Source organism: Callospermophilus lateralis, chromosome 3 (genome assembly GCF_048772815.1).
Source record: "Callospermophilus lateralis isolate mCalLat2 chromosome 3, mCalLat2.hap1, whole genome shotgun sequence".
Taxonomy (NCBI): Eukaryota; Metazoa; Chordata; class Mammalia; order Rodentia; family Sciuridae; genus Callospermophilus; species Callospermophilus lateralis.
In genome coordinates this window covers 95,403,138-95,475,226 of record NC_135307.1, presented here as the reverse complement: position 1 = coordinate 95,475,226, position 72,089 = coordinate 95,403,138, and the positions used below count along the sequence as shown (strand labels likewise).

At 35.5% G+C, this 72,089-nt stretch overlaps 1 pseudogene; it reads right to left on the bottom strand.

Moving 5' to 3' along the window:
- Window positions 1–32,246: 32,246 nt before the first annotated feature.
- Window positions 32,247–60,459, bottom strand: LOC143394756 (serine/threonine-protein phosphatase 2A catalytic subunit beta isoform pseudogene; annotated as a pseudogene).
- Between the last annotated feature and the right edge of the window lie 11,630 nt (window positions 60,460–72,089).

The window sequence follows — 72,089 nt, the reverse complement described above, 5'->3', positions numbered from 1 at the left end:
TAGTTTTTGTTTGGAAGATCTATCCGGTGGTGAGAGAGGTGTGTAAAGTCACTCAGTATTATTGTTGTGGTCTATTTGATTCTTGAAATTGAGAAGGGTTTGTTTGATGTATATATCCTTTCTGACTAACTTTAGCTTGAAGTCTACTTTCTCTGATAAGAGGATAGAAACCCCTCTTATTTATGCAATCCATGTGAGCAATATGTTTTTTCCCAAACTTTCACCTTCAGTCTGTGGATGTCATTTCCTAGGAAGTGAATCTCTTGAAGACAGCTTATTGTTGGGTCTTTTTAAAAAATCCAATCTGCCAGTATATGTCTTTTGAAAGATGAGTTTAAGCCATTAACATTCATAATTATTATTGAGATATGATTTATATTCCCAGTCATTTTAGTTTATTTTTGTTTTTTTACTTGACTTAGTTTCTCCTTTGATTGACCTTTCCTTTAGTGTAGTGCCTTCCTTTGCTGGTTTTCATTGTTTTTTTTTTGTTGTTGTTGTTGTTTGTTTTAACTCCTTTCCTCCTCATGGAATATTTTTCTGAGGATGTTCTGTGTTGCAGAGTTTCTAGTTGTGAATTCTTTGAAACTTTGTTTATTATGGAATGTTTTTAATTTTGCTGGGTATAAAATTCTCAATTGGCATCCATTTTCTTTCAGATATTGATATATGTATGGTATTCTAGGACCTCCTGGCATTGAGGATCTGGGTTGAGAAATCACCTGAAACCCAAACTGGTTTCCCCCTATATATTATTTGATTTTTTGCTCTTGCAGCCTTTAAAATTCTATCCTAATTTGGTATGTTAGTCATTCTCATTATAATGTGCTTTAGCAGGAGTCTGCTGTAATTTTGTACATTTGGAATATTGTAAGCCTCTTGTAGCTAATTTTAGATTTGGGAATTTTTCTGATATTATGTCACTGAAAATATTGTGCGTTCCTTTGGCTTATATCTCCACACCTTCATCTATTCTGATAACTCTTAAATTTGGTATTTCCATGTTATCCCACTTTTCTTGGAAGTTCTGTTCATGGTTTCTTACCATCCTCTCTGTGCAGTTGACTTTATTTTCGAGAGTATATATTTTGTCTTCACTGCCTGAGATTCTATTCTGTCTTTTCTAAGTTGTCTGGTCTGTTGGTGATACTTTCCATTGAATTTTTAATTTAGTTTATTGTTTCCTTCATTTCAAGAATTTCTGATTGATTCTTTTTATTTGGAAGATCAGTCTATGTACCTTATAAACTCCTTCTCTGACATTTCTTCTCTGAGTTGTCTACAGATTCTATGTCATAACATCTTGGTTTTTTTAAGGTGCTCTGTTCCCTTGTTTTTTCATTTTGTTTGTGTGTCTTCCCATCCAGTTGTATGGATCTGTGGCTGTACAGTTTCTACCCTGTTGTCTTACAGTGTCCCTAAAGGTTTACAGTATCTGTTGACTTTCAAAAATTTTCTCAGCTTTCCTTCTCTGCTGATAGGTGGGGTTGTCTGAAGTTTGATGGTAGCTCCAGTCTCGCAGGTGCTGGACTGGTTGGAAGGGTGAGCGGATAGCATGTTGCTCTCATACCCTCTTCCAGTCTTCCCATCCATTTTAGCCGGCCCCTTACATAATCCATGCACTTAAGGGCTTACTGAACTGGAGAGAGCCCAAGTTTTCTCCAACCTGTGCTCCCCCAGAGGAACTGCCCCTAGTCTCTGGCTTTCCAAAGACTTGCCAGATCCAGATTGGCCTATGCAAACCCAGCTGCAATATGTAAGACCTGGGATTTAGCTTCCTCAGGCTCTGCCTTGCTGCAGTCCCAAGATCTCAATGCCATTTCATCTTGCAGAGAGGCTACCAGGCATGTGCTCAGACAAAGGAGTGACCCTGCAAAGATGCAGCCAGATGGTGGCCACTAGCACACCCAGCAGAAAGACCTTAGGTGCAACCAGACCTGAAGCTACCCCCACAATATGTCTCCAGGCCCTGGCCCATGTCCCCAGACTGAAGTAGTCATGCCCCATAATGGCAGCGGTAGCAGCAGCAAACCTGCAGGCCCTGGCCCGTGTCTCAAGATGGTAGTAGCCTCCTGTGGATACTGTGACAATGGATTTCCAGGTAGCAGGAGGCAGGCAATCTGCTGGCAGTATGCAGGCTAATGGTGAGTGACTGGCAGGTGGGCCGCAGCTGCTGGTGATGGGTAGGTGAAAGGCAGTCCATGGGCAGGCAAGAGGAAGGCAAATGGGCAAATGGTGGTTGATAGGCTGTGATCAGTGAGTGATCTGCGCTCAAAAGGTGGAGATATGCTTGAAGATGGTGGGTGATTTCTACAGATAAATGGGGTATAAACAGCAGAGGATCCATGGGTAGCAACCATGCCGCGCAGAGAAACTGAATCCTGCATCATGGAATGAAAAGGAATGCAGTCTCCCTCTAGTTCACCATCTTGGATCTCCCCAGTTAGAATTTTTTAATTCCTAGCAGACAACTGAGAGAACTGGAACTTAGAAGGAAGGTAGAGCACACATGGGGAATTACACTCAGCATACGGGTTTCTCAGACTAAGCTTGAAGCCAGGAGGAAGAGCATGGAGAGCTCCCATGTCCTGATCTTCAAGCTATTTCCTGGGCTCTGAAATAGGCTTTAAAAAGCCACATTAAGTAGAACTGGGACCCATGCTGGCTTGCTTCATATTTATGTCGGTACTAAGTATTGCAGCCCGGCTGGCTGGGCAAACTAACCGGGGGGTGACGAGGAACTTGTGTAGATTGATACAGCAGGAGTGGGAGCCATTTATTGTAGGACAGGAGGGGTATATATATATTCCACACAGCTTATCTTAATTAACATAAACTAGATACAGCAGTCAACCAATAAGGAATCTCCACACTTAATTTCTTGCTGGCGTTACTTCACAAACCACTCCCTCTGGCAAAATGCCAAGCGCCATCTTGACTTGTTTACAGACCCTGACAACTAAGGATGAGCCTTACCCAGTAGGTGGGTTGTCGAGGCAGCCATTCTGAGAAAAGGGCATCCTAAAAGCAAAATTAGATTCTCTAGACTCCTCTGGAAAACAGTCCTTTGTCACTAGGCATGGTGGTGCACACCTGAAATCCCAGTGAATCAGGAGGCTGAGACAGGAGTATTCCAAGTTCAAGGTCAGCCTCAGCAACGTAGCAAGGCCCTAAGCAACTTAGTGAGACCTTGTATCAACATAAAAAATAAACAGGACTGAGGATGTGGCTCAATGGTAAAGTTACCCTGGTTCAATCCCCAGTACCAAAAAACACACCACAAAACAAAAAAGGAAAACCAAACCTATTATCTTATGATACAGCCTTTCTGGTAACTTATAAATAACATGTTCTATTTGATTCCCCAACTGAGTTTTGGCTTAGCATGATGCTATGGAAGGAGCTCAGGCTCTGGAACCAGATTGGAGTCACATGCTTCCTTCTCTAGTTGATTGCTTCTTTATCTAACACCAACACGTTAACGTTCTCAGCTTCCTCATCTGCAAAATGAGAAGGATGATATCACAGCAAGGAACTTTTGCAAGGATTGGCTCATATATTTAAATAATTAAATGAATGGTCTCAGAAGTCAGACTTTGAACACCCCTTTACCAATTCCAGCTCCGTTGGCCTTGGGCAAGTTAATTCTTCTCTCCCTGCCTCAGTTTTCTTTTCATCTATACAATGGTGATGATAACAGGACCCACTTTGTGGAGTTGTTGTGACAGTCAAAGGAGCTGATATTTGGAAAGCTCTCAGAATAGTAGTTGGTACAGAGTAAGCACTCAGTAAAAGGAAGAGGAAGAGTTAACATTTACTGCACATTAAAGCTCTTAGTAGAGTGGCTGTGTACTACACATGCCCAACGACTGCTGGTTATTGTGACTATTAGGACTACTATCCCCTTTAGCTAAGAGAAGGATGTCTGTCTATATCTCTCATTTCCTCCTTCTTGACCTCCTGGTATGATTCAGAAATGATTTGTCCAAAGTAGTCATCCTATCCCTGAGGGAGGAGGAAGAGAAGATATGAAACCAAACAAACAGAGTAAGGACATCAGGCTGGCAGCCCAGGTCCTGTGGGAGAGCCCAAGCCTAGGATAAACTGACTCTCCAAGAGTAAGAGAAACCACAGCAGCAATCACTTTCCATGGACTCTCCCTGAGTCATGCTAAGTCATATTTCTTGGATTCAACCCCGCAGAGAAAGACATTTCTTTGAAAACCAAGAGTGCATGGTTAGAGTTGCAGTCTCTGTGCTTAGACTAAAATCCTCTGATAGGATTTCCTGTGTCACGGGGAGCTGAGGGTTCTGGATTTCAGGCAGTTTCCAAGTCCCTCTGGGAATCACTGAAAATTCTCAATTTTCTGGGGTTAAATTGGGAGGCAACTGAATAGTCTCATGTTAGCTTTTAGCATAGTTGCTGTTCTTTTATCTAAAATTAGTCCCTATCTTATTAATACATATAAATGATCTTGGTATACATTCATTTGTTCTATAAATATCAGAGGGTCTACCATGTACTGATCACAGTGCTAGGGAATACCCTCAATGAGGATTTCAATGAAGTCCTAAATAATTACTATGCAATATTTTAAGTATATAATGTAAGTGGGTTCAGTCTGATGGGGGTAGAGTAAATGGGAAGGTCACACAAGCTTCATAGAGAAAATGATATTGGGATTGAACTATTGGCCTTAGGAACTGTCCTTCCTGAGGTAAAATTCTACCTCTGATAATTTCTCTATCATCTTGGACATCTGAGATGTGGCTTCCACTAGTAAAATTAAGATAATAGCTTCACCATTATCAAAATTAAGATAAAGTGCTATTATCATTTAAAAAACTGATTATATGTGTGGCCTGAATGAGATAATACATGTTGAATCTATGACAGGAACATAATGAACAAATGGCTATCATTTTTAGTAGTGAAAGTCAGCATTTGCCTAAAAATTCCATGTCTTGATAACAGTTACCGCTTTCTCAGGGAGTCTTCTCTGATCTCCCTCACTAGGTAAAACCTCTTTATTTCTACTATTCTTATTGCACATTTCTCTTCCTTTCAGGGAACTTAACACATTTGCCATGTAATTAAACAGTGACAATAATAGCCTACCTTTCTAGATGGTAAGCTCCATGAAGGTAGAGCGTCTATATTTATTCATCATGATGTCCTTACTGCCTAGCATATAATAGACACTCAAAAATACTTTAAATAAATGATTTAAAATAAATGCTGACATTTAAGTCAATTCACAATTTGCACCTACTGGAGGAGAATAAACTGAGGGTATTGAGGAAAGAAAAAGGAAAAACTGCTGTTGAGTTATAAAGTTATCAAAAGCAGACATGATGTTGAGTGGTGTGGACTGCAGAATAGACTGAAGAACAGGCCCAGAGAGTATGAAAATTGAATGATGCTATAATGCAAGGTGCACAGAATTGACTTCATTATGAGAGCAAGAGAATGCAAATGGGGCTGGCCCAATGAAAAAATTACCCTAAAACTTAGATGTCTTAAAACATGAAGAGTTTTTGTGATCGTGGGTTAGTTGAGTCTTCTGCTCTGGGTCTCTCATGAGTCTGAATGCAATGGACAAAATGCTACATCCTCCCAAAATCCATATGTTGAAAACTAACCCCCAAGGTGATATTAGGAAGGGGGGCCTTGGGAGGTGATTAGCTCATGAGGCCAAAGCTCTCATGAATGAGACTGGTGACATTAGAGACCCCAAAGAGCAATAGAGTTCATTCCATAATATGAGGATATAGCAAGAGCCCTCTATCAATAAGAGAGGCCCTTACTAGATGCCAAATTTGCCACATCTATATCATGGACATCTGAGCCTCCAGAACTATGAGAAATAAATTTCTGTTGTTTATAAGATATCCAGTTTGGGTATTTATTGTATCATCTTGAATGGATTAAGACACTGTTTCATCTGGAAGGCTTGACTGTAGAAGTATCCATCTCCAAGCTCCTCATGAGCCATTGAACTGAAGGCCTTTGTTCCTTAACAGCGGATGACCAGATGCCCCTTTTGGTTCTTAGCAGTGTGGGTCTCTTTTTAGAGTAGTTCACAGTATGGCAGCCGGTTTCATCAGAGTAAGTGAAAAAGCCAATATTGCAAGTGAGGGAGTAAGATCAAGACAGACATCATTGCCTTTTGTAACCTAGTCTTGGAAGTGACATCTTATTATTTTTACTGTATTCTATTAGTTAGATGCAAAGTTCTAGATTTAGACCACATTCAACTGGAGGGGATTGTGTAGAAGATGGAAATCACCTGGGGCCACTTCAGCTATTGACTACCATAGTCTATGATTTCTGTTGCCAGTTAGAACTGGAGAGATGAGCAGAACTGTTGTGTCTATATTTCAAGGATCATAAACTATATTATTACTGATTAGCAGGAATCACAGATAAGGCAAACTTGGAGAACATAGCTCCTTATCTTGCACATGGTTGAAATTCAAATGGAAGGGAAACTGCTAAAATACAGCATAACTTTCTGCCTGGATTCTGGCTTAGGAAGTCCCTCCCAGGCAGGGAGAGTAACTATGATAAAGATAGAAACAGATTCAGAGAACAAAGGCATTATCTTCAGGATTTTGTGCATTCATACAACTCATGCTCTGAGATCAGGGGTAAGAAATAAGAACAAATTTCCTTGTTCCCAGCCTTCACAAGATTCCTAGTATACTCCAATGCTCACCAATTCCACGGCCATTTCTCAGGCTCTCCTGAAAGTCAAGAGGAGTGTAAATCCAAACAAATGATCATTTCTTGCTCCCCTAAGGTAGCATTCCTCCAGTCTATCTTAGTCTGTTTGGGCTACTATAACAAAATGCCATAAATATGTTAGTTTATAAACAAAAATTTATTTCTCACAGTTCTGGAATCTATAAAGTCCAAGATCAGGGTGCCACAATATATGGTGAAGACCTCTCTTGTTCATAGGCAGATTTCTTTCTGGTTCCTCACACAGTAGAAAAGAATAGTTAACTCTTTGGGGGTCCTCTTTATAAGGGTGCCACTAATCCCATTCATGAAGGCAAATCCCTAATCATCTTCCAAAGGCTCCATCTCTTTTAATTCATCACTTTAGGATTAGGATTTCAACAAATGAATTCTGGGGACACACAAATTCTCAACTAAACATATGCTGATTAGAAACACAAGAATGTAGCCAAGATAGGCCAAAAACTAAATAAGATCACCCAATACAGCAGAAAACTCTTGGAAAAACACACTGTTGGTTCAATGGCAGCCTTTCCTACATTGATTTTTTTTCATTCTGTGGAAAGGAATTATGTATATAAATCTTTCTTCCCTAGCAACACTGTGGCTTCCCAGTGTTATCAGAGCTGAATCTGGTTCAGATGAAATTGTGTGCATTGTAGCATGTGGGAGAGAATTGTAAACGGACATCAAAGAAGGAATTTAGAATGGTTATAAGAAAATTGCACTTCCTCCCTTTAGCTGCCAATTGATACACTGGCCCAATCCAGAGCACATGGATTAAACTCTGGATGATGAGTTTGGGAATGAAAGGCTGTACTCTGGCTTCTGTGATGAGTAGGTAGCCTGCAGGTTTTGAGAATAAGTGAAGTGAGACCAAATTTATGGTTCATCTCACAAATAGTGGAGGATCAGCTGAATCAAAGAGAAAAAACAATCTGAAAGGTGTGCCTCCTACTTTTGAGCTTGCAACAATTCCATTTGTATTTTTCACAAGGGATTGGAATTCAGAACTTGAATGCTGGTCGCATCATAGAGTAGGCCTTTGGCTCTCTCTCAGTATAGAAAAAACTAACACCTGCGTTCTTAAGACACCCTGGATTCATCTACAACCTTTGCACTTCAATCTCCTTATCGAAGTCTCTGAAGCACTTAAGGATGAGAGTGTGTATGAGGGGAGCAATTAGGAGCTCTGAGATCTCCTTTTAGCTTTGTGTCTGTTTACACTGAAATTTTGGACAAGCGATTTAACCATTTTGTGATTTTAGTGATTTCTCACTCTGTAAAATAGGAAATTTAGTATCTATCCTGCTTACCTCACAGTTACTATGAAGGTTAAATATTGACATGATTGGTAAAAGCTACTTTACAAAATACAGTATGTGACCAATACTTTACCTCATAGTATTCATTTCACTGGTTGCTTATTTATCCATTTATATGTCCAACCATTTATTAATATTATATCATTTGCTTGGTTTCCTAACCTTTTAACTGGCATTTATTTTCTTTTTACTCTTACTTTCACGCCTGCTTTTTTGTTTCTAGTCTTCCTTATGTATTTCTTTTAGTCATTAACTCTTTGTCCTCCTTCCCCTCAGTCTTTCCTACCGTTTGTCCTGATGTCCTGGTCCCTTTCTGCTGCCAACTCCTTTACCGTGTCCTACTTTCACCTCATTTCTTCTCAATACACTATTCCATCCTAAGTTAGCCTCAGGCTCATCCTTTTTTTAAATTAATTTTTATTTGTTTTAATTAGTTATACATACACAAAATATTATGGAAAATGGGTAAAACATGCAGACAAGTCACAGAAAAGATTATTCATTTCCCTTTATTCATTAATACTAATTCTAGCAATTTACTCTGAACTATAATTTTGACAACATGAAAATACATATATGAACAAGGTTATTCAATGCAGCATTGTTTATAACTATGAAATGTAGAAAAATACCAAAATACCTGAGCATAGAGGATTGGTTGAAAGGTCCAATGCGTATATAGCTACAAATTGATATGCACTAATTTCCAGTACAAGTAAAAAGATCAAAGAGCATATACAGTATGTTCCTTTTTGTGTGATAATGAAGAAAATAGTTCTTAGTTTGTAAAACATATTCAAAAATTAAATCAAAAAAAGGAAAGAAAAGAAAAAACTAAACCTAAAAACAGAAAGAAAAAAATAAGTCCAATTGTATTTCAAAGAACATGATAACCATATTGAAGAGAAATGAAAGGAAGGAAGGCAAGTTTGGAGGGAGTGAGGGAGAAACAAATATGAGGAAAAATTTTTTTTTTAACCAAATTCTCTATTTTGGTCAAGGTTAGACATGAGGTGTGAAGGGAGAGTTACAAACAAGTCTTGAACTCTTTTTAGTACTTTTTAATTTCAATTATAATTTTGGTTATAGAAACATGGGCAAAAAAATTTCCAAAACTATTTTAGGTGTACTGAAGGATTGAGCAAATGAGTAAATGATCTGATGCTGAAGGGAGTCAGGATTCTCATTATGGAAGAAGGAATATACAAATTTATCATGAAAGAGGGCAAGGAAGAGCCCCATGGGCATGGATTGGAATTGGAGACATCAGTGTGAATTAAATGTTTCTAAATTATATATTCATGTGACAAACACATGCAAACATACAAGTTCATGTGTGTTTGTGTTGGTATTTGTGTTAAATGTATGTCTGTATATATATTTTTATACATGGTAATATACAAGGACCAAAATCAAAGAAACCCAACTGAAATGGTTGCACCTAAGCTTTCTACTAAAAGAAATCAAGGGTTTTGGAGAAGTGGCTGATACCTGGGATGAGGTAAAGTGGATAAAAGATGAGCCTAGAACATTTTTTATGCTTTAGAAAATAAAAAACGTACTTTAAAAATGATGACGTCATGTCGCAAATACCAAAGTGCTAACTAGAAAAAATTTCTGTTGACCAAATCTGGGATAATTTGAAGACCAAAACAATTAAGTACAGAGATAAATCGTAAGCCATTGGAAAAAAATTCAAATAGATAAATTGAATGATGGAGAACGGAACATTCTTTCTTACCATAACACAGCATGCTGATAGCTAACTTGTGAGTGTTGAGAGCACCTGGGAACTAGAAAATTATCATTTTGCAACCATCACAGTAAACATTGCCTCAGGTAAGAAACATTAATAATAGTTGAATGTAGGGGGAAGTTCTGATGAAGGGAAGAATATTTGCATGGCCTTAAAGTATAGCTCCACAGATTGTGTATAGCTGTGAGGAAGAAAAAAAGCAATTAGATACCAGATAATTTGAACAACATCTTGATGGGGTAATCAAAATCAGCATCAGCACTGATGTAGATTGAAATACTGTGCCTCTATATTATAGCCTAAAAGGGAACAACATAACCTATGTAGAATTCTGGGCAAGAATACACATCCTAAACCTAACCATAAAGAAACATTAAAAAAAAAAGGAACATTCTGTTAACAAAAAAGAAAGGGTATGTATGAAGACAAACAATAATAAGTGTTGGCAAGAATGTGGGGGAAAAGGTACACTTATACATTGCTGGTGGGACGGCAAATTGGTGCAGCCATATGGAAAGCAGTATGGAGATTCCTTGAAATCTGGGAATGGAACCACCATTTGACTCAGCTATCCCTCTCCTCAGTCTATACTCCAAAGACTTAAAAACAGCATACTACAGGGACACAGCCACATCAATGTTTATAGCAGCACAATTCACAATAGCTAAACTATGGAGCCAACCTAGATGCCCCTCAGTGGAAGAATAGATTAAAAAAAATGTGGCATATATACACAATGGAATTTTACTCAGCATTAAAAGAGTATAAAATCATGGCATTTGCAAGTAAATGGATGGCATTGGAGAAGATAATGCTAAGTGAAGTTAGCCAATCCCCCCCCACAAAAAAAAATGTAGAATGTTTTCTCTGATATAAAGAGGCTGACTCATAGTGGGGTAGGGAGGGGGAGCACGGGAGGAATAGATTAATTCTAGATATGGCAGAGGGGTGAGAAAGAAAGGGAGGGGGCAGGGGATTAGCAAGGATGGTGGAACGTAATGGACATCATTATCCAAAGTACATGTATGAAGACATGAATTGGTGTCAACATACTTTATATACAACCCCAGATATGAACAATTGTGCTGTAAATAAGAATTGTAATGCATTCCGCTGTCATTTATTTTTTAAAAAATCAATAATAAAAAAGAAAGGTGACTTTATTCTTAAAAAGTATAAAGAAAAGCTTTGGAAAAATGTTCAGATCACATGACTAAATGCAATACCTGCCTCTAGACTGGATCCTGAACTAGGAAAAAATGTCATATAGCTCATTGTGTTAGTCAGCTTTTGGTTACTATAACCAATACCTAAGATAAATCAACTTTTAAGGTGCAAAGTTTTATTTTGGCTTATGGTTTCAGACATTTCAACCAATGGATACTTGGCATACTGACATTATCATCACGATCCTTACTATGATACATTGTACAGGTGAGAAAAAACAAGGCTAAGAGATATTAGAAAAACTTATGTAGTATCATACACATACCACATATAGTTTTTTTCTTGCTTCCTCACTTAAGAATATAATAAAGGCTAGGGAAAATATTGTATTTTTGTCAAGATGATAAAATTAAAACTATAATGATTTTTAATTTAATTTCTTGGGTTTACAAACCATGATTGCTTATAGCCTCCAGGTATTATTTCCTAACTTTTCATCAGAAGTTTGAAATTATACAACAGAGACATAACTAAATCCAGAAGCCTGGATTCCATCCTTGACTTTGTAGTTTACAAGTTGTAAAATGGTACCTCACAGGGCTGTTTGGGGGTTCAATGAGATAATGTATAATAAGCACACACATCTGTATTACAATTTCATTTGGGTCTCTACATTCCCCAACTTTGCCCTTACTGAAGCAATCCCTTAGCTCATGAAAAACAAAACAAACTTAAACAACCAGTTCTATGAAAGCAAAGACCTCAGCGAGATCAGGACTCCCACTGCTGACTCCATCACCATGGCCAGAATGTTCCTTTCCTGTTAGAGTTAGTCAAGTGTAATTGCGTCAAGAATTGTAAAGTAGCATAAGGAATAAAGGGGCAGAAGCTTCCAAGTAATTTCCTCTGAGGTTTACAGTTATAAACCCAGTGTGTTTAGTCTGCTTCAAGGACAGTCCTCATCCTGATTCTGTCACTAACCATGGAATGACCTTAAGTCTTCCCTTTTCCCCACCTAGACCCAGACTCCTCCAAATAAGGGGCAGGTACTGTAATTCCTAAGCCTCTGTTCATCATTGTCAAATTCTTAGATCACTGATAGGTGAGTCAGCTGTGCTGCTTGTTAAAAGATGTGTCCATTTCCTACCCATAGCTTGCAAATTAGAACCCTTGGGCAATAGATGGGTGGATCCGTCTTAACACTTCCCCAAAGCAATTCTAATGCATGCAAATCTGAAAATCACTGACCTAATTTTTTTTCAGATAAAAATTCTTATGGTGTAAGGCCAGTGCTTTTCACAGATGAACTCCTTGGAAATTTGTTAAAATGTAGTTTCTAATTCAGCCAGCAAAAGTGGGGCATGATAATCTGCATTACTACTAAGTTCCTAGTTGATGCTGCTGGTTCCTGGAGCACCCTCTACATAGCAAGACTTTATGTGATACTACATGATCACACAGTAGATTGATATAGTGTTTGAGATGAAAATAACGTAAGTAATGACTCAAGGTTTGGAGTAAGGCCATACACGTGGAAAGCCACATCAAAGATTTGCTTGGTTGGAGTGAAGGCTCAGTTGATTGACCTCCTTTGGTAACTTAGGCTCCTAAAATAGAGAAGAGACAACTTTAGAGTCTGCAAATTTAGTTAAGTCTAGCTATATGATCTTCAAGGAATGAGCTAAAGTTTCAGAGCCTTAAGTCTGAATCAGCAAAATACAAATAACCCATAGAGTTAATATGAGCATTAAATATGACCTCATATATAAAATTTCCAGTTCTAGGAATCCCTCATAGGTTTTCTTGGTACCCTTCTTAAATCTTTATTTAGAGCCCTATGGGGATTAGAACCTGATACTCTTCTTCAAACCATACCACCACCTGAAGGGCAGCAGACTTTCCACATGAGAAAACTCTTGACTTTACCAGACCACGAAGTAATTTATCACAGGGCTGCTCTCCCAGACTTGGAAGGCAGCAGCAACCCTGCCAGAGACAGATGGAAGAGCTGGAGTCCAGTCACTTGTCAAAGATGTTCAGTGGACACATTTATAAGGCTTTCCACACTTTTTTGGCATCTTTCTCCATTAGCCCCACACCAAAAGCAGATCACTGCACACCATATGCCAGGAAGGAAAGCTGTGTGCACACGTGTTGGTTGGGAGCTCCCAGCACAGCTTCAGCTTTCTTTCCTCCTGTCTTTCATTACTCGTTGCTGTGTGGTTGTGGTCAACATGCCATCTGACTTTTCAAGCCAAGTCCTTTTAATTTTCTTTGACAGGTATTACTGTCTTTTCTTTACCCCCAAATAACTCTCTAAACAAGAAACGAGTTGCAATACTGCAGGCTTAATGTGAAGAATTTTCAACTATTCTTAGTAATTTAAAAAGGTTACCAACAAATATTTCTTCAGTGACAGTGTGCCTACCAGCATCCCATGTAGTTGAGGAAACCTATAACAAAATTATGTATCAAGTCCCATAGTTAAAGTACAGGAAGCATGAAGATGGTTTTCTTTTTCCTTTAGGACAATGGTCCTCAACTTTGGTTCCTTATTAAAACCACCAAAGGGAACTTTTAAAAATACTGATGGCTGCATCCCAATCTTAGTGATTCTAGTTTCATTCATCTGGGATGCACAGGTTGGGCACTGGTAGTTTTAAAAGCAGTCCAGATTGAATACTCTTGTCTTAGGAATTAATAAGATCTATACAAACCTTTCCACAAAATATTCCATAAACAATCCATAAAGTTGTTTGTGACAGTTGTTAAAGGCAGAGATAATCCTTAAACTCATGGTTCTTGTCTTTCACTCTCCCCTGCCCCCCACCCAATACTTTGTTGCTGCCTCAATTCAGTCTATCATTGGACAAACACTCATTGGTCTATAATACATTTCTATTCTAGATTGTGTAAACATTAGAAAAAAAATCTCTTATTTCCTTACTGGCAGATTTAAGTAATACTAATAATGAAAGAAGGGCAATGCTAATAAGAAGATGGGGTCCTTCTGGTTTGGTGGCCAATACATGAACATGACATCTATACTGTATTAAGTGTCAAGAGACATTCAATGAATGATGCTACTTATTCAGGAAGCTGGTGAATGCTGGCCAAAGACTGAGTACACAAATCTCATCTTTGAGAGCCATAAATCATCTCAGGAAGAAGACCACAGACTTCTTTCTTCTGTGATGAAAGATAGTTCATGTTCTTTGGAAGGTTTCACAGATCCTTGTCTGAAGACAGAATCATTTGTTGATTCCCATAAATATAAAGATTTAAATAAAAGAGTGACTTTTTCCCAATATTTATTTGAGGCTTCCATGCTTGAGGTATTCTTCATTTGACAGAAAATAATAGAAGTTATTTTTCAAAACTGTTTACTCTTTGGGGATATGAAGTTACCATTTTATCCACACTCATTTGGTCTGTTATTAACCCTGACGGAGTAAAATGGAGCAGGAATGGCTGATAAAACTGATTCTCAGCAATCTCTCTGAATCTTATCTAGGAGTTTAAATTCAGTCATATGGTCTGGACTCAGGCCAATGCCACTGCTAAAAGAAAAGTAAGCTCAAATGTTAACTATTGATCCATGAATCAACATGGTACAGAATTTAAATTAGCATAGGGCTAGTCTTGGGTTTGGTCCAGTCAGGCTTACATAGTCTTTTGGGATGTATGAAGACACCATCTAATCAAACCACCGGCCATTCTAAAAGCAGTTATTTGCATTAATTCCAACATGCAATTTGTAAGCATTCTTTTATTTTAACATTTGCAAATATGTGGATATAACCATTATCAAAAAAGTGTGCACACAAGTATTATAAATGGGATTGTTAGAATAACTAATTTTAGAATAATAATAAAGATCTAGGAGTTTTGAACCTTAAATAAATAACCCTAATGGGTACCTCTTAACCAATCATATAAATTTTTTCCAATAACAGTATCTTTAAATATCATAAAAATCTGGTTTCTCCCTGGTTTCTTAGTATCAGAAAACCTGGAGACAGTTCTCCAAGTGCAGAACTTGGAAATCTTTTGAGATGATGATCCTTTGGTGAGACAGCTAGATAACTTATAGGTTGGTCAAAGCATAGGCCTTTTGTTAAAAAATTTACTAAGAATTTTAATATGATGAAAGCAGAACATTAAACCAATTTCATGGCCTGTGTGACTGTATAGATTTCACGCTGACGAAGACAGACATCCCTGTTCTCAGGACAGCAAGATATCAATAGTGCTGTTCCATCTACCTATCTGTTGAGGTACTGGGAGCAACTGACACTTTGTCACATCTTGTGAATTGCTACATAATCAAATGGTTCTAGCTGTTCATGGACATCTGCAGAAGAAAAATATGATGGAGAGAGAATAAAGTATGTGAAGTATGTCTTTAAGGAGTCACAGTAGAAGGACAGAGGTTTTGTACAGCTGTTATGGGAATAAAAAGGACAGTTGGCATCTAAAGCCCAAACTAAGTGCCAACATTGCCCAAGGTAGAGGAGCACGTGTGTTCTCATGCCTAAGGGAGATTAGGTGGCAACGTATCTTGATATATTATTTGTGTGTGTGTGTGTGTGTGTGTGTGTGTGTGTGGAGAGAGAGAGAGAGAGAGAGAGAGAGAGAGAGAGAGAGAGAGAGAGAGAGAGAGAAGGAGAAAGAGAGAGAGAGAGAAAGTTATAAGATCAATACCTAATTTCAGTATTTCTAGTTTTTCCACATCATCCCCAAGCTAACAGTACTTATCTTAGATGAGAGATCTGCTCGTATAAGAAGAAATTATTCTAACAGTAATTTTGGATTTAGGTGTACAAGCCTAAATCTCAGAAACAGGAATGGATTTAGGCATACAAATTGTCTTGGCTAAGACCGTGAAGGCAGGATTTTCCCCTCCAGAAGAGCAGTTCTCCTGGGTCTTGAAAGAGACCGTGAGAGAGTCAGTGTGCCCCTGAGCACATCTCAGACAGCACCATCTTAGAGTTGGTCCTATGTGCAGCCTGGAGCACAGAGGAGCAGATAGTATGCTGGACAGGATAGAGGATATCTCGTTGGCAACTTAGGTGGCCTGATGATAGAGAATCAAGGACCCCATGACATACAACATGACCCCTGACACTCACCCCAGCATGCAGAGCTTGGCATAGGATTTCAGAAGTCACAGAGGAGAGGGAGGCTCTAAAATGATAGAAGTTAAGTTCCCTAGTAGGCTGATGAGAGGATGATTAGAAACAGAAATTAAATCATAAGTCATTTTTCTTATACACCTATATATAAGGACTGAAATTAATTCTAACTACTCTGAAATGATACGATTTTCTAAACTCCTCCAATTCCTATTGCTTTTAACACTTTTCTCTCTCTTTTTAAAAGACCAAATTTTTAAATTATGCTTTTAAATTTATAGTAAAATTAAGAAGAAGGTGTAGATATTTCTCATACATCACCTGCCTTCATACATAATAACCTCCATTTTTATCTACTCTCCCCCACACTAGAATGGTACATTTACTAAAATTGATGACACATCATAATCACCAAAGTCCACAATTTAACCAGGGTTTACTCTGGGTGTTATACATTCTACAGGTTTGGACAAATGTATAATGGCATAAAAATATATGCCCACATATATAAATTAAATGTGTTATGTATACATTTAGTATATATAATACATTATTATAGTATCATACCATAGACTATTTTTTACTGCTCTAAAATTTTCCTGTGCTTTGTTTATTCTTCTCTCCTTTTACCCCTAACCCTGGGCAACCACTGATTCTTTTTCCTGTCTCCATCAATGAAGACATACAAAATGCTGTCAGCAACTTTTCGATCTTTAGACTTTCCCAGTGGGGAGAGCATGGTTGAACTGCCAGGAGTACTGCATTGCATTTCTATTGGCAATGAAAGTCCTCAGTATATGTGGTCAAAATTAACAAAGAAGAAATAAAAAAGGCCAAAGAAATTTGCTCTAATGAGAAGCCCAAAAATGCAAATTAAAGTAATAGTTACTATTTTCATAGAACAGATTTACAGCATTAAAGTTTGATCATAGTTATGTTAACTCAGGGAATGGGACAAAGTATGCTCCTCCTCTGCTGGCAAAGTGTAATCTAGTGCATCCATTTATTAACATTTAAAATGCACAGATCTTTTCTACCCAATCATTTTACTCTATCTTATTTGCCCTCAAGAAACAGTTGTTCATATTTCAGGAGACAAAAGCAAGGATATTTACTGAAGCAACATTTTTTTATTAGAGCTTTATATTTATACAAAGTAGTTGGGTTGATCCTGACAAACTCATATATATGTGGAAATCATGATCAGTTCATGATCCCCCCACTTTTCCCTCTTGTCCTCCCTCCCCTCTCCCATGCTTCCTCACTCTACTGGACTTCCTTACACTTGTCTGTTAATTTATATTTGGTTGGTTCTTTACCTTATCCTATCCTTCCCTCCCCCTTTCCTTTATTTTACTCTAGCCTCTGTATAAGAGAAAAAACATCTGCCCTTTGAGTTTCTGAGTTTGACTTATTTCACTTAGCATGATATTCTCCCTTTCCATCCATTTACCAGCAAATGCCATAATTTCATCCTTTTTTATATCTGAGTAGAACTCCATTTTCTCTCTCTCTCTCTGTATCTTATTTCTTATTGCTCTCTCTCTCTCTCTCTCTATAGATAGATAGATAGATAGATAGATAGATATAGATAGATACAGACATAGATAGATAGATAGATAGATAGATCTCAATTTCTTAATCCCTTCATTTATAATTTAGTTTTTGTGAATTGTGCTGCTTTAAACATTGAGGTGGTTGTATTGCCGCACCATGCCTATTTTAGATCTTTGGGGAAAATATCAAGGAGTGGGATACCTGTGTCCTGTGGTGGCTGCATCCCTAATTTTTTGAGGTATCTCCATACTGTTTCCCAGAATGGTTGTACTAGTCTGCAACAGGTACAAGTGTACCTTTTCCCTCACAACCTTGCCCAGGATCACAATATTATTCATACTCTTGATTACTGTCGTTCTGACTGAGGTGAGATGAAATCTTAGTGTAGTTTTGATTTGTATTTTCTTGATTGTTATAGATGTTGAACATTTGTTTTTTATATATTTGTTGGCCATTTGTGTTTTTTCTTTTGAAAAATTTATTTCATTCTTTTGCCCATTCATTGATTGGGTTATTTGGGTTTTGTTATTTTTTTTTGGTGTCAAGTTTTTTTTTTTTTAGTTCTTTGCATGTTCTGGATATTAATTCCTTATTAAAGGAGCAGGTGGCAAAGATTTTATCCATTCTGTAGGCTTTTAATCTTTTCCTTTGCTGCATAGAAGCTTTTTAGTTTGATGATATCACACTTATTGATTCTTGGTTTTATTTCTTTTATTTTGGGGGTCTTAAAAAGGAAGTTTGTGCCAGCACCTATATGACTGAGTGTTGAACCTATGTTTTCTTCTAGCAGTTGTAAAGTTTCTGTTCTAATTCCTAAGTCTTTGATTTATTTCAATATGAGTTTTGTGAGGGGCAAGGGATAGGGGTCTAATTTTGTTTTTCTGTATATAGCTACCCCATTTTCCCAGTACCATTTGTTAAAAAGGCTTTCTTTTCTCCAAAATACATTTTTGGCACATTTGTCAAATATCAGGTGGTTGTAAGTATGTGTATTTTTCTGTATTTTATTCTGTTACATTGGTCTTCATGTCTATTTTGATGCCAATTTCATGCTGTTTTGTTACTATAGTTCTACAGAATATTTTAAGATCAAGTATTGTGATGCCTCCTGCTTTGCTTTCCTTGCTTAGTATTGCTTGGTTATTCTGGGTCTCCTATTTTTCCAAATGAATTTAAGAATTCTTTTAAAATTCTGTGACAAATGTCATTGACATTTTGATGGGCATTGCATTGAATCGTATTGCTTTTGGTAATATGATGGTTTTGACAATATTGAGTCTGCCTATTCAAAAACATGGGATGTCTTTCCATCTTCTAAGGTTTCTTCAATTTTTTTCAGTGTTCTATAATTTTCATTGTAGATTTCTTTTATATCCTTGTTAGATTAATTCCTAAGGTTTTTAAAAAATATATTATAGTTAATGGGATGGTTTTCCTGATTTCTTCCTCAGCTATATCACTGTTGGAGTATAAGAAAGCTACTGATTTATGGGTGTATTCATTTAGAAACTCTAGAAGTTTTCTGCTAGAGTTTTTTGAGTGTTCTAGATATAGCATCATATTGTCAGTAAATGGAGATAGTTTGACTTCTTACTTTCCTATTTGTATCCCTTTGATTTCCTTTTCTTGCCTGATCACTCCAGCTGACGTTTTGAGTACTATATTGAATAAGAGTGGTGAGAGTGGACAGCCTTGTCATGTTCCTGATTTTCGAGAATATGCTTTTAGTTTTTCTCCAATTTGTATGATTTTCACTTTGAGTTTGTCATAATTGTCCTTACCTGTTGAGGTAAGTTCCTTCAATACCTAGCTTATCCAGCATTTTTAATATGAACAAGTGTTGGATTTTATCAAAGGGCTTTTCTACACCTCTTGAGATGCTCATGTAATCTTTGTCCTTAATTATGTTTAAATCATGAATTATATTTATTGATTTGTGCATGTTGAACCAATCTTGCATCCCTGGAATGAAACCCATTTGATCATGGTGTATTATTTTTTGATGTGTTTTTGAATGCAGTTTGCTAATATTTTAAATTAGGCATTTTTACATCTGTGTTCATCAAGGACTTTGGTCTATAATTTTGTTTCCTTGATGTGTCTTTATCTGGATTTGGTATCAGGGTTATACTGACTTCATCAAATGTATTTTTTTAAAAGAGAGAGTGAGAAAGGAGAGAGAGAGAGAATTTTTTAATATTTACTCTTTAGTTCTCGGCGGACACAACATCTTTGTTTGTATGTGGTGCTGAGAATTGAACCCGGGCTGCACGCATGCCAGGCGAGCGCGCCACCACTTGAGCCACATCCCCAGCCCTTCATCAAATGTATTTAGGAGTGTTCTGCCCCTTTCAATTTCATGAGATAATTTGAAAAAGACTGGCATTAGTTCTTCTGTAAAGGGCTGGTATAACTTAGATGAGAATCCATCATGTCCTTGGATTTTCTTTTTTTGAGGGCTTTTTACCAATGTTTCAATTTCATTCCTTGACATTGGTCTGTTTAGGTTTTCTAAATCTTCCTGATTCAGTTTGGGCAGGTCCTACATGTCTAGAAATTTGTCAATGTCTTCCATATTTTCAAGTTTATTGGAGTATAAATCTTCAAAATAGATTCTGATAATTCTCTGGATTTTAGAAGGGTCTGTGCTGATTCTCCATTTTCATCTCCAATATTGTTGATAAGAGTCTTCTCACTCTTTCTTTTGGCTAGTTTGGCTAAGGGTTAGTCAATCGTATTTATCTTTTCAAAGAGCCAACTCTTCCTTGCATTCATCTTGTGTATTGTTTTCTTATTTTCAATTTCCTTGACTTTGGCTTTGTTTGTATATTTTCCGTGTCCATTTGGGTTAATATTTTTTTCTTCTTTTTCTAAGAACTTGAGGTGTAGCATATACTTATTTATTTGGGATCTCTCTTATTTTTTTTTGTAGGCACTCAGTAAATAAATTTTCCTCTTAAAACTGTTTTCATACTGTTTCATAGATTTTGATGTATCTCTGTTATCATTCATTTCTAAGAATTTCTTGACTTTTATTATCATTTCTTCTTTGATTCATTTTTTTCTTCATTTAGGAGTGTATTGTTCAATCTCAATATGATTATATGGTTTCTATTATTTTTTTTGATGTTGATTTCTAGCTTCATTCCATTATGATCTGATTGGATATATGCAGTTATATTGATTTTTTTTTTGTATTTGCAAAGATTCAGTTTGTGAACTAGAATATGATCTATTTTAGAAGAAGTTCAATGTGCAACTGAGAAGAAGGTAAATTTAGCCATTATGGGATAGAATATTCTGTAAATGTCCATTAGGTCCATTTAATTTATAGTGTTATTTAGGTTGGAGATATCTTTATTGATTTTATGTTTTGATGGTCTGGCTATTGGTGAGAAGAGTGTATTAAAATCAGTATTATTTTGTTGGAGTCTATGTAAGATTTAATGTCATGGAATATTTCTTCCATGTAATTGTGTGCATTGACATTTGGGACACATTTACAAATATTTACTCCCATTATGTCTTCTTATTGGATTGTTCCCTTTACTAGGATGTGGTGGCCTTCTTTGCTCTTCTGATTAACCTTTGTTTGAAATCTTTTTCAGATGAGAGAATAGCTACTACTGCTTGTTTTTGTTGTCTGTGTGGATGGAATATTTTTTGCAATCCTTTTACCTTCAGCCTGTGGATGTCTTTTTATATGAGACTCTTGTAATCAGCATATACTTAGATCTTGTTTTTTGATACATTTTGCTAATCTGTATCTTTCAATTGGAAAGTTGAGACCATTAGCATTCAGTATTAGTATGGTTATCTATTTGTGGTTTCCTGCCTTTTTGATGTGTGTGTGCTATATTTTGTCTTAGCTTGATTCTCATTTAGTGGATTGGGATTGTTCTTCTATTAAACTCCTTCTGTTTGGGAGCCTTGGGGGTTGTCTTTTAGCTCCTCTGTGTGCAGTTTATCTTTGATTATTCTTTGTAGTTCTGGCTTGGTGCTCAGGAATTCTTTTAGTTATATTCTTGTCATGGAAAGTTTTTATTTTCCCTTTGAAGTTGAAACTGAGCTTTGCTGAGTTTAGTAACCTTGGCTGGCAGTTATTTTCTTTTAGGGCTTAGAGTATCTCATTCTAGGCCTTCCTTGATTTTAGCGTCTGAACTGAGAAATCAGAAGTGAGCCTTAATGGTTTGCTTCTGAATGTGACCTGATGTTTCTCTCCTATAGCTTTAATATTTTTTCCTTATTTTATATGGTAGGAATTTTTATTATGATATGTCTTGAAGAGCTTCTCACTTGACTAGGTCTATTTGGGATCCTGTAAGAATCCTGTATGTGGACATCTATCTCATATCTGATATGGAAAAAGTTTTCTGTAACTATCTCATTAAAATTGTTCTTTATACCTTTAGTATAAAGGTTTTATCTCCATGTTCTCTTCTACCCCAGTGATTCTCAAATTTGTTCTTTTTGTCTTTTTTTGTTGGGGGGTGTAACTCCCTCTGTTTGGGAGCTTTGGGGGTTGGGAGCTTTGGGGATTGAGCTCAGGGGCACTCAACCAGTGAGGCATATTCCTAGCCCTATTTTTTGTATTCTATTTGGAGATAGGGTCTCACTGATTTGCGTATTGCCTCGCTGTTGCTGAGACTAGTTTTGAACTCACGATTATTCCATCTCAGCCTCCTGAGCCACTGGGATTATAGGCATGCACCACCACACCTGGTTAGATTTGGTCTTTTAATGTTGTCCCAGAGTCCTTGTATATTCTATAATTTTTCCCCTTTATCGAATTCTGTGTACTCAATATTATATATCCTATCTTCAAGGGTTGAGATTCTATTTTCTACACATTCTAATCTGTTAGTGATGCTTTCAACCGAGTTCTTAATTTGATTGATTGTGTCTTTCATTTCTAGGAGTCATTTGCTTAGTTTCTTTTTCAGTATTTCTTTTTATTTACTAAAGTGGTCTTTTATATACTATAATTGCTCTCTTAATTCCTTCCTTAGATCTTCTTTTAGTTTATTGAATATTTTAATAATCAGTTTTTTATAATCTTTCTGTAGGCTTTCATCTACCTCACTATCAGTGAGATACTCTGTTGGGGGATTGTGGACTTTGAGGGAAGATTTATTTGCCTGCTTTCTAATATTTTCAGAGGTCTTGAACTTGTGCATCAATTGAGGTAGATTCCTCTTCGTGTGTGTGTGTGTGTGTGTGTGTGTGTGTGTGTGTATCCTTCCTGTGCAATTATCTTATTTGTTCTAGGACTTTCCTTTATTTTTGATGTATGAATAGGTTCCCAGGGGTGAGATCTGATGTCCCTCTCTGATTGTTCCTCCTTGGGTCCTTGTATTTGGTTTGGTGTTTTTGTCTCCTTATTTCTTTGAGTTGGAGTAATTTCAGGGAATGTTTAGTTCAGCAGCAGACTCTCTAGCCAGAGAACTTTTAGTATCCCTGTAGGTTCCCAGCACCTCACATAATGGGGCAAAATAAACAACAGTAATAACTACTGTAAATAATACACAACATTAAAGTTAATACCCAGATCTTACTATAATATCTTCAACAAATTACCATCAATAAACAGGAATGTTGGGTTCAGCAGTTGTCAAAGTGAAAACTGTACTCACGGACTAAATCTGACTTTAAAGAAAAAAAAACAGATGTCTATATCATCCACAGCATTAATTACTGTATCAGCATTAATGGTGGGAACAGGAGTTATGTAAGTCAATTAGTTCTGGAAGATGGTAAAAACATAGTTAATTAGGGGAAAAGAAAATGTGTTAGACAGCTAGAAAAGACTTTACAATTTCAAAAAGTGAGCAGAGAAAAGAAGAGATGCAGCAGGGATGTTTTTATGTGGGGGGAGTAGAAAAAGCAAAGTGTTGGGAAAGAGAAGAGAGGGCAACAGCATTTGGCTATTAGCAGGAGAAGATAAGACAGAAAGAGAAGCAAGGGAACTAAACAAATGAAAATAATACCAAACCAAACCAAAATGTACAATCCAAAACACCTGAACCCTCAAAAGACAATGCTAGGAAAAAATAATTACATTAAAAATTACTAAAACTGAGAAAAAAAAGAAATAAGTATATGTTCCTGAATCAATCAGCACAGCAAGAATTCATACGTGTGTGCATGCATGTGTGCACACATGCACACACACAGAGAATAATATAAAAGCATATAAATTAAGAATGAAGGAACCATCTCCAATGAGGTGGCCAAATAGTCTGCTAGATTGGGTGGTCATTGCCTATGTTCAACAGTCTTTATTTCCAATTCTTCTTGAGTTATGCACTTATAGAGAAAGCAAGGGGTGGTGGTTGTTAACCCCTTCCTGTTGTTGTGTTGCTCTCTGAGATGCCAGTTGGAGTGGCCTAAGATCAAAGCCAGTGAAACAACATTTGAAATTATAGAATTTGAAAACCACATAAATACTCATCAGTATTTGGAATGATAAAATAAGCTGTGATATATCCATTCTTAAACTTAAAATGGTAAGTCATATCTTTCAGTAATGACATGGAAACTTTCTAAGGCATGTAGGTAACTTAAAAAATAGCAACAACTAACAAATTACAAAACTAGCAAAGTGAGACAGTATTTTCATAAACATTAAACAAAATTGTGCTATTTATAAGTTCATATAAATGTATTTGTGTGGATATGGACACATAAATTTGTGTGTGTGTGTGTGTGTGTGTGTGTGTGTGTGTGTGTGTGTTTGTAAATTTGCTGAAAACTGTCTGGGAGAATGCAGCTCCAACTGTTAAAAGTGCCTACTTTTAGGTAGAAATCTAAGAGCAGTCAAGGGGAATTTTAACTGTTTCTGTATTTATTTATTTATTTTTTTTTACTATGACAACGTTTAAGGTATTCCTTGTAAAATAAAGAATGAATTTAAAAATTTTTAGACAAATTTCCTGAATCCTAAAGTTAATATTCCATTGAATAGATGTATAACAATTTACTTAGCCATTGACCTTGGCAGTTCAGTTTGTTTCCATTTTTTATATTATGGATCTTTATAAACTGAAGCTTCTTTTTCTTCTGTTGATTTATTTCTCTAGGATAAATTCCAAGAGTGGGATTACTGGGTAAAATGGTACAAACATCTTTCTGGCTTGTGATATATTTTTCCACATCGCTTTCCAAAAATGTTAAATGTTATGCTGCTGCTTACCCATCATTACTCAGGGGGAAAAAAGAAAGAAAGAAACAGAAAAAAAGAAGAAGAAAAACAGACAAGAGTGAGCTCTCCTGCTATCAATACCAACCTCCCAATCTCCTGTTCTACTGCTATTTCCTGGTTCTGTACTTCTCACTAGAGTTTTCAACTGTTTTAGAACTGTGGTCTCCTAGAAGACCTTCAGCTCATAATTTTTCTTTTAAGCCCAGCATATATATAGCCTTGAAAGATAGATAATATTAACATTCCCACTTTACAAATGAGAGTGCTAGGGGTTAGAGAAGTCAAGTAACTTGTCTAGGGTGTCATAACAAATAAGTTGTAGAGTCCGTGTTTTTAGTCATGCCTCCATACTCTCTACTTCTGGATGTGGTTCTCTATCACTTTGATCTGAACAGAGTTAGCTTGAACCCAAATCTCTCTTGCTTACTCATAGGGCTACTTCTGTGATGGCTTTCCTACCCAATCTTGTCTCTTGGCATCAATCCACGTCTGTGTTCTCACAGATATCTGCCTGTGCTCCTTTTCCTGGTCTGGTGTCAGGTTGTCAACTAGTTTCAAATGCTGGGGCTCCATTGCTATCTATGTAATCTACTGTAAAGTGCTAAACTATTAGTTCTCAACCCCAGTTATATACTAGAATCACTGGGGAACTTAAAACAAATGAACCATACAAACTGATATCTAGACTTCATCTCCAGAAATCTGAACTCAATTGATCTGGGATATAGTCCAGTCTCATTTCTGGGATTTTTTTTTCAAAGTTGACTGGGAACTTTGGAGGAGAGCCTCTACCTTAAATGCTATTCTTGACTCCTTCTTGGGTTTAGGGGGCAATTTACTAATCCCTTTCTCCCTCCAGCTTCCTTCCTTTCCTTCCTTTCTCTCTCTCTTTCCCCTTCCTTCCTTCCTTCCTTCCTTCCTTCCTTCCTTCCTTCCTTCCTTCATTCTTTCCTTCCTTCCTTCCTTCCTTCCTTCCTTCCTTCCTTCCTTCCTTCCTTCCTTCCTTCCTTCCTTCCTTCCTTCCTTCTCTCTCTCTCTTTCATGATGGAAACTCATCTCCTTCAACTACTACCACCTCTTGGAATTGTTTTCTTTTCTGCCATGCTGTCCTCTTTGTCTATTCTACTTCGTCCCTCTGTGCCCTCCCTTAGCAAAAACACATTGCCAACCTTACCTAAAGTCTCTGCCCTTGCTATTGCTGCTACTCGTAACCACTCCTCTTTATTCTAATCTTATTAATTTTGCCTCCTTCATGTGACAGAATCTCCTCACAGCTCACACAGCTGACTGCTTCTTCTGAATTCATATTTCAATTTTCATCTGCTTAATTTTAGTGGCTTTTCATTTGGTGTTGGAAGGCAGCATATGATTTTCATGTGTGGACAAAAGAAAGTGCTTTTCTCCGTAGTTAGCCACAAAGGAACTATATATAGAAACACACACACACACACACACACACACATACATGTACATTTGACTAAGTGCATGGAGAACAGTACCTTCTATATGGCAAAAATTTGATATGTGTTGAGTATTAGGAATAGAATACATGCTAATAAAACTTATTTGTTTAAAATAAAGTAGTGGAAATTAAGAACTTATGCAACCAAATGAACCATTTCCTCTTATCAGCTGTCTCCAAAGTATTTGTTATATGCGTGAATGGAAGATACTCACTTGTTTTGATGATGATACATTGTGCAGATTTTTCCTAGCAATTTTCTCTTGGAATTTCCTACAGATCCAGTTCATGAGTCAGAAAGAAAATGGGTCCTATTACTCTACTCCCTACTTGTTTTTACCAAAAACGGTAATATCCAGTTTTGTTGCCCACTGTATTCATTAGTTTTAGTGCCAAATGATCTTTGCGTTTTTTTTTTTTTCTCCTAAGAACAGTATACCCCAAGGGGACAAAGATGCCACTACTAAGAATATGCAAACAAAGTGTTACAGATTCACAAAGGAACTTCAGAATAGAAGTTCTGTAAAAAGTTCCCCCAAGAAGATTGCAAATGCCTTGAGAGCAGGGACATTATGGACAAGCAGGGATTCTTTCATTGTGGCTTTTTTATTGGTGCATATTAATTATACAGAATTGGGGGTTTTATTATGCATGTGCATATGCATATTATATAATTTGATCAACTGCACTCCCAAGTACCATCCCTTACCTACCCTCCTCCCACTCTGATCCCTTTCCTCTGTCCTAAAGGACTACGTTCTACTGCCATGATTTTTTTTTCTCCCTTAAGCTTCCACATATGAGAAAAAACACGATACTTGTCTCTTTGACAAAGACTGGACTGTCAGGATTGATTCTGTGACTTTTTTTAAACATTTTTAATTGTTCTAATTAATTATACATGACAGTAGAATGCATTTATGCACTTTGATATATCATACATAGATGGGATATAATTTCTGATTTTTCTGAGTGTACATGTTGCAGAATAATATTGGTGATGCAGTCGAATATATGTGAATTAGCATCCGCATATTAGAGAAAACATTTGGCCTTTGTTTTTTGGGGGGATTGGCTTATTTCCCTTAGCAAGATATTATCCAACTCCATCCATAAAATGCAATAAAATGCAAATGCCATAAAATGCAAAGAAACTACACGAGTTTGCTAGGTAGGGTGTAATATTTGTGTACATGTTTATTCTATAACATTTTTTGTCCATGTTCCAAAAAAAGGAAAAAGAAGGAAAGAGAGAAAAGAATAGAAAAGAGAAAGATTGAGGAGGAAAGTATACAAGTGAAGGTGCCTTCTCTTAAAATTTATGGCTTGTGAATCAACAAGTCTTTATAAACATTTTCATTTTGAGATGAAAATGCAGTATAAATATGAATCAAATCTTCTAACTTTCCCTCATTTACATCTATGCATTTCTTAATCTGTATCTACTTTTACAAAACAATTTGATGATCAACTTTGGCTTAGTTAAGTTATAATCCAACCAATAGTTTATCTATCCAGCTGATTTTTATTTTGGCTATCTGGTCAAACTGGCAATATGACGATGAACAACTCATTTGGCTTTTCTGAACTTGAGGTACATGGTCTGATAAATAAGAAGATTGAATTGAATAATTTTTAAATTGTTTTATAGCCATAAGAATTTGTGGTACTTGTATTGCACTTAAAAAGCAGTTTCATAGGTTTCTATTAAATAGAATAATAATCTCCAGTTTTAAAATGCCATAAACCTGCCAGTTTGAATAGGTATATTTATCTGACTCGATTAGTTAACTACGACTCTTCAGTAAACATGAAGAAGAATTTATTACTTAGACTTCAGCTTTCTCTGCTGATATTTTTTCTTCTCTACCCTCTCTAGACATCATCATTCACAAAACTCTTCTGGAGGAAGAAATCCCTCTGAGGTGAACATGGCACATATAAACATGGAAAGAATAACTCGGGAAGAATAAAAGATCCCTTTTTAAAAAGTTTTGATGAATTGTCCACTCAATCGAGACACTTAAAGCAAATTTGGTGCTTCTTGATTACATTTTCATTTTGAATGGATTAATGGGTTAGAGAGGGTCCAGGGGTGAGTAGAGATCAGGGACATGTGTAGGCTTTCTGGGACCTGAGTCTTGTATAATCTAGAAGAGCACTTTTAAGAAAAATAGTATAAATACAAAAATTAGGTGTATAGAACCTTGGAAAAAGTTCATACAAATGAGGAATCTTAAAACGAAGCCTTTCTCATTAACTTCATAGAAAATCCTTCTATGATTGAGGCATTTTTAAAATTTTTTAAAATTTTCCCCATGTTGTTGGGAACAGAAACACCACTCTAAAAGATCCTGCACTGAGAGGTTAAGGGTCAGGGAGAAAGACACAAAAGAAAGGACATGGGAAGGCCATGCAGAGAAACTACACAGAGTTTGCGAGGTGGGGTGTAATATTTGTGTACATAATTTGATACAGTATGTTCATCTTTAAGAAATTCTCAGAGGTACCCAGTGTCACAAGGACTATCAATGTGGTCTTCCTGCTCAGAATCTGAAAGGGTTCAATACCTCCACAGCTGAAATTATGTTTTACACCTTCTTCTGTTTTCTTCTAATTTTGTTTTGTTTCATATGGATCTTTAGCTTGGATAACAAAAACATCCAGCCTGATTCATCTGCTACCTACTTTCTCTATTTCCTTCTGATTATATTGATGGATTCTTAACTGTCAAAATGATGATGTGTCTCAACTGAGAAATTAAGATATTTATGAGACCATAGAACATTTTAAAGTTTGAAAGCATTTTAATATTTATCACTTTTTCCCACAACTATTTGTAGATACTTCAAAATGTAGCCTCAAACTTATAAAACTCTTAAATTACAGGGAAACATTAAAAAAAAAGACCTAAAATGGTGCCAATTCTCCAGACTGACCAGCGCTATGAATAATCATAATCTTACGGAATGGGGTTGACTTGGATGGTCTTGTTACTAATCATAAAAATCTTAAACCATTCAACAGCTGACAGATTCCATTTAAATTGAAAAAGAGATTGTCAGAAACTTTTGTGGTGCTAGACAATCTAGCAACAAATTCTGCATAATAGAAAAGATGGTACCTTTAGAGCAAGAGTTAAATTCACAAAAGAGCCACTAAAACACGGATATCCAAGTTTTAAGATATTTTACCAGAAAATGAGCAAAAAAATATACTGCATATCAAATACAGATGGACAAAAGAGGAGTTTCAACAGCAGATTGGCGGGAGAGTTTGGGAGACACAATAATAGGATCTTTGTCCTGAAGGGAAGCCAATGGGAGGGCAGGAGGGCCAATTTTTCTGAAGATTGGCACTCAATTTTCATTATAATAATTAAAAGGAATGTTGGATGTCTAATCTTTGATTCTTGCAAGATTGTTCAATGTGCCTTAGGGCAAGACACTCATGTAGCAGGAAGGGAATATGAGAAATGCAGGCAAGCCTCTGGACATCTTTGCCCTAAAGCCAGGGAGGGGTAGGTTTCTCACTAAGCTTCCAGTCAGCCCCCTTTCCACATGGTCCAAACAGAGGTGAATTCAGGCATGAAGGACATTTTCCAACGTCATAGACACAAGTAGGACACTCTCAGAGGATAGGATTAAATAGCACCCATAATTTAGTTTAGGAGATTCAGTGTCTCTGTATGTAGTGGTTTGAACTTTTATGAGGCTAAAACAGGAAGTAGCTTTCTTCTTTCTCTCTCTAGTTACTTATTTTTCATAATCTTGGAAATTGCTCAAGCTACACACCCCAGAGCTATGATTTTACAGATTAAGAGGTTTACACAATTCTCTAGTTTTATATAGGTCCCAAGTCAGAGGAAGCAGACTGATTCACTCAATCTTCATGGACAGTCTTCTACATAGAAGGTAATATTCTTAAAACTTTATCAAATAATTTCTTGTCATCAGGAAGTTATGTCCTAGTTCAGGGTTAAGATATCTCCATGGTAAAGTTAAGTTTTCAAATGACAAATGTGTGATACTGACAATATAGGAAGTCACAAAATGCTTGGAAAGAACTGGGAAGGCTTAAAAAGAGAAAAGTGATTTGATTTATAATCTGAATGGATAGAAAACTCTCTGGATATCATGTAGAAGGTATGAAAAAACTTTTGGGAGAAGCAAGGATATAAAGGCATATATGTGTATAGACTAAGGAAAACTCATGTAGGAAGCAAAGTAGGACCTTGAGTGTTGAGGGCTACTGGATGCAAAAATAGTCAAAATTCTTTGGCCCTCCCCATACCCATACATTTGCAATGTGACTGCAGCTCCTGAAGAGATAGAATGTATTGCTTTACTTCTTAAATCTGGGTTGGCTTAATAATTTTACTGATTGATGGAATGAAACAGAAGTAATGATATACAAATCTTGAACCTAGGACTCAAGAGGCATTGCACTCTTTTTCACTCTCTTGGAACCCTGGCCAGTTGCTATGTGAGCAAACCCAGCTAACATGCTAGAGAATGAGGACCATGTGGCAGTGAGTCCAGTTGTCCTAGCCAATGCCATCCAAGTCCAGCCAAGAAACAATCTTCAAACATGTTAGAGAGCCCTGCCTGTATTGGCAGAGCTGTCTGCCTGACCCACACTAATTTCAGACACATGAGTAAGCCCTAATGAGGAAAGAAGCATCCAGCCAACCTATTGACTTATGAGATTTGCAAGAAAATAATCATTGTTTTAAGCCACTAAGTTTTTTTTTTTTCCTTTGGGGGGGGGGTAGAGGGAAGGAATTTGTTACCCAGAAATAGCTTACTGATAAAAATGAAGAACTTTGGGACCTTTGTTGTATAAGTAACAAAAAGATTATTAGGAGGTATTATAATAAACAAATAAGGTACATTAGGAAGTTTTCTATCAACATTATATTAGTAGAGATCAGTGATAATTTTAGTCTATTTTAAATTAATTTTTATTTTATTCAATAACAATGCATGGTTTAAAAGTTTCAATACAACTGGGAGACTTATAAAGGAAAAGTAGTCTTAGGATATACCTTCTTCTGGAATGTATCATCATATTTGTAAATATCATGTGTATATGCTTATCTTTATAGTTACCTATTTAAGAGACATATCTGTTTACTTCATATTATGTTATGGAGTTTTTCTTGTCTTCTCTGCTTCTTTTCCCTACCCTGCATCCCTTTATCCCAATTTTTTATTATCATCATTTTTTTTAGTTCACAAGTTTATTATAAAAAAACACTGCAGTGCTCTTGTGCAGTAACATCATCTTAAGGAGAGGGGAAAACAGTTCTGTTCAAAACAACCCACCAGGTTCTGACAATAACAAAGAATAACATGGGGCTGAGATTTGAGAAGGGAATAAACTGAGTGCAGACAAGTCATACCATTAAATTAAATGATTTCTCTGAAAATAAACAAAATGATTTCAACTCACAAGTTGAGGGGAGGCCTTGGTTCTTATTTTTTTAAAAAAATGTTCATTAAGCTCCAATGATTGTTTGCTGCTATCTTTATTTACAGTCAGGCTGAGTAAAGCTACAGCTAAATGGAAGTTCAATTGTATTTATGAGGTGTGAATGTTTACATCTTACTATCTGCAGTCCCTCAGAAAAAGCCAAAGTAACTATAAATAGCACTATGCCGGAAACTGGTTTCCTGACAACAGTGTTGCTTCAGGATGTAATGAACTTGTTCTTGTAAACTGGTCACGGCTGTTGATGGCAAGAAACTTGTATTTTTATATGCTGCATCTTTTGGTCCATGTAAAAACAAGTATTTTGAATGTTAACTATTTTCTGACACTTTGGAGTTACTGTTGCTCTTCCCAATTCCATTAGGTCAATATATGGTTCATGGAAATACTGGAAAAGTTTAAAGTTTCATAACAGGGAGTAGTCTGGGGTACAAGTAACATATGGTTCACCTCTACTAGGTGCTGGATCAAACTGCAAGAAAGAATATTTAATGTATCATCAAGTTCCATGACTTGGTCACTACAATGATAATAATAGTGTGGAAATCATTACTACATTCCAATCCTGGCACCAGTTTTATCCCTTCGTCACCAGCTGGTGAGCTCTAGACACCAACGTGAGGCCATTGGCATAATTATATGTCTCAGAAATATCTTGCACAAATGTGTAATCAGTTCCTCAAGTAGATATATTCCAGCCACCATGATCATCTGGATCTGACCACAGACAGTCACACACTGGACCCTCATGGAGAACTCATGGAGAACACGTGCCTTGATGTGTTCCAGTGTATCTGTGGATGGTGAAAGGCCACCCTGTCAACAGAAGATGTGCCCCTCCACAAAGGCAGTGAGAGGAAGATCTATAAAATATTTCCAAACATTTTCATTTCCATATTTTCTTAAAAACTCATCCTAGACACCATAAACGTGTGTGATCTGCCTGCTCTCGTGATTCCCTACAAGAATGGTGATGCATTCCTGCTAATGAAACTTACTATCACCATTTTTGTTAAATGATTATTTAATGCTTATAATGTCTGTATAAATATTGTTCACTGTTAGGCAGGTAAAGCACTATGATAGTTTGGTTTTATACAAATTTTATTTTTCTTCATTACTATTTCATTCTTTAATTTGCTTCATTTTCTATGTATCAGTGGTACAAGAGTTATATAGCCTTCCCCAAATTTAGTAGATATGAAAGAATCCTCATTTAAATTCTATTTTTCATATAACCAGAAACATTTCATTTTTTCCTTTCTTCCTACCTCCTTCCTATTTCCTTTCCTTTTTCAATCCAGGAGTCCTTTTGTGCAGTCTGAACTGTTTTCTCTAGATATTTCTTGGGTATAGGTATGCTCTATTCCTACAAATATTTTCTCCAGAATTTCTATGCTGGAGCCATATTCCTGCCTTCCTTTCTCTTGGTTTAACCCTGACTATTGTGTAGATAGATATTGTCTAGCAATTTCTTGATAATGACAGCTTATGTGACTGAAACATCTTTATTCTTCCTCCTTCAAACTTTTTTTTAGAAATTTAAGTTATTTATTTAATTGATTTATATATGATAGCAGAATGCATTACAATTCTTATTACACATATACAGCACAATTTTTCATATCTCTGGTTGTATACAAAGTATATTCACACCAATTTGTGCCTTTATACATGTACTTTGGATAGTAATGATCATTACATTCCGCCATCATTAATAACCCCATTTCCTCTCCCTTCCCCTACAACCCCTCTGCCCTATCTAGAGTTCATCTATTCCTCTCATGTTCCCTCTCCCTATCCCACTATGAATCAGTCTCCTTATATCAAAGAAAACATTTGTCATTCTGTTTTTTGGGGATTGACTAACTTCACTTAGCATTATCTTCTTTAACTCCATCCATTTACCTGCAAATTACATGATTTTATTCTCTTTTATTGCTGAGTAATATTCCATTGTGTATATATACCACATTTTTAAATCCATTTATCTATTGAAGGGCATCTAGGTTGGTTCCACAGTTTAGCTGTTGTGAATTGTGCTGCTATAAACATTGATGTGGCTGTGTCCCTGTAGAACGCTGTTTTTAAATCCTTTGGGTATAGACTGAGGAGAGGGATAGCTGGGTTAAATGGTGGTTCCATTCCCAATTTTTCAAGAAATCCCCATACTCTTTCCATATTGGCTGCACCAATTTGCAGTTCCACCAGCAGTGTATGAGTGTACCTTTATCCCCACATCCTTACCAACACTTATTGTTGTTTGTCTTCATAATAGCTGCCATTCTAACTGGAGTGAGATGAAATTTTAGAGTGGTTTTGACTTGCATTTCTCAAATTGCTAGTGATGATGAACATTTTTTTTTCATATATTTGTTGATTTGTTGCATATCATCTTCTGAGAAGTATCTGTTCAGGTCCTTGGCCCATTTATTGATTGGGTTATTTGCTTTTTTGGTGTTTAGCTTTTTGACTTCTAGTGATTAGTGCTCTATCTGATGTGTGAGGGGTAAAGATTTGCTCCCAAGATGTAGGCTCTCTATTCACCTCACAGATTGGTTTTTTTTTTTTTTTGCTGAGAAGAAACTTTTTAGTTTGATTCCATCCCATTTAATGATTCTTGATTTTAATTCTTGTGACATAGGAGTCTTATTAAGGAAGTTGGGACCTAATCCCACATGATGGAGATTAGGGCCTAATTTTTTCTTCTTCTATTAGACGCAGGGTCTCTGGTTTAATTCCTAGGTCCTTGATCCATTTTGAGTTGAGTTTTGTACATGGTGAGAGATAGGGGTTTAATTTCATTTTGTTGCATATGTATCTTCAGTTTTCCCAGCACCATTTGTTGAAGAGGCTATCTTTTCTCCATATTTTTGGCACTTTTGTCTAATATAATAAGATAATTGTAATTTTGTGGGTTAGTCTCTGTGTCCTCTATTCTGTACCATTGGTCTACCAGTCTGTTTTTGTGCCAGTATTATGCTGTTTTTTTTTTATACTCTATAGTATAGTTTAAGATCTGGTATAGTAATGCCACCTGCTTCACTCCTCCTGCTATGGATTACTTTAGCTTTTCTGGTTTTCTTATTATGAAATTCAGATGAATTTCATGATTGCTTTTTCTATTTCTATGTGGAATGTCATTGGAATTTTGATTAGAATTGCATTAAATCTCTATAGTGCTTTTGGTAGTATGATCATTTTGATAATATTAATTCTGCCTATCTAAGAGCAAGGTATATCTTTCAATTTTCTAAGGTCTTCTTTGATTTCTTTCTTTAGGGCTCTGTAATTTTCATTATATAGTTCTTTCACCTCTTTCATTATATTTATTCCCAAGTATTTTATTTTTTTTTTGAGGCTATTGAAAATGGGGTAGTTTTCCTTTCTGATGATTTTTCACTGATATACAGAAATGCCTTTGATTTATGGGTGTTGATTTTATATCCTGCTACTTTGCTGAATTCACTTACTAGTTCTAGGAGTTTTCTGGTGGAACTTTTAGGGTCTTCTAGGTATAGAATCATGTCTTCAGCAAATAATGCCAATTTGAGTTCTTTTCCTATGTGTATTCCTTTGATTTCTTTCATCTAATTGTTCTGGCCAGAGTTCCAAGAACTATGTTAAATAGAAGTGGCAAAAGAGGGCATGCATGTCTTGCTCCAGTTTTTAGAGGGAATGCCTTTAATTTTTCTCCATTTAGAATGAAGTTGTCCTGGGGCTTAGCATAGATAGCTTTTATGAAGTTGAGATATGTTCCTGTTATCCCTAGTTTTTCTAGTGTTTTGAACATAAAGGGTGCTGTATTTTGTCAAATGCTTTTTCTGCATCTATTGAGATGATCATATGGTTCTTATCTTTTAAGTCTATTGATGTGATGAATTACATTTATTGATTTCTGTATGTTGAACCAACCTTGCATCCCTGGGATGAATCCCACTTGATCATGGTGCACGATCTTTTTGATGTTTTTGTATTCAATTTGCCAGAATTTTATTGAGAATTTTTGCATCTATGTTCATTAGAGATATTGGCTTGAAGTTTTCTTTTCTTTCTTTTTTACTTATTTATTTATTGATTGATTAATGTGTCTTTGCCTGGTTTTGGAATCAGGGTGATATTGGCCTCATAGAATGAGTTTGGAAGTGCTGCCTCTTTTTTTTTTATTTCCTGAAATAAATTGAAGAGTATTGGTATCAATTCTTCTTTAAAGGTCTTGTAGAACTCTGGTGTGTATCCGTCTAGTCCTGGGCTTGTCTTGGTTTGTGGACTTTTGATGGCATCTGCTGTTTCATCACTTGAATTGATCTGTTTAAATTGTGTATATCATTCTGATTCAATTTGGGCAAATTATATGTCTCTAGAAATTTGCCAATGCCTTCAACATTTTCTATTTTATTGGAGTACAAGTTTTCAAAATAATTTCTAATTATCTTCTGTATTTCTGTAGCATCTGTTGTAATATTTCCTTTTTCATCATGCATGTTAGTTATATGAGTTTTCTCTCTCCTTCTCTTCATTAACATGGCTAAAGTCTGTCAATTTTATTTATTTTTTCTAAAAAGCAACTTTTTGTTCTGTCAATTTTTTTAATTGTTTCTTTTGTTTAAATTTCATTGATTTCAGTTGTAATTTGAATTATTTCCTGTCTTCTGCTGCTTTTGGTATTGATTTGTTCTTCTTTTTCTAGGGCTTTGAGATGTAATGATGATCATTTATTTATTGAATTTTTCTTCTCTTAAGGAATGAACTACATGCAATAAAGTCTCCTCTTAGGACTGCTTTCAAAGTGTCCCAGAGATTTTGATATGTTGTATCTATGTTCTCATTCACCTCTAAAATTTTTTTAATCTCCTCCTTGATGTCTTCTGTAACCCATTGTTCTGTAGCATATTATTTAGTCTCCAGGTGTTGGAGTGAATTTTATTTCTCATTTTATTATTGATTTCTAATTTCATTCTATTATGATCTAATAGAATGCAGGGTAGTATCTCTACTTTTTATATTTGTTATATGCTTTGTGGCATAGTATATGATCTATTTTAGAGAAGGATCCATGTGCTGCTGAGAAGAAAGTGTATTCTCTTGTTGAAGGATTAAATATTTTACATATGTCCATTAAGTCTAAGTTATTGATTATATTATTGAGTTCTATAGTTTCTTTGTTCAGCTTTTGTTTGGAAGATCTATCTAGTGATGAAAGAGGTTTGTTAAAGTTAAGACACCCCAAATTATTGTGTTGTGGTCTATTTGACTTTTGAACTTGAAAAGAGTTTGTTTGATGAACGTAGATGCTCCATTGTTTGAGGCATATATATTTATAATTGTTCAGTCTTTTTGGTGTATGGTTCCTTTGAGCAGTATGTAGTGTCCTTCTTTATCCCTTTTAATTGACTTTAGTTTGAAGTCTACTTTATTTGATATGAGGATGGAAACCCCTGCTTGCTTCCACAGTCCATGTGAGTGGTATGATTTTTCCCAACCCTTCAACTTCAGTATGAGGATGTCTTTTCCTATGAGATGAGTCTACTGTAGGCAGCATATTATTGGGTCTTTTTTTTAATCCAATCTGCTAGGGTATGTCTTTTAATTAGTAAGTTTAGATCATTAATGTTCAGGGTTGTTATTGCGACATGATTTGTATTCCTGGCCATTTTTGTTTATTTTTTATATTTAATGTTACTTGTTTTCTCCTCTGATTAGAATTTCCTTTAGTGTAATCCCTCCCTCTGCTGATTTTCATCATTGTTTACCATTTCCTCTTCTTGGAATATTTTGCTGAGGATGTTCTATAGTGCAGTCTTTCTAGCTGTAAATTCTTTTAACTTTTGTTTATCATGGAAGGTTTTTATTTCATCATTAAATCTAAAGCTTAGTTTTGCTGGATATAAGATTTTCGGTTGGCATCCATTTTCTTTCAGAGCTTGGTATATGTTGTTCCATGATCTCCTGGCTTTGAGCATCTGAGTTGAAAAATCTGCTGAGATCCGAATTGGTCTCCCTTGATATATGATCTGATTCTTCTCTCTTGCAGCTTTTAAGATTCTATCCTTATTTTGTATGGTAGGCATTTTCATTATAATGTGCCTTAGTGTAGATCTGTTGTAATTTTGTACATTTGGTGTCCTGTAAGCCTCTTGTATTTGGTTTTCTAATTCATTTTTCATGCTTGGGGGATTTTCTGATATTATTTCATTGAAGAGACTGTGCATTCCTTTGGTTTGAAACTCTGGGCCTTCCTCTATCCCAATAACTCTTAAGATTTGGTCTTTTAATGCTGTCCCATAATTCTTGGATATTCTGTTCATGGTTTCTAACTATTTTCACTGTGTAGTCAACTTTATTTTCCAGGTTGTATACTTTGTCTTCATTATCTGATTTTCTTTCTTCCAAATGATTTAGTCTGTTGGTTATGCTTTCTACTGAGTTTTTATTTGATTTATTATATCATTCATTTCAAGGATTTCTGACATTTTTTTAGAGTCTCTATCTCTCTCAAAGTAACCTTTTGCTACCTATATTTGCTCTCAAAGGAGCTGAGATCCAGCCCAGACCACCCACACCAGATGCTCATTGTTGGAGTGATCAATTTTTGCTCATTTAGGTCATTATTTAATTCACAAATCATTTTAATTATGAACCTTCTGAATTCCTTCTCTGACATTTCATCAACTTCGCTGTCGATGGGTTCTGTTATTATAGTGTCCTGGTTTGTTTGGGGGCACTTTCCTCTCTTGTTTTTTTTTTCATGCTGTCTATGTGTCTTCCTTTCTTGTGGTGTGGATCTGAGATATTACATTTTCTTTCTTATATTCTTGTAGTACTCATGCAGATTGTTTGTACCTCACCTTGGTGTTGGGCTTCTGGATCCTGCTGGTGTCCCTCAATGAATGTTACTGCATCCTGGATCTGGGTCCTGCACAAGTTGGTGTGGATAAATCTGGGCCATGGGGCTTGACCTCCCTTGGGTGTTGAGAGCATGGGTCCTGGGAGGGCTGGTGTGGGTGGTCTGGGCTGATCTCAGCTCCTTTGGTAGTCTTCTGGTTGGAAGGGCTCCTCCTTCAAACTTAATTGTTTGATCAAGAATAGCAAATAATGTTCTCTTATAATTTCTAAGGCATTGCTTCACTGTTTCTGACTTTAAAATTTCTTTGAAGAACTCTGATGCTTTTCTTATTCACAATCTTTGACTTAGACTTCCTGTTGTGGTTGTTGCTGTTGTTCATTTGTTTTATTCCCTTTAGAAATGTAAGCATGTGAAGTTTCACTATGATATTCCTTGGTGAATCTTTTTTTCCCCTTTCATTCATAATTGCAGGCAACATAACAGATTCTTTCATTCTGGAAACTTGTGTCCTGCTGTGGATTAAAAAAATTCTACATTGTCATTTTCTCTTTCTGGAATTCCTATTAGTCATATGTTGAATCTCCTGGTTTGATTCTGTAATTTTTGAAAATATTTCCTTCCTGCTTTCTCTTTTTTAATATTTTATTTTCTGGGAAAAAGCAACCATTTCTTTCCCTTACTTTTCTTTTTGCTCAAATTTTATTTTTCATAAATACTCAGTCTTATAAACTGATTCATTCTTGCCCCATGTATATGGTGTCTTCTCTTGTTTTTCTCTATATTAATTATAGTTTTTTTCACTCTTCATTTTCTCTATTTTTAAACAATTTTCTTTGTTTTGGTTTGGATCCTTACTTTTCATGTTGAAGCTTATGTGATGATTTTTATTATCAAAATAAAACTAATACATGCACACATTTAGTTGTTGATGGACCTTTATTTTATTTATTTATTTATATGTGGTGCTGAGAATCAAAACCAGTGCCTCACACATTCTAGGTGAGCATTCCACCACTGAGCCACAACCCCAGTCCAGAAAGAGTCTATTTTAATTATTTTTCAGACTGAGAACTACAAAGCTAGAAGAATATCTCTTGTATTTATGAAGAGCATGTCAACTTGTCATCTTTATAGTAAGATGATCAGAATGTGCCCCAACATTTTGTTCAGGAAACCTACAACATTAGTATATATGGGATATTCTTCTGGGACTTCTAGTCTTTTCACAGAGGAATCCTTGAATCTACTCCAACAAGAGGATACAATTGTCTAGAATGTTCTGAAAGCTAAGGAAAGTGTTCGGGAGCACAGTTTTTTTGAACAGACAGAATTTCCTTCCTTCCTTCCTTTAAACCCTAAGCTTGACCTTGTCTAAGTATCCAGACTTCCTTTTACTCAATTTTTTTTTCAGAAAAAGAAACTCCATTTATTTGAATAGTTTAGAGGAAAAGCAGCCATTTAATTGTATGTAATAGTTATTTTATAGAAATAAGCAGCCAAAATATGACTGACCCTTTTATGGGAGCCTCTATTTACAACCTGTATCATCAATAGATAAGACTCATTACTATATCATGTTTCTAAAAAAAATTTCATTTCCAATAATCAATAACCATAAATCAACTGCATACCTATACACCAAAGACAAATCCACCAAAATAGAAATCAGGAAAACTTTATCATTCACCATAGCCTCAAAAAAATTAAATAAAATACTTGGAAATCAATCTAACAAAAGAGATGAAAGACCTCTACAATGAAAACTACAGAACACTGAAAAAAGAAATTGTAGAGGCCTCAGAAAATGGAAAGATCTCCCATGTTCATGGATAGGTGGAATTAATATTGTCAAAATAGCCATACTACCAAAATCTCTATACAGATTTAATGCAATTTCTATTAAAGTTCCAATTATGTTCTAAATAGAAATAGAAAAAGCAGTCATGAAACTCATTTGAAAAAATAAGAGGCCCAGAGTAGCCAAGGCAATACTCAGAAAAGTGATGCAAGGGGCATCATAATACCAGACTTAAGTTATACTACAGAATTATAATAACAAAAGTGGCATGGAATTGGTACAAAAACAGACATGAAGATCAGTGGTACAGAACAGAAGACACAGATCCAAACTTACATAAATAGTTACCTCATACTAGTCAAAGTTGCCATAAACATACACTGGAGAAAAGATAGCCTCTAGAACAAATGGTGCTCAGAAAACTGGAAAGTGATGTGTAGCAGAATAGATTTGAACCCCTATCTCTCACCCTGCACAAAACTCAACTCAAAATGGATTAAGAACCTTGGCATTATACCAGAGACCCTGTGCTTACTAGAAGAAAGAGTATGCCCAACTCTCCATCATGTTGGGTTAGGAAATGACTTCCTCAATAAGACACCTAAAGTACAGAAGTAAAATCAAGAATCAATAAATGGGATGGTATCAAACTAAAATGCTTCTTCACAACAAAGGAAACATTCAAGAATGCAAAGAGAGAACTTACAGAATGGTAGAAAATCTTTTCCACCTGTACCTCATATTAATATCCAGGATATACAAAGAACTCAAAAAACCTTAACACCAAAAAAACTAAAGATCCCAATCAATAAATTGGCAAAGAAACTGAACAGGCACTTCACTGAAGAAATGTAAATCAACAAATATATGAAAATATGTTCAAAATTTCTAGCAGAGAAATGCAAATTAAAACTACACTGATATTACATCTCACTTCAGTCAGAATGACAATTATCAAGAATACAAGTAACAATAAATGTTGGCAAGGATGTGATGAAAGGTTTACTCATACATTGCTGGTGGGACTGAAAATTGGTGCAACCAACGATGGAAAGCAGTATAATGATTCCTCAGAAAACTTGGAATGGGACTACAATTTGACCTAGTTATCCCACTCCTCAGTAAAAACCCAAAGGACTTAAAATCAACATACTAGAGTGACAGCCATATCAATGTTTATACCAGTTCAATTCACAATAGCAAAGCTATGGAACCACCTTATGTGTCTTTCAACAGATGAACTGATAAAGAAAAAGTGGTATATATACACAATGGAATATCACTCAGCCATAAAGAAGAATGAAATTATGGCAGTTGCTGATAAATGGATAGAACTGGAGAATATTATAATAAATTAAATAAGCAGTCTCCAAAAATCAATGGTCAAGTGTTTTCTCTGACATGTGGATGCTAACCCACAACAAAGAAGGATGGGGAGAGAAAGAATAGAGGTCCATTGGATTAGACAAAGGGAATGAAGAAAATGGAGTGGAATGGGGATTAGGAAAGACAGTAGAATTAATTGAAAATAATTTTCTTATCCTTATATATGAATACATGACCAGGGTAACTCCACATCATGTACAGCCACAAGAATAGGATGCTAATTAGAATAAGTTATATTCCATGTATATACAGTATGCCAAAATACATTCTACTGTCATGTATATTTTAAAAATAAAGAGCTTTAAAAAGGTTAACTGTCAAAATAAAGTGTACCAGAAGAAAAAAATTAATTTCCAAAATGGAAATTTAATGAGTAACAAAAGTTTAACTGAAGATTTTGAGAGTTCATGCACTTAGTAAAATGATTCATATACCTCACAAAGTTTGCCATTGGATATCTAAGTTCCTCCAAATTTCTTCACTTACTGAGTTTCCTTGGCTCTATTAATTTTCTCAGTTCACACACCCTTGCCAAACCCTTCCATTGTCTTCAGTATTTCAGTTCCAAACCATAACCTCAGCTTGCAGACCATATTCACTATCCAAACAATAGGATTTTCCTTGGGATCTAGAGCAGAAGAATAAAATAGAATGAACTTTCTCCTTCAAAAAATGTAGCCCAGTGATACTAATGAAGCCTATCATAAGTTGAAAATCAGAAGTCAAGTACTAATCATAATGACATATTACCTCATTGATGAATATCTATAATGTCAGGGAAATGGAGAATGTGGTATGGATCGTGTGTGTGGCAACAATAGTCATGATTATCTTCATATGTGTTCATCATCACTATATGTGAGAAAACTATGCAAGGCAGAGAAATAATCACCAAAAGAGTTAGAGGGAAAAGTACTCAGTGCTCACATTGATATAGAAATCATTCCTACCAATCATATTGGAAAACCTTCTGATTCATATGGCTCTGGGTCAGATACTCAGAAGGGTCTTGTCTTAGTAGTGGGAAATAACTAGCCATATGACAAGCCTGCTCTAGTTCTACTTTGTGAATCATAAAAGCAAGATCCAAAATGGTCAAGCAGTTTCCATATAATTTAAATGCTTTCCAGAATAAAGCTCAACAATATTTATAAAAATATAAAAATATCCAGAATCCAAGAAAGGATAATTCCCAAGGTCAGGAATACAAGAAAGTTCACTAGACATGCACACACAAACACACACACACAAAAAAAAATCAGAAAATTATTACTTACAATAAGGAGAAACAATCAATATAAATGTGCCAAGAACTGACACAGATATTATAATTGTAAACAGGATGTGAAAATAATTTTATAACTGTATTTAATATATTCCAAAATTAAATAGAGTTGTGGAAGATATAAAAAAGACTTAAAACTTCCAGAAATGAGAACTATGACTTTTAAAATGAAAAATACATCAAATGGGATTAACTACAGATTAGAAATTGAAGAGAAAATATAAATAGATTCAAAGATATTTTAATAGTTTTGTGCATGGTGAGAGATAGGGGTTTAATTTCATTTTGTTGCATATGGATTTCCAGTTTTCCCAGCACCATTTGTTGAAGAGGCTATTTTTTCTCCAATGTACATTTTTGGCACCTTTGTCTAATATAAGATAACTGCAGTTATGTGGGTTAGACTCTGTGTCCTCTATTCTATAACCATTGGTCTAAAAGTCTGTTTTGGTGCCAATACCATGCTATTTTTGTTACTATTGCTCTGTAGTATAGTTCAAGGTCTGGTATAGTGATGCCACCTGCTTCACTCTTCCTGCTAAGGATTGCTTTAGCTATTCTGGGTCTCTTATTTTTACAGATGAATTTCATAATTGCTTTTTCTATTTCTATGAGGAATGTGAGTGGGATTTTGATTGAAATTGCATTAAATCTGTATAGTACTTTTGGTAATATGGTCATTTTACTATCCAAAATAAAAATCAGAAGAAAAAAAAACAGAAATGGAACACAGCATAAATGTTTTGTGGGACAATTTAAATGATCTAATATATTTGTGATTCAAGTACCTAGAGGAGAGGAGTGAAGGGGTAGGAAAAATATTTGTGGATAATGACTACAAATTCTCTACATTTGCAAAAATTAAAATCTACAGACTCAAGAAACTCAAGTAACCCTGAGCACATAGATTAACACTGAGGAACATCAAAATCAAATTGCTTGAAACCAGTGACAAAAAGAAAATCTTAAAGCAGTCAGAGAAAAAGTACAGAAGGACCAAGATAAAGAATGACTTTTTTCATGGGAAACAAGGCAAACAAGATGACAGTGAAGCAGTATCATAAAATATAAAGTACTAGAACAAAAAACTTTGAACTTAGAATTCTCTACTTGGCCATAATACCTTTCAAAATTAAAAGTAAAAGAAAGATCAGCTAATAATATGTGAAAATCTAAAAGTATTCATCACTAGCAGACCCATGTGACAATACATTTTAAAGAAAGTCCTTCAGGCACAAGCAAAAAGCTACTAGACAGAAATATAAATCAACACAAAGACAAGAAAAGCATAGAAAATGATAACTACACATTTTTATCACTTAAATTTTCTTAAAATATACTTAACTAAAGAAAAGTAATATCAATGTAGTATGGGTTTAATAGCACTTGTAAAAGTAAAATATATTAGTGCAATAGCGCAACATCTAGGAAGAAGAAAATGAAAGTATACTCTTAAAAGGTTCTTATGTTATGCATAAAGTTATATAATATCATCTGAAGTTAAACTAAGATAATATATATATATATATATATATATATATATATATATATATATGTAATATGAACCTCAAAACAATAAGTAAAATGATGAAAATATGCACACCAACAAAGGAGATAAAACAGAATACAAAAGTTTTAAAAATATAGAAAAAGAAAAGAGATGAAATAACAATGGGACAAATAGAAGAAACACAAGATACTTTAAACTTAACAATACTGATAATCATAGCATACTTAATGGTGAGAAAAACTACCGGTTTTCTCACTAAGATCAGAAACAAGGAAGAATGTCCCCTCTCACCAATGATTTATAACATAATACTATAATTCCTAGCAAATGTAATAAGTTTAAAAAACAAATAAAAGATATACTTATTGGGAAGGAAGAAATAAAACTTTCCCCCCAAATAATATGATCATCAATGTAGAAAATGTGAAAGAATTAACAAAAAGCTCCTAGAACTAGTAAATAATTATAACAAGATTGCACAACACAAAGTTAATATATACAAATCAATATAATTTAAGTCTATATTCATGGTTAGGGGGACTCAATATTGTGAGGATGTAAATTCTTTCCAACTTGACCTATATATTAAATACAATCCCAACCAAAATCCCCAAAAATTATTTGGTGGATATCAACCAACTGTTTTTAAAGTTTATAAAGTTTATATCAAAAGCCCAAAGAATGCCAGGCACAGTATTACATGCTAACCCCAGCAGCTCTGGAGGCTGAGGCAGGAGGATTGAAAGTTCAAAGTCACCCTGCATAATGTAGCAGGGCCCTAGGCAATTTAGTGAGTTTAAATCCCTAAATAATATTAAAAATATATATAAAAAAGGGTTGGGAATGTGGCTCAGTTGTAGAGTGCACCTGGGTTCAATCCCCATTAGTACCAAAAAACAAAACAAAACACAACAGCCAACACAATATTGAAGAGGAACAAATTTGGAAGACACGTGGCTTAACTTCAAGACTTACTATGAGGGCCTGAGCTCAATCCCCAGCACCATCAAAAAAAAAAAAAAAAAAAAAAAATTGAACCTGTAGTGACAATTCATTAGTTTGACTGTCTTTCCATTTATTTATTTTAATTTATTTCAGCAAGGTTTTGTAGCTTACAGTGCACAAGCTTTATTTCCTTTTTGTTTATATTCATTCCTAGGTATTTTATTATTTCAGATACTATTGTAATTGGAATTGTTGTCTGAATTTCCTTTTTGAATTATGGTATATATATAAAAAAAAAGACTTACTATAGGAATCAAGACAGTGTGGTGTTGATGAAATAATACATAAATAGACCAATGGAACTGAATAGACAACCCAGAAACAGACACACATAAATATAATCAACTGATGTTTGACAAAGTAACAAAGACAACATAGTGGAGCAAAGGTGGTAATTTTCAAGAAATGGTGCTAGAACACTTAGGAAAAAATCAATCCAGACACATACCTTACACTGTTCCCCAAAATTAACCCCAAATGTGTCATAGACATAAAGTAAAACACAAAATCATAAAACTCCTAGAAGGTAATATAGAAGAAAACTAGATGACCTTGTGTACAGTGGCGAGTTTCTAATATAACACAAAAGTCATGATCCATAAAAGAAATAATTGATAAGCTGGATTTCATGAAAATTTAAAACTTGGTCTCCGGAGGAAAAATGTAAAAAGAATGTGAGTTCAATCTGCAGGCTGAGAAAATTTTTGCAAAAGACACATCTCAGAAAAGACTCTCATACAAAATATAAAAAGTATTCTAAAAATTTGACAATAGGAAAACAAATGAGCCAGATTAAAAACTTGCCCAAGGACTTTTGACAGATACCTCCCAGAGAAGATACACAGATAGTAAATACGCATTTAAGATTGTCTACATCACCTATATCATATGTCATTAGTAATATGCAAATTTTAAATAAATTTGCATTGGGATACCTCTGTACACTTATAAAAATGATCAAAATTCAGAACACTGACAATACCAAAGGTGGAGATAATGTGGAATAACAGGAACTCTTGTTCATTGCTAGTGAGAATGACACTTTGGGAAACATTTTGGCAATTTCTATAAAACAAAACATACTCTTACTGTAGGATCTAACAATCACAATCCTTGGTATCTATACAAAATAGCTTTAAACTTGATGTCCACACAAAATACCACACATGTATGGATGTTTATAGCAACTGTTAATAATTGTACAAATTTGGAAGGAACCAAAATATCCTTCAGTTGGCATACTACATACAGAAAATGGAATATTATTCAGCCCTAAAAAAGGGGCTGTCAAGCTATGAAAGGACATGGAGGAATGCATATTATTAAATGCATATTACAAAACTTCAAATTTAAATGCATATTATTGAAAGATGGCATTCTGAGTGGGCCATATATTATGACTCCAACTATATGACATTCTGGAAAAGGCAAAACTATGAAGAAAGTAAAAAGATCAGTGGTTGCCAGAGATTGAATAGGCCTCTCAGAGAGGACTTTTAAGACAATAAAAATATTCTATATGATATAATTATGGTAGATATGTCAGTATATATTTGTCTAAACCTATAGACACCAGAGTGAGCCCTAATAAACTATAGACTTTGGGTGATTATGATGTATTAATGTAGGCTCAGAAATTGCAACAAATTTACCATTTTGGTGGTGGATATTGAAATGTGGGAAGCTATACATGCAAGGGGTCTATGGGCATATTGGAAATCTCTGTATTTTTCTCTTAATATTGTTGTGAACCAAAAATTGCTCTAAAATTATATATATTTTGTTATTTTCTTTGGATTGGCAATGCCCATTCCTCTTTATCATGCCTCTGAAATGCCTGTGTGGTATTTCCAGTCTGACTAGGGCCTCTTTTTCCTTTCTACCACATCAAGATGAGAATAATTCACACTGTGAAGTTGTATTTCAGAAAGACATCTCAAAGGAGTGAAAGCAGTGTGGTCCGATGTACTTTTTACTGATTTCAACCTGACAAACAGAAGTATACATTACCTGTATCTTCCCTGATCGGGGCCTGTGTTGACATTAGTTTTCTAGTGATGGAGTCTCGGAATCAATGTGAAAGTCCTGGAAATCAAGAATGGAATCAAAGTCCTAAAGCAAAACAGCTTGAAGATCCCAGTCTGTAGCCCCTCAGATTCCTGAGTCAAAAGGCTCCAGTTAAAGGACATAGAAGGAAACAAATGCGCTACATATTATGAAGGCCCTGGGGTTTCAAACTGAAGATCCATTTACATGAAACTGGCTATTCTGCGTTACATATTTCACTGTAGCAGGTTCTCTTATTTCTCACCAGTTTTTCTTCACTTGCTCACTGTATTTGACTCCATCTATGGACAACTCGTACTATCTTGTTTTGGTTTTAGGGAAAATGATTAAGGCTAAGAACAAAGTTGTTTATTTTTGTCATCCAAATTTCTAAGGAGATATTTTAGATAAGCAGTTCACTGCCGTCTTTGATCTCAAGCTATCAGCTTCAAAGTATAACATTTAAAAATAATTTTATGTGGTTTCTATTATTTTGGCTGTCTTGCATGCGCGGAGGCTTATTTTAAGATGTCTCTTTCTGTCTTTTAGCATTTTTGTCAGATGGTCAAGTTAGATGTTTGTCCTTTATGATAAAACTCAACTCCTTCATATAAATATCCCAGACTTTATTGATTATTATATCAGACATTGGCTTCATGAATGCACTGCTCATCTTTACATAACACTTGCTGAATACAGAATTGATTCTCACTCTTAATCTTTATGGAAGAGTATAAGCTTTTGTTTTTCTGCTCTCTTTTGCAACTGCTCTTAAGGGGAAAAAAATTCACTTTGTCTAATATATCTGACTGAATGGGGGATGGTTAACACAATTTCTTCTGCATGGTGGTGGATAAACTTTTCCATTCTTCACATCAGGTCCAAATAAAATAAGTAAATATGTTAGAAGATAATTGTTGCATAAGGAACATAAATATGTCTCAGAAGTCTAACTAAGCATATGTGATTTATTTTATTCTTCTGAATTTATAGTCTAAGCAACAGTATAAAATAGTGACCCCAGGCAAGAAACAGCAGGAAACACTAAATGGCTAGAATGAGAGAAGATGTTTTCCAAATTCTGCTCTTCCACCTGGACAAGGGTCTTCATTCTTTTGATTATTTATTCATGTATTCCACAAATATATTTTGAGAATCTTGTGAATATCACTGTGAGTGTAAGGTTAGCACGGTCCTTTATCTTAAAATGTGTGGTAGGCCTGAGAGTATGTCTCATAGATCTCCAACAGTGAAAGCAAATTGACCGAGGGCCTCAGACTCTGTGCTGTGAAATCCTTGGTAACATTTGCACCAGGATCTACTTCCATGAACTGCTCCCTGCAGGAAGCTGATGGAGGTTGGTGTATCAAGACAAGTCAATTGACTTGGGAGACAAGGCTCTGGGATTCACTGAGGCTTTGCAGAATATTCTAGACTACACAGCAGTCTATCTAGTTCACTTCAGTCCAAAATTTTTCCTCCTTTGTTCAGGGTCCAAATTGAATCATACATGAATACTTTCTCAAAGTTGCCTTCTTCTTCCTCAGGCATTTCCCCTAATAAAAATCCTTGTAAATCTAATATCATCTTAGTACCTGCTTGGTATAGAACATAAATTAGCATAGACAAAAAATAAACAAGTGAATAATAAGCTATTTTCAGATACTAATAATTGTGTCATGGTAACAAAATAGCACAGTGGGATGGAGTCATGGCCAGGAGTGGTGGATATGGATGAAGGACATTGTTCTTTGGCTTGAGTGGGCAGGGAAGACTTCTCGAAAGAGGTGACTCTCCATCAGAAAGCTGAATGATGACATGTGATGAGGCTGAGGAAGAGTTCTTACAGGATGAAGGTCCAGAGTCCAGCAGATGCTGAAGGTTTGGCTAAGACAGGGTGAAGACAGAGATTTTTGTAACATTCCCCCAGAAGCGCATAGCAGGAGGTGAGATCAGAAAGACGGATAAAAGTCTGGTCTGACAGAGTCTAAAAGAAGACTCTATTTTTCATGATAATGAGCCTACATCTTATTCTAACTATAATAAGAAACCATGGGAGAGTGTAAGCAGAAGGTGACATAATTTAATTTATGTTTTTGAAAGATACTTTGGATTCTGAGAATGTTGAGACTGGGAGGGGGCAAGAGTAGAAAAAGAGCAGTTAAAGGAATCTAGGAGAGAGATTATATGACTTGGACTGTGGTAGCCATGTTGCTGGTGGGGAAAATAATTAGATCCAACATATGCCTTAGAGGGAGATCTGATAAACTGCTTAACTTTCTATGCCTTAATTTCATTTATAAAATGGGATAATAATAGTATCTATACTTATAGTGGATAATAATAAGGATAAAATGATATGTGATATGTTAAATGCTCAGTACACTCAATAAATGTTAGCATTCTTTATTCCATAAAGAGTGTAGATAGAGGAGAGCAGTTCCATGCTTTATTTCGGTTCTGCTGTGAACAAGATGCAGCCTCAGTTTTTTGTTAATATAATATTGGGAAAGGATAGTAACTGTAGAATCAATTAGAGCTGTATGGGATTTTTGAGAGTATCAATATCATCCAACCAGAGCAGACAGCACAGAAATGTAAAACTATGTCCTGTGGAAAACTCTTGGTATTGAACTATGTGGCATTATGAGGCAATTTTCATTATGAAACCATAATGATAGTCAGCATTCCATATTGTTACTGAAAATTCTTCTGTAAGGGCTCTTTTGGGTCTTTGTCATATCTTTTCTTAGTGCTTAGGTTATCATATTCCTTTCTGATCTGACTTTTGCTCACAGATTTTTTCAGGAGCAGAGCAGAGAATGATATTCAAATCATGTTAATTATCTTTCCTGATTTTCCATTTCTGTATATGCAGTGGCTTATCCCATTGAGAGATATTTTCTATTTTCAATATCTCCTGGTTTATTTAGGTATGCTAGTAAATGAAGTGGGGTATCATCCTGGCAATCTGGAGTAAAGACATATGGAATCAAATGCTCTCAACCTCTGCTGTAGACAATATAAATTGGTACAATCACTATGGAGAACATTTTGGAAATAGTTATACAACTAGATGAACTCAGAATTCCAGTCATAGGTATTCATCAAGAGAAATTCTCGAATATGTGTAGCAGGAGACAAGACTAAAATGTTCAAGGAAGCATAATTTGCAATAGGGAAAAACCTAACTCTCCATTAAGTGAATGGTCTATAAATAAGTAAATGTGTAAATCTATTGCTATGTGTGTACTTGCGTGTATGCGTGTGTGTCAACTTACAAAAATTAAGTGAATATATCTATTCTGAACTAGAATTGTGATACAGAATAAAGTAATCTTTAAACATTGTAAAACATGCAAAGTAATATCTATTGTTCATGGAGACATCTATGCAGTTAAAATACAAAACTATGGACTGAGGGGTGGTGGTATAACTCAGTAGTAGGGTGCTTACCTAGCATACATAAAGGTCATGAGTTCAATCCTCAACACCACCATAATAATGATGGTGATGATGATGATAATAATAATAATATTGAGGTTGGGGTGTAAATTCAGTAATAAAACATGTGATTACCATGCAGAGGCCCTGAGTTCTATTCCTAGCACACCAAATAACAATAACCAAGAACAAAATTAAAAAAAAAAACAAAAATGAAATGGTATTCTCCAAATTCAAAATAATGTTTGTCTCTGATTACAGATAAGGAGATGGAATTTGAGAAATTTAAACTTTATTGTAAAATTCTCTTTTATTTATACAAACAAAATATCTCAAATAAATATGACTATGTAGTAACATTTGATTATTCTTGAAAGTGGATTCTTTGTACATTCTGTTATTTTTTGTTGAAATTTCAGACATAAAAAGGAGCAAATAATTGAAATTAGAATAATACTCTCCCTCTCTCTCTCTCTCTCTCTCTCTCTCTCTCTCTCTCACACACACACACACACACACACACACAGAGAGAGAGAGAGAGAGAGAGAGAGAGAATCATACACAAGCATTTACTAGTCTCCCAGTTATTAGTCATCGTTTTTGACCAAAGAATCCAACACAGCTCACCTTGGAGATAGACAGGAAAGAATGACTTTGAGAAGAGGAGCAACATATATGTATTGTCATATGACAATCGTGGTTATGAATATTTACAAAAATAATGACTTTTCCTGGCTGTAAAAGTAATATGTTTTCATTACAGAAATTTTAGAATTTTTGAAAAACAAAAAAAAATTTCTCATAAGCTCATCACTGAGAGAAAAGCACTGGAATTTTTGCTTATTTTCTTTCAATATCTTGAGTATTTGTATTTGTACTTTTACTAATATTTCACAGATATTTGAAACAAATCCCTGAATGAAATACAATTGTTTTGTCTTTGAACAAAAGAACCTTTGCCTTGGAGCTTCAGATTGGGCTTGTGATATGTCTTTTTCTAAAATTAAAACAAAAATAAAGCCAATAGCTAATATTATTAAAGACTGTACCCTACATGCTAGGCACATTATAAGTACCACATACTTTAAGCTATTTTCTGATGTAGAAACCTTTACAATTACCCTTTACAAAGACAAAAATGAAGCATAGGGAAGTTTAGTGAAAGTCCGCAAAGTGGAACTAGAAGGAGGGGAAGAATCAAAACTCAGAAAGTTTGATGAATACAAAGCCAACCAAGTCTCCTTGGCAGACTCTCAAGATCACTCTGACTTTAGCTCACAGATTTCTCAGAACCAGAGCAGAGAATGATATTCAAATCATATTAATTATCTTTCCTGCTTTTCCATTTCTGTATATGCAGTGACTTATCCCATTGAGAGATATTTTCTATTTTCAGTATCTTCTGGTTTGTTTAGATATCCCAGTAAATGAAGTGGGATATCATCCTGGCAATCTGGAGTAAAGACATATGGAATCAAATGCTCTCAACCTCTGCTATAGACAATGTAAATTGGTACAACCACTATGGAGAACAGTTTGGCAATAGTTGTACAACTAGATGAACTCAGAATTCCAATTACAGGTATTCATCAAGAGAAATTCTTGAATACGTGTAGCAGGAGACAAGACTGAAATGTTTAAGTTGAATTAAGTTAAGTCTTGGGGTTTAAGTTGAATTGTGTGTGTCTGTGTGTGTGTGTACGTGTGTGCGCTTTGAGGATGGTGGTAGTGGTAGTGACATACAACACATTCTGTTGCCCATTGCCATTACTTTCCCTCAAGTCAGTCATCAGGGGCTCATGTAAATCTATTACTTGATTTCAGAAGAAAACAGGTACCTGGCCCATTCTAGGTAGATTCAAAACTCAGATGGGTTATAACCAAGGCCAATGTGAATATGCAGTGGAGCTCAGGCTATGAAAATATTCTTTTTTTTTTATCTTTGAGATTAGACTGTCAGTTCATTCATCAAGATATGCCCTGTGTTGTCACAGATTCAGGGATTCTCTCTGCAGCCACTATCTAACTCAACCAAACTTTAATAGGTTGACATTAGAACAAAGAACCCTACAGTCCCAGAATTATCAGTGTATGAGTGCATGTATTTCTTGTATTTTCTGGGCATATAAATAGATATGTATAAGCCACATGAACTTTGTTAGTGAAAAATAATTTTATCTCACATTTAATGTTCATTAACCTTTCATTATGTACTTTGCCCTAGAATAAATACTTTACCTGACTTACGATGCATTATTTCACTTAGTCTTCTTAACAATCTTGTGAAGAATGTTATATTGTGATTCCTATTTCAGTGAAATGTAACCAAGGTTTAAAGAAGTTGAGGAACTTTCTTAGATCACAGAAATAAGAATGTCTCTCATTTATGACTCGCCAACATATAAAGACTTTCTTATATCTCTGTTTTAATCAGTGGAACATGAAAATGTTTAGGGCCAATGAAGAGAGTTTATTTGATATAGAATCTTCCAGACACTGATATGACCAATCAAGTGACTCTTGTCTTTTATAAGGATGTCTTTTCCTTCAGTTTCTTTTTAACAGGCCTGTTAAATTTGGATTGGATGTTATTGGCAATTCCTTGTTCTATCCATTTGGTGTTCAGAAATGGTCCACAACCCTTGTTTTTGCATTGCATATTGCAGCCCCAGAAGGAAACTTGAATGGTTGCCAGTTTATAAAAATTAAGGAAATGAGAAGCATGCTTACTAGGAAAGAGGACTGCCTGTGTTTGGAGCCAGGGAATAACTTTTCAAAGTATGAAGGGAGATGGGGGAGACACAGGGACTGGGTTGAGGGAAGGATGAATCAGAGTGTAAAGTCAGCTTAAGCCAAAGGCCTGAACAACAGACTCCAGACACTTAATAAACTGATAACTCCATAGCAGATGGAGAGGATAATATCTTTAAATAATTTTTTCTGCAACTCATGTCCATTAAAAGTTGAGGTACAGTCATTAATGGGGCATGGGGGGTTTTAATGGTTGAAATGCCATGCTAATTGGAATGGAACAAAGGACTGAAACACAGTGCACCTGTTGCTGAAACCCAGCTATACCTTTGGTCTTAAAGCCATGCTCCACTATATTATAGACATTGTTTCCAAAAATGTCATTGGATTTCATCATGATTCTAAGTTTGACTGGTAGGTTTGGGTCTATATAATACTGCATACATTTAATGAGTATGAATTAGCATGTGGTGTCATCCATGATGAAATTATAAAACACAGTCCCAGAGGTAAGGGAGCTAGTTAATTAATGCAGGAAAAACAGCCCTTTGAGCATGTAATTGAGACCTAATAATTATTGATGTAGAGATAAACTGCCCAGAATAAAAAAGATTAAATAAAAATGAAAGGAATAAGTTCCTAATTTTCCTACACCTAAATACTTTAATTTAGGTCAAGGAATTGGTGTTAAATGTGGTAAAACAGAACCCCCCAAAATAAATTTTTCTTCAACTTATGTGTCTATGTCAATTGTCTTTCCTGTCAAGGGATGAGTATTTCACAGAAAAGAATTATGTGATTTCTGGGAAATGAAGTCAATGTACCATTTTTTTTTTTTTTACTATGTTAAGAGAAAAAAAGAAACAAATGAAAAGGCAAGAAAAAAAAAGCACAGTAGTGTCTTGAAATTGCTTTGCATACAATTTCTCAGACTCTAAGAATAATCTTTGGGAAAAACAGACCTATCCTTGTACTCCATATGTAGGCTTTAAAATGACTCCTTGTAGTCTTTTGTATAAACACACACACACACACACACACACACACACACACACACATTTAAAGCTGTTCTCATTATTCCATGCTTCATGAATGGCCCTGTAGGAGGGGAACTAAGTAATCATCTGAGACAGTTCTACCAGTTATGACACGGACCTCTTTCTTGATAGGGGCTGTTGAGATTTGCTGTGGTTATTCCTTTCACAAACAGAAAATGTGTCACTGAACATGTAACTCAGATAAAATACTATCATTGGCAAGACCTCTAACACTGGAAAACAAAACAATTTATGACACAAAAGGGGTATACAGCCTCATTAATTAAGATATTGGACAAATCCAGAACTGACCATAAGAGTACCAACAACTTCCCTCAATGACAACATGAATTTCCAAGCAGTTAGGCAGTGATTAGACTAATGAAGAACAAATGTTTCTGGGTTAGTAGGGCATGTCTGGTTGTACATTTTGAAAGAATCCATGCACTCCTTTTAGTTTTCAGGCTAAATGCCATTTAGGATGAGAAGAATGATGACTTTAGCAGAAGTCTGAGACTGGGTCCCACCCAAAGTATTTTCTTGTGGGGAAGAGTAGCCTGCATTATTAAATCACCTGGACTGTCCACTCATGATCAGCTATGCAGTAATGATGTTTTGGTGCCATTCCATCTGCTTTCATGCTTGGCATTGCCATTCTACCTGAACATCTCTGTAAGCAAACCCAAGTTTCAATAACCTTATCCTTCCATCTTCATCAGTAAGCTATGCACTTGGAGTGCAGAGGATTAATGTTCATGTATTGGTTTAAAAACATGTAGAGAAGGAGTAATGTCAACAAGATGATAGAATAGGAATGATCAGCCACCACTCCACTGAAATACTATAGAATAGAGGATGTATTCAATATTTTGGCTTTTGGGGAGATATCTGGGAGAGTGATTTCTGTTATGCTTCATTCACAGTGTTGATAGAACAGGCATTGTTTGTTACAGGGGGTCTTCTGAAAACAAAGAAAAATGGGGGAAATGGCACACTTTTGCATGATTGGGAGAAGGTACACAACTAGATGCTTTTCTATCAGGAGGACAAGAGTACCTCCAGGATTACACAGGAAATTGGTATCTGCCTTCTTACCTTGAGACACTGATGGTGAACTGCATACTTTAGATGTCATTGAGAATGGTCATTGAGAACAAGGGAAAATAGAGCAGTTTACTATTCCAGAATGAAAGAATTTGCAATACCTAATGGAACAACAGAGGGAGCAAGAGATTATGAAGTCCTGAAAAATAATCTGACAAATTTTTCTAGGAAATTGTATGCACAGGCTGAGAAGTTATTTGCCCTCAAACCAAGTTTTATAGAATCACATAACTTTTAGCTTGGCTGATTGGTGAAGGTCTTTTCCTACAGGAAGCTAGTCCATAAACACTGGGGAAGGTAGAATTTTTTTTAATGTACACATCCAACAGTTATGGGACACATAAACAAAAATGTAAACATGGTCCACAGGAAAAACTAAAATAAATCTACAGAAACTAGTCCTAAAGAAACAGATGTCAATGAGTTATCTGATGAAGTAATTGAAATAACTCTTATAAAGATGTTTTATAAGGTCAAAAATGAGGCATGAACAAAATATCACCAAAGATAGAAAATATAAAAAGAACCAAATAGAAATTTGAATTGAAGAATATAATAACTAAATAGATAATTCAATAAACAAGGCCAATATAACAGACTTGATCAGGGAGAAAGATTAAATAAACTTAAGAGAAGTAATTTGAAATTATCCAAAGCAAAAATAATAAAAATGAGTGAACAAAGTTTAAAGGTCTTATGGAACACCATTAAGTGGGCCAATATACATATTAAGGGAGTTCTTGAAGGAGAAAGAAAAGGGCACAAAGTTTCTTTAAAGAAATAAGGTTGAAAATATTCAAAATCTAGAGAAGGAATTGAACATCCAAATGCAAGTAGGTGGACAGACACTAAGTAAGATGTAAGTAAAGAAATCCACACTGAGATGCATTATAATCAAATTGTCAAAAGGCAAAGACAAAGAATTGTGAAAGTTGCAAGAGAAAAGTGACTTGTTACGTATAGAGGAAATGCCAGAGTATTTTTGGATTTCTCAGCAGAAACCATGCAGGCCAGGGAATGATATATTCAAAGTGCTTCAAGGAAAAAAAACTAAACAAAACCAAAAACTCTGCCAAACAAGAATAATATATCCAGAAATGCTGTTCTTCAGAACTGAGGTAGACATAAAGACTTTCCTAGATAAACACAAACTAAGCATGTTCATCACATCTAGACTAGTGTTACAAGAAATGCTTCTTCAAGTTGAAATAAAAGTGTGCTAAATAGAAATACAAAAACATAATGAAAATATAAAGCTCATTGGTAAAGGTAAATATATATGCATACTTTAATATTGGTGTGCATAAAATACCTTAAAATTTGTGTAGAATTTTTTAAAGATAAAGGCATAGAAATAGCTATAACTATAAAATGTTAATGGTACATAATACATAAAGATTTAATTTGGAACATCAATAGAAAATTGTGGGAGGTGTTAATAGAGTATTGGTATGATGGTTAAGTTGGAATCATATCAAAATAGATGGCTATAGGTTTAAGGCATTTTATGTAAGCCCTATGTTAAGTCCTAAGAAGACAGAGAGGAAGAGAAGAACAAATGAACTACAAAAGAGATAGCAACTAAAAAAATGGCAATAGTATATTCTTCACTATCAATAATTTAAATATAAATGAAAAGTCGAATGCCATAGAGTAGCAGAATGGATAAACAAACAAGATCCAACTATATGTTTTCTGTAAGAGACTCACTTTCCTTTTTAGGATACAAATGGATGAACATAAAAAAAAAGATATCTTATACAAATGGTAATGTGAAGAGTGTAGAGATGGCCATATCTATATTAGATAAAACTGATTTAATTCCAAAACTGTCAAAAGAGTATATAATGATGAAAGAGTCAGTTAACCAGGAAGATTTAAATTTATAAATATATATACACCCAACACCCAAATACATGAAACACACATTGACAGAGCTGAAGGGAAAAATAGTAGGCAACACAATAATAGTATATAATTTTAATGACTCATTTTTAATAATGGATAGAACATAAGACAGAAAAATAAACAATGAAGCAAAGGACATAGAAAAAACTACAAAGAATAGACATATACAAAACATTCCATTCAATGGCAGGAAAATACACATTTTTTCTCAATCTTAAACATCTGTTCTCCAGGATATATCATGTTAGGTCACAAAATAAGTTTTAACATATTTAAAAAGATTAAAATGATACCAAGTATCTTTTCCAAACACATGAAATAAACTGAAAATTAATGCAGAGAGAAAACTGGAAATTTCACAAACTTGTGGAAATTAAACAAATTTTCTTGAACAACCAATCAGAAAAAGAAGCAAAGATTTCTTAAGACAAACAAAAATGGAAAGACAATATACCTAAACTTATAAGATGAAGCAAAAGCAGTTCTCCGAGAGTTCATAGTGATAAGTACCTACAATAAGAAGAAATAAAGATCTCAAATAAACTTAATTGTCACCTAAAGGATTTTGGGGGTGGGGAACAAAACAAAGCCCAAAGGTAGGAGAAGGAAAAAAACATTAAATATCAGAATTTAAATATGAATATATATGTACTTAACAACAGAACACCCAAGTACATGAAACACATATTAACATAATTGAAGGGTTAAACAACAACATAGCAATAGCATGTGATTTTAATAACTTATTTTCAATAATGGATAGAACATTCAGCTAGAAGATAAAGAGGTAAACAAAGAATACGAAAAAATACTGTATAAAAACATGAAATAGAAATAAATAAATAAATGTCGGTCTTTGAAAAGATAAAAAAAAGTGGAACATTTTTAGACACACTAATAAGAAAACTTAAATGATGCAAGTGAAAGAGGAGACACTACAATTATGACACAGAAAATAAAAGACACATAAGAAAACTATGAATATTCATATGCCAACAAATTGGATGACTTAGAAGAAGTGGATAAAATTATAGAAATATAAAATCTATCAAGACAGAATTATGTAGAAGTAGAAAATATGAGCAAACCTATAATGAATAAAGAGATTAAATCAGTAATAAAAAACATCCCAACCAAGAAAAGACCAAGACTAGGTAGCTTTATTGGTGAGTATTATCAAATTTTTAAAGAATTAATGCCAATGCTACTCAAACTCTTTCAAAAAAAAAAAAATTGGGGCTGGGGATGTGGCTCAAGCGGTAGCGCGCTCGTCTGGCATGCGTGCACCCAGGTTCGAACCTCAGCACCACATACAAACAAAGATGTTATGTCCACCGAAAACTAAAAAATAAATATTAAAAATTCTCTCTCTCTGTCTCTCCCTCTCTCACTCTCTCTTTAAAAAAAAAAAAAATTGAACGATGGTGGGCTAGGGGGAGGCAGTGAGAAACTGATGTGACTCCATTTTTGAAAATAAATAACAGCAGCTTCTACTTCAAGGCCTATCCAAGGAGGGAGCATGACCCTTGTCCTTGGAAAAACCCACAGAGCACTTCTAAGCACATACCCACCCTGCTGAGTTGTTTGTCTGTAAATAACAGGAGACGTCTGCTGGCGCCAGGTGTCCCTGACTCAGTTAGGGTAGGTGAGGACCCATAGCAACCCCCCTAGCAACCTCCAATCAGCATGAGACAGGGAAAATACCTGGGATGCCAGATGACCTCCAAGTAGTTTATGGTGGTTGATAACATGTTGGGAAACCATGTAGTTTAGCATGTACACCCCTCATGGCCTAAACCAATCAGTTCAAAGGAATCCCCCTCTTGTACTAACCAATCACCCCTACCCAACTTGTTCCGGCCAGTGAATGTGCTAATTAATGTTAAGAGTTGTTGTTTGATTTTCCCGTGGTATGGAATGATTTGCTGTGTGATGTTGTGATGCATAGAGTATCCCCCCAAAACCTATAAAATCTCACTGAACAAAAGACCAGGACTCACTCCCTGGGACTGCTGCATCGGGAACCGTTGTGAGTCCAGGCTCGAGCTTGCAATAAAGACCCTTGTGTGATTTCGTTGATTCGGCTCCTGGAAGTCTATTGGGGTCCTACGAATCTGGCATAACAGCAGCACTCTGTGTCACTCTGGAACCTGGGATTCAAGTAGTAGGAATACTGTTTCTCTGTGGGTGATCAGAGGAGCTCCCACACAGGAACCATGGCCACCGTGCCTGCACAGGTCTCTAGGCCTCAGCATCAGCACAGGACTCCTGGTCACTCTTCCACACAGAACCTCTGGGTGCCAGAGTAGGATCACTGACATCAGAACCCATGCACAACTCCTGGATGCTCCCCTGTGCAGGAATCCAGGCATCGCTCCCCTTCAGGACACCCGGCTGCTGCCCAGATGCAGGAAATCTAGCCTCCTGTGTAGTCCCTCATCTACCAACATGGGGTTCCCCCGGTTGCCTCCGTCTTGGGGCACTGTAACCACTGTCATAGTCCCCTACACATGGTAGCCTGCACTTGGGGACACCACAAAGGGTCTGGAGACAGTCCCATGCCACAGAGCTTCATCTCTGAACATGGCGCCCACTGCCACCACCTGGCCCCACCCAACCAGACACTCCATGGCTGAAAGCAGCCACCTCCATCTTGGGACACCTTCCTCGCCATCTTTAGTTGGGGCAACCCCCAGCTTGGAACACAGGCTGCGGTTTATAAGCAATATCAAGGAGAGGTATTGGCACCTGAAAGGGAACTAAAAGCCTATAAGGTAAAAACCCTAATGCCTAGGATCCATAGTGCTAGAAGGGAAAACACAAACAAAAAATGAAAAACCAAGGGAAGAAAGTGCCCAAAACAAACTAAGATACTACATTATTAGACTCCAAGGCCTGCACAGCAGAAGTGACAGAGAAGGAGTTTAGGATGTACATAATTAAAATGTTCTGGGAATTAAAGGATGATATAAGAGAGCAAATACAGGTGGCAAAAGATCATTTTGATAAAAAACTGCATAAGCAAATACAGGAAGCAAAATATTACTTCAATAAGGAGATAGAGGTTCTGAAAAACAAACAAACAAACCAGAAATCCTTGAAATTAAAGAAAAAATAAACCACATTAAAAACTCAATACAAAGCACAACCAACAGATCAGATCTGAAGACAGGACCTCAGACAATAAAGACAAAATATATAATCTTAAAATCAATGTTGACCCCTGAGTGAAGATTGTAAGAAACCATGAGTAAAACATTCAAGAATTATGGGATAACATCAAAAGACCAAATTTAAGAATTATTGTGATAGAGAAAGGCATAGAGTTCCAAACCAGAGGCATGAACAATCTATTCAATGAAATAATATCAAAAAATTTTCCAAACACGAAGAATGAATTAAAAATCAAATACAAGAGGCTTATGGGACACCAAATGTACAAAATCATAACAGATACACACCAAGGCACATTATAATGAAAATGCCTAGCATACAGAATAAGAAGAGAATTTTAAAAGCCAAAATAGAAAGGAATCAGATTACATTTAGGGGGATTTCAATTAGGATATCTGCAGATTTTTCAACACAGACCCTGAAAGCTAGAAGATCCTGGGACAACATATATGAAGCTCTGAAAGAAAATGGAAGCCAACCAGGAATCTCATATCGAGCAAAATAAGCTTTAGATTTGATGATAAAGTAAAAACCTTCCATGATACACAAAAGTTTTTACAACTAGCATGCTGCAATACAAAACATATTTGGCAAAATATTCCATGAGGAGGAAATGAAAATCCTCAAATAGAGGTATTACACTAAAGGGAAAACCTATCAAAGAAGAAACCAAGTCAAGTTAAATACCAAAATAAACAAAAATGACCGGGAAAACAAATCATGTCTCAATAATAACCCTGAATATTAATGGTCTAAACTCACCAATCAAAAGACATAGACTGGCAGATTGGATTTAAAAGACCCAACAATATGCTGCCTTCAAGAGACTCATCTTATAGGAAAAGACACACACAGACTGAAGGTGAAAGGTTGGGAAAAAACATACCACTCACATGGACTTCAGAAACAAAGAGGGGTTTCCATCCTCATATCAAATAAAGTAGACCTTAAGCCAAAGTTAATCAAAAGGGATAAATAAGGACATGACATACTGCTTAAGGAAACCATACATCAAAAATTATAATTATAATTTATAAAATTATAAATATAGATGCCCAAAACAATGGAGCATCTATGTTCATCAAACAAACTCTTCTCAAGTTCAAGAGTCAAATAGACCGAAACACAATAATTCTGGGTGACTTCAACACACCTTCAACTATAGAAATCAGTGATACAATCAATAATTTAGACTTAACAGAAATATATAGAATATTTCACCCATCCACAAGTGAATACACTTTCTTCTCAGCAGCACATGTCTGCCTTTCCAAAACAGATCATATATTACGCTACAAAGCAACTCCTAGCAAATACAAAAAAATAGAGATACCACCCTGCATTCTATCAGATCATAATGGAATGAAATTAGAAATCAATGATAAAACGAAAGATAGAAGCTACTCCAACACCTGTACACTAAATAATATGCTATTGAATGAACAATGGTTGCAAAAGACATCAAAGAGGAGATTAAAAAATTCTTAGAGAACATGGATACAACATATCTAAATCTTTGGGACACTATGAAGTCAGCACTAAGAGAAAAGTTCATTGCATGGAGTTCATTCCTTCAAAGAAGAAAAAGTCAACAAATAAGTGACCTAACATTACATCTCAAAGCTCTAGAAAAATAAGAACAAATCAACACCAAAACAGTAGAAAACAGGAAATAATTCAATTCAGAGCTGAAACCAATGAAATTGAAACAACAGAAACAATTGAAGAAATTGACAAAACAAAAGGTTGTTCTTTTAAAAAAAATAAATAAAATTAATAAACTCTGAGCCATGCTAACAAAGAGAAGGAGAAAGAAAACCCAAATTACTAACATCTGTGATGAAATAGGAAAGATCATGATGGATACTACAGAAATACAGAAGATAATTAGAAATTATTTTGAAAACTTGTACTCCAATAAAATAAAAAATATAGAAGATATCAACAAATTTCTAGAATCATATGATTTGCCCAAGATGAATCAGGATGATATACACAAGTTAAGAAGATCAATTTCAAGCAATGAAATAGAAGATGCCATCAGAAACCTACCAATGAAGAAAAGCCCAAGAGCAGATGGATACACAGCTGAGTTCTACAAGATCTTCCAAGAAGAACTAATACCAATACTCCTCAAATTATTTTGTGAAATAGAAAAAGAAGAAACACTTCCAAACTTATTCTACGAGGTTAATATCACCCTGATTCCAAAACCAGACAAAGATACATCAAAAAAAAGAAAACTTCAGACCAATATCTCTAATGAACATATGTGGGAGGCCATCCTCACACGTGATTTGAGTTACCTCCCTGGCTGGGTGAGAGGCGTTTAGACACAGCTGTGTTAGAGCTTTCCCCACCCTTTCCCAGGTCCAAGGGCTTGTCTATGCAGAGGCGTGCCTGGCCACTGCCCCGAAGACCCAATTGTCGCCCCTGACCTTGGGATGCTGCCCCTCTTAACCTTCATTGGATGGGATTTTCCCTATAATTTTTTGTTCCCCAATAAAAGCCCATTCCCTGGGGTGTTCTCTCTCTCTCTCTCTCTCTCTCTCTCTCTCTCTCTCGTCTCTTCTGTAAATGTGGCCACCGCATTAGGTGGCTGGAGGCGGGAGCTAGGAGAAGCCCATCTGGAGCTGGTATTAAAGGTAATAAGAGTCTTGTCTCTTTAATTTAAAACTCCCTAGCAATTACTCATGAATCGAACCTTCTTTCATGAAGCCAGTGCTGGTTGCGTGGCAGAAACATGGATGTAAAAATTCTCAATAAAATTCTGGCAAATCAAATACAAAAACATATCAAAAAGATAGGGCACCATGATCAAGTGGGGTTCATCCCAGGGCTGCAAGGTTGGTTCAACATATGGAGATCAATAAATGCAATTCATCACATCAATAGACTTAAGGATAAGAATCATATGATCATCTCAATAGATGCAGAAAAAGCATTTGACAAAATACAGCACCCCTTCATGTCCAAAATACTAGAAAAACATTAGGGATAACAGGAACATATCTCAACATTGTAAAACCTAGTTATGCTAAGCCCCAGACCAACCTCATTCTAAATGGAGAAATATTGAAGGCATTTCCTCTAAAAACTGGAACAAGATAGGGATGCCCTCTGTCACCACTTCTATTTAATATAGTCCTTGAAACACTGGCCAGAGCATTTAGAAAGATGAAATAAATTAAAGAATAACTATAGGAAAAGAAGAACTTAAACTAGCACTATTTGCTGATGATATGATTCTATACCTAGAAGACCCAAAAACTCTACCAAGAAACTTCTAGAACTAGTATATGAATTCAGCAAAGTGGCAGGATATAAAATCAACTCCCATAAATCAAAGGCATTTCTGTATATCAGTGACAAATCCTCTGAAAAGGAAATGAGGAAAACCACCCCATTCACAATATCCTCAAAAAAAAAAACTTGGGAATCAACCTAACAAAAGAGGTGAAAGATCTTTACAATAAAAACTATAGAACCCTAAAGAGAGAAATAGGAGAAGACCTTAGAAGATGGAAAGATCTACCTTGCTCATGGATAGAGAGAAGAAATATCATTAAAATGACCATACTACCAAAAGCACTATACAGGTTCAATGCAATTCTGATCAAAATCCCAATGACATTCCTCATAGAAATAGAAAAAGCAATCATGAAAATCATCTGGAAAAATAAGAGACCCAGACTAGCTAAAGCAATTCTAAGCAGGAAGAATGAAACAGGTGGTATCGCTATACTAGGCCTTAAACTATACAACAGAGCAATAGTAACAAAAACAGCATGGTATTGGCACCAAAACAGGCCAGTAGATCAATGGTTACAGAATAGAGGACATGGAGACTAACCCACAAAATTACAACTACCTTATATTAGACAAAGGTGCCAAAACCATGCACTGGAGAAAGGATAGCATCTTCAACAAATGGTGCTGGGAAAACTGGAAATCCATATGCAACAAAATGAAATTAAATCCCTATCTCTCACCATGCACAAAAGTTAACTCAAAATGAATCAAGGATCTAGGGATTAAGCCAGAGACTCTGCATCTAATAGAAGAAAAAGTAGGCCCTAATCTCCATCACGTGGGGCTAGGCCCCAACTTCCCTAATAAGACACCTATAGCACAAGAATTAAAACCAAGAATCAACACATGGGACAGATTCAAACTAAAAAGTTTTTTCTCAGCAAAAGAAATAATATGTGAGGTGAATAGGGAGCCTACATCCTGGGAACAAATTTTTACCCCTCACACATCAGATAGAGCTCTAATCTCTAGGGTAAATAAAAGCTGAACAAGATAAGCACCCAAAAAAACAAATAATCCAATCAATAAATGGGCCAAGGACTTGATCAGACACTTCTCAGAAGAGGATATACTAATTAATCAACAAATATATGAAAAAATGCTCATCATCTCTAGCAATCAGAGAAATGCAAATTAAAACTACTCTAAGATACCATCTCACTCCAGTAAGAGTGGCAGCCGTTATGAAGACAAACAACAACAAGTGCTGGTGAGGATGCAGGGAAAAAGGTACACCCATACACTGCTGGTGGGACTGCAAATTGGTTCAGCCAATTTGGAAATCAGTATGGAGATTCCTTGGAAAACTGGGAATGGAATCATCATTTGACCCAGCTTTTCTTCTTCTCAGACTATACCCAAAGGACCTAAAAATAGCATATTACAGGGACACAGCCACATCAATGTTTATAGCAGCACAATTCACAATAGCTAAACTGTGGAGCCAACCTAGATGTCTTTCAGTGGATGAATGTATAAAAAAAATGTGGCATTTATATACAATGGAATATTACTCAGCAGTAAAAAAGAAGAAGATCATGGCATTTGCAGGGAATTGGATGGCATTAGAGAAGATTATGCTAAGTGAAGTTAGCCAATCCCCAAAAAAACCAATGCCAAATGTCTTCTCTGATATAAGAGGCGGGGATGACTCAAAATGGGGTTGGGAGGGAGAGCAAGGGAGGAAGATTACCTCTAGATAGGGAATAGGGTTGGGAGGGAAAAGGAGGGAGAAGGGGAATAGCATGGATGGTGAAAGGAGACCCTAATCATTATACAAAATACATATATGAAGATGTGAATTTGGTGTCAACATACCTTATGTATAATCAGAGATATGATAAATTATTATATAATGGTGTATTAAGAATTGTCATGCAAAAATAAATAAATAAATAAATAAAATTAGCACAAAAAATTTAAAAATAAAACTAAATAAACTTAAGGATGTTTTGATACCAAACGTTTTGAAAAAGCTTAGTTTAGCTATCTTGACAGATTGTAAATAATTTTATATTACCTTTTAAAAAAATTGCAGAAGAGGGAATACTTCCAAATTCATTTTATAAGGACAAAATCACCCTGATGGCAAAGCCAGAAAAAAATACTACAAAGAAAATTAAAGGCCAGTAAACCTGATGAACATACATGCAAAAAAATTCTCAAAATACTAGCAAACTGAATTCAACAGCATTGGAAATATATACCACATCACTTGGGATTTATCTCTGTGATACAAGGATTGTTCAACAGCTGAATATATAATGTTGTATGAAATATACCACACTAGCAAAATGAATAACACAACATGATAAGGAGTTGGAGAAAAGGCATTTGAAAAACTTCAACACCCATTCATGAATTTTTTAAAAAAGTACAACAAACAACAGAAATTACCTCAACCTTAAAAAATGCATATATGAAAAGCCCATAGTTCTTCACACAAAGCCATGAAAACCTGAAAGCCTTTTCTCCAAGATCAAGAATAAGATAAGGATGCTCACTCCTACAACTTCTACTCAACATGGTACTAGAAGTACTAGCCAGAAAAATTGGTCAGTATGAAGTTATAAAAGGCATTTGAAATAGAAGAGAAGAACCAAAATTATGTCTGTTTGCAAATAACATGATCTTATATGTAGAAAACCCTACATGTACCACAAAACAATCAAACATAATTGAGAACAACTTGTGAGAACTAGTAAGTGAATTTAGCAATGTCACAGTATAGAGAGAGAGTGTGTGTGTGTGTGTGTGTGTGTGTGTGTGTGTGTGTGTGTGTTTTCAACTGCATTTCTATATACCTGCAATGAACAACAGGGAAATCAGAAAAATAACCTCATTCAAAATAGCATCAATAAGAATAAAATTTTTAGAAAGAAACTTAACCAAGGAGGCAAGTAAATGGAAGACATTCTGTGTTCACAGATGGGAACTACTGCTTGGATACCACTGCTCAAGATGGCAGCAGACTTTGGCATCAACCACATGGTGCTAGTTTTGCAGGAATGCAGAATGCCCTAGTTAGGGAGTCATGGAGACTTTCACTAAGATTTCAGAGAAAGGCTTGGGAGGCCAAGAAAGATACAGCAGGATTGGAATCCCTGCAGGCAGCCCCTGAGAGGGTGGTCCATGAAGAAGTGGGAAGAAAGCCAACACTGCAGTGAAGACCCTTGAGATTAAGAGATGCCAGTAACAACAACATCAGTTAAGGAAAGCTGCAGGAATTGAGAGAGACAAGCTAAGAGAGAGGGCATGTTGGGTGCCACCAGCAAGGCCCTTGGGGCAGGGGAAAATACACAAGCCCTTTGGATAGAACATCATGATGCCATATGCTACAGATGCTGGATGTGGAGCTACTGGACTTGTTTGCCCAGGTGGATTTTGGTCTTGCATTGGTCCCATCTCTTCTTTCTATTTCCCTATTTCTCTCTTGTGGAATGGAAATGTTTACTCCATGCCATTGTACATTGGACACATGTTAACTTGCTTTTGATCTTTACTGGGAAAGCATCCAAGAATTTGCCTTGAGTCTCAGATAAGATTTTGGATTTGGACTTTTGGATAACGCTGGAATTGTTAAGATGATGGTGACTCTTGGAAATGAACTAAATGTATTTTGCATGTGAGATAGGCATGAGCTTTGGGGAACCAGGGGGGAAATTTTATGCTTTAGATATGAGGTGTCTTCCAAAAGCTCATGTGTGAGATAGTGCAAGAATGTTCAGAGATAAAATGATTATTAGAACTCATGCCTTTGGGGACTATATTTTGTCCCCATTGAGACACATTTCCCTCTCCCTCCCTTCCTCTCTCCCTCCTCCCTCTCTCCCTCTCCCCCCACTCCCACCCCAAGTTGCCATGCCCTTGCTGCATTCTTCTGTTACACCCTTTCACCACGATGTTCTGTCTCTTCTCGAGTTCAGAGCTATGAAATCAGATGACCATGGACTGAACCTCTGAAACTGAGACAAAATAAACTTTTACTCCTCTCAGTTGTTCTTGTTAGGTATTTTGATCACTGTGGGAAAAAGCTAACTAAAACCATTGCAATTCTTTATCATTTTTTTTGGAACTTGCTTTATATTCCAGCATAGGCTCTATTTGGGTAAATCATCCATAGTGCATTTAAAAATACTGTGCACATTCTGCAGTTGTTTATGAAATATTCTGCATAAACCAGCTAGGTTCAATTTATTAGTTCAGTTATTTGGGTCTTTGATATTCTTATTAATTTATTTTGGTCTGGCTAATTAGTTACTGAGCTACATGTACAGATATATGTAACCATGAGGATGGACTTGTCTTTCTTTACTTAGTTCTGATAGTTTATGCTTTAAATTGCTAAGGATATTTTAATTGGCGCATAAAAATTTAAGTTACTAATACTAATTCTAATTCACTATTTTGTCACTTTTAAATTTCCCTCTTTATCTAATAAAAAATAATAAAGCAATTTTTATCCACAATAATGCCAAATACTGGAGTATTTAGAAGTATTATAACTTTTTGAAGTTGTTCTCTTTATCTCTATAATTATTTATAGAAAATGTATTTTTTAATCAGTTGCACTGCCTGCTAAATAAAGACTTTTTTTTAAATTTAGGTATGGCAACAGAATGCATTACAATTCTTATTACACATACAGAGCACAATTTTTCATATCTCTGGTTGTATACAAAGTGTATTCACACCAATTCGTGTCTTCATACATGTACTTTGGATAATAATGTCCATCACATTCCACCATCATTTATAACCCCATACCCCCTCCCTTACCTTCCCACCCCTTTGCCCTATCTAGAGTTCATCTATTCCTCCCATGCTCCCTCTCCCTACCCCACTATGAATTAGCCTCCTTATATCAGCATTTGGTTTGGGGGGATTGGCTAACTTCACTTAGCATTATCTTCTATAACTCCGTCCATTTACTTGCAAATGCCATGATTTTATTCTCTTATTGTTGAGTAATGTTCCATTGTGTATATATGCCACATTTTTTTTATCCATTCATATTGAAGGGAATTATTGCATTTCTCCCTGTTTGTAATATACTCTTGAATTGTGTATCCCAATTATTATGACACACATCCTGACTTATTAGAATTTACTTTAAATTAATATTTTTATTGCCTTTACGAACAATACAAAGACTTTATAATATTTTGAGAATAAATTTCTATTATTTGTGCTCTTCCAATGATATATTCCAGTTTTACTTAGACTTTAAAACTCAGACAATATTATCACTGAAAATAATTAATATTTATTTGTATCTTTCATTATAGTTACTTTTTGTTATTGTTCCATCTTTCTTATTTGCTTCTTTATAGGATCATTTTCCTTCTGCCCAAATAATCCTTTTCAGATTTCTTTTAGTGTATATCGAATAGTGGAGAATTATCAGCTTTGTTTATCCAACAAGAATATTTATTGTGACTTCATTATTTGAGGAATATTTTAGCTGAGTATATAATTCTCTGTCTATACATTTACCTTTCACTATTTTGAAGATGTGATTCCCACTTCCCTGGCTTTTGTTGATTCTATTGAAAAGTCATCTATCTGATTCATGACATAATATGTTTTTCCTCGCTTCTTTTAAGAGTTCTCTCATTTTCCTTTGCTTTGATCAATTTGCTATGTGGTGTAAAGCAAGGATTTCTTTTCTCTTAGCCTGCTTGAAGTTTGCAAATCTTGAATCTATCACTCAGTGTTTTGTTGGTGTTTTAATCAGTTTTGGAAAATTCTCAGTAGTTTTTAAGAATTATTTCTTTTACAACCTCATCTTCAATCACATTTATTTTAAAATTTTATGCAGAGTTCCATATCTGATCTAATCTCTTTTTAAAATACTCTTTATAATTTTCCCCTCTCTGGGCTTTATTCTGGACACTTTCTACTGACCTGTCTTTCAGCTCATTAATCTTGTCTTCTGCTGTGTCTAATATGTTAAGACTATTCTTTAAATTCTTATTTTAGTGCATTTTTCCCCTAAAATTTCTCTTTGATAGGTTTTCACATGTAACAGCTTAGTTAAATTTTCTCTTTTTACATATTTTGTCAAATATATTTTTATAATTATTTTAAAGTTTATATTTGATATTTCCAATATCAACACTACCCATTTCTCTGTTTCTATTATCTATTTTTTCTCTTTTCACCCACTTAGGTTTTGTTGTTATTTGGTTTATAACATATCTAGTAAAGTTTAATTGAATTCTGGATATAATATTGAAATACTATAAGGGATCTTTGAATGATGTCACATCTTCCACATAGAATTTAGGGTTTTTCCTTAGAAGGCAGATAACATAAGAGTTAATCACTTTGATGTAGTCAAGATACACCATTTTGGTTTCTCATCCCTACCAACCACTGTCTTTTATTTGTTTTTATCCAGCTTTTATAATTGTTCCCAATTACTTTGTCATAATCAGAAGTGTGATTGCATATTCTCTCTGGGAGTAGTGATTTAGAGTTGGAGGGGGTTAGAGAGAAAGTCAGGTTATTTCTATAGAAATCCTGGTTCTGATGTCTTATCTGAGCTCTATTTGAAGGGCAATTTCTAGGATTATTCTTTAAACCTTAGGAGTAGTCAATTCTTTTTCCTTTTGTCTTTGAAATTTTGATAAAGTTTTTTTATACTAAGTGGACCAGAGAAATTATCTTCTCAATCCTTGCTACCACACCCCATTGTTCTTTAAAAGATGCTTATCTCTGAAGTGTATATTCTTTACCTTTCTTCTCATCTTTTCTTATTTTCTAGCTTCAGACAACTGGAAAACAATTAGGGCACACCTGGCACAAAATGAATGCTGCTGAATGAATGAACAAATGAATAAACAAATGAAATCACATCATTCTGTATAATTAGTTGACAGAGTTTATTTTATTCTTTCCTTTCAATGTTAACTCCCTATTTTACTAAAAATTCATCTAAAGTACATAACTTGAGGTTACACGTCAAAAGTCTAAATTTAGTGAGACTGAATTTCACAAATTTTGGTTCATATAAGGTCTGACCATAAATTCATGCCCTGAATCATTTATTGGCCTGTCATATTGTTGGTCACCTAGCAATGAGTTTTTGACAAATATCATATCTATACATACTTGGCTAATCTTGACTGGTATAAACAGTTCTCTCCATGTGATTTCTATTTGGGGACATAATATAGCTGGAGAGACACAGCTAGATTGATTCATCATTTCTGACCTCATTCATAATATCTCTCTCTTAAAGAGTGAACATAGAAACAGTTAGTCACTGGGTAATGCACTGAATTTCTGTCAGGGTCTACTCTGACAGTTTATCCATATTTGCAGCCTTTTTCCTGATGGTTTGATTGTTCTCCTTTTTGTCTTCCTGGTGAAATACTTCAGTGCTCAAAGGTGTTTTTATGAAGTTCTAATATCTCAACAACATTATATCCTTCTTCTGGTTTCAATTTGTTTTCTGGTACTCTAATACAGTGCATGTGAATACAATGACTTATTTGTCTGTCTTCCTCTCTGGATTCTCACAAGAGCACAAACATGTCCTCAGTCTTTGTACCATCTTCAGAACCCAGAAAGCAAGTGATATATGTTAGATAACTCAGTATATTCTAAAAAATTATTTGCTCTAATTAGTTATACA